Here is a 72,089-nt window from a genome sequence, read left to right as displayed (position 1 = left end):
ATATTGTCCCTGTCCATGGTTACTGGTCCACGCATCGGTGGTCAGGTGGACCTTGCTACTGACGGCGTTTAGTAATTAATTTTTCCCTCCACATGCTTTTGCAGGGCAGGGATGGCTTGCCTGCTGAAATAAAAGCGACTGGGTACGTTGTATTGTTGGACTTCCAATGCCATGAAGTTACGGAAGGTGTCAGTCTCCACCAGCCTGAATGAGAGCATTTCAAGGGACAGTAGTTTTGCAATGCCAGCATTCAGAGCCTGTGCTCGAGGGTGGTTTGCTGAGTATGGGCACCTTTTCTCCCATGCCTGTGCTATCGATGGCTGTAGACTGGCCTGGGACTGTGAGGATGACAGGGAACGTGGTGCTGTGGGTGGAATGACACTGTGTCTCTGTACAACAGTGCCAGAGGTTCTTCCATGGTGATCCTGTGAGGAAACCGAACCAGCTGTGTGTGAGCTGGAGGAAGAGGCTATAACACGAGCTGAAGAGGTGGTAGGTGGAGCTGTAGGTTGGCCTAGGTCTTCAGTGTGTCTTTGTAACTCCACCACGTGCTTGGTCTGCACGTTTCCAAATATTTGTGGTATTGAGGTTGCTGACACTTTTCCCTCTTTTCACTTTCTGATTACACAGCTTGCATTTGACAAAGCAAATGTCATCTGCAACTGTGTCAAAAAAGGACCAGGCACTGCAAGTCTTGAGAGTGGCCGTTTTGGGTTTTGGAAGAGGCATGCTCCTAATGGGTGCCGAAGTGGAGGCTACAGGCAACCGAGTCTGCCCCCTCCCTCTCCCTCCTTTTTTGGCCGTTCGGGGAATCTCTTCCTCAGAGCTGCTCCCACCACCTTCCTGTACCTCATGCCATGATGGGTCAAGGACCTCATCATCTACACTACCCTCTTCAAATGACTGCTTCTCCTGGGTAGTCTCGACAGCACAGTATGCACCATAAAGTGGCACCTGAGTCTCATCATCAGATGCATACTGAGGTGTGCTGACCATAGGCACTGGCCCACCTGCCTCTTCAGATTCAGAGAGACAAAGCTGTTGCGCATCACTGCATACTACCTCTTCTTCAAATTCTCGAATGCTGTTTGGCTGGCCCCCTCTTTCCAAGCCAACAGATTCAGAGAACAGAAGTAGAGATGGCTCCTGTCCAGGGCTCTCTGACTGCCTGGGCAATTTGGCAGGTGATGAAGAGACAGATGGGTGCTCTTCAGTGCTCTGGACCTGAGAGGATCTGGAACTAATTGAAGTCGATGCGTTAGCTGCCATCCATCTGACAACGGCTTCAATTTGTTCGTCCCGCAGCAGTGGGGTACGGCAAGCTCCTACAAAGCTGCGCATAAAGGACTGTTCCCTGGTAAAACTGGGGGATGCTGAGTCACTGGTGCCCGCAGCAGGCACAGAATCCCCACGTCCTCTCCTTGCAGAAACTCCACGCCCACGACCACGTGCCATACTCCCTGCCTTCTTCATCTTGGTAGACTGATAAAGATAGGCAGAAAAGTACTAAGGGCTTAGTGTGCTTATTCCTGAACAGCTGCTAACAGGTATAAGAAACACTAATTTTATAAAGTGTGGACTAGACTTTAATATGAGCTAATGTGGCCTACACAACTGTAAAGTGGAGTGTTTGGTGAACTTTATTAACTTTTTTTTTCACAAAAAGACACTGGATGTGCCCAAAGATGTAAAACCGATAGTATCACCAACTTTTTGTAGCTATTACAATGCAGGAAGGTAACCTACAATGCAATAGATGAGGCTCCAAAAAATAGGCTAATACTAATCTGGCTGGGGCTGGAGGGCACAAGCCATTTGAAAGGCTCCTCTATCTACTCCTATATAGTGTTTGCAAATATTCTAGCTGGATACGGATGGAGCCACACTAATAGGAAAAATCTGGAAAAATGAGCAGCACTAATGCAAAAAAGGACAATGTATGAGGCAGTGACGCATGCTGAGCGGACTACAACCGGAGGTGGCTGCAGAACACACTACAGCGTGAGCTGCACTCACACACAGAGACCTTGCAGACAGCCGTGAACAGCGCTGCAAGGCTGCAGAAAAGCTCCTCTATCTAATCCTATATAGTGTTTTCAAGCAATCTAGCTGGATACGGATGGAACCACACTAATAGGAGAAATCAGGAAAAATGAGCTGCACTAATGCAAAAAAGGACAATGTATGAGGCAGTGACGCACGCTGAGCGGACTACAACCGGAGGTGGCTGCAGAACACACTACAGCGTGAGCTGCACTCACACACAGAGACCTCGCAGACAGCCGTGAACAGCGCTGCAAGGCAAAAGAAAGCTTCTCACACAGCGGTTGCTAAAGTAGCCTGGGTAAAGCGCAATAAAGCAAATCGCTAGCTCAAACTGTCCCTCAGAGTCAGAACAGCAGCGTCCTGTCCCTAAGTAAATTCACAGCAGAGTGAACCCAAAATGGCGGCGGCTTTTATAGTGCATCATGACATCATTTCAGCAGCCAATCACAGCCATGCCATTAGTTAACATGCCTAACATGCATAACAGGATGTGCCCACACTTCTTAGGATTCCTCATTGGCTGAATAAAATCAAACTGGCTCATTGCATTATGGGAACTTCCGATTCTGGTATTCGATATTCTAAAAGTATCGGAACTCAGTATCGGAACTCCGATACCGCGAATATCGGCCGATACCCGATATTGCAGTATCGGAATGCTCAACACTAGCTGTAATACATGACCCTTTCCCTGATTTTCAACATTGGGAGTTATGACCCTGTCTACTCTGACGAACATTTTTTAAAAGGGCGTATGGAGGGGAGTCCAATTAGGACTTTTGCTATGTAACCCTATATTTTTTTATGTACACCATTGCCTAGAGAAGGTAATTATGGTCTTGAATTTTCATATTTTATTAACATTCTGACTAGACTGAAGGAGTCCACATTTTTTAGATATAGTTTTGTAACCTTTTCCAACCTGATGAGCATCAGCAGCTCTTTTGAGGTCTTCAGAAATCTCTAGTTCATGCCATGATTCACTTTCACAAACAAGTGTTGTGAAGATCAGACTTTGAGAGATACTTGTTCTTTCAATAACACTGGTCCCTATCTTGATTCACTGTGAGAACATCCTACTATGGTGGGGAGCATCAGACTGGTATTGGAGAGAAAGAATGAACCCTCATATTATATTGTGGTACAGTGTCAGTCTTACACTGTATTATAGGCATTAGAGTGGCATCATAATGTGTACGAGGTTCACTGTGGGGGGTATCATTATGTATGCGAGCAGCACTGTGTGTGATGATGTAAGGAGGACCAGGCTGCGGATACCTGCATTGTGCCGGGTCCAGAACTGTCGAGGCTGCATCCCATGTTGTCCCGGGGAAAGAATAGGGGCCCGGACAGATCTCATGACCTGGGAAGAGGGGATGTGTTTAAATGGGAAGCAGAGCTGAAAGCTGAGAGCTGCGACGCGGCAGAGAGTCTCCCGCCGTCAGGGAGAGTGCAGCAGGGTGAGCAGTGCACCCGCATTCTCCAGCGGGATTGCCACTGAGGAGAGCGCCATGCACCCAGATAAATGTCATGCAGTTCTCGTGTGGAGAAATGTGTGTAAGGGGGTGAAGTGCAAGAAGAGCCATGTGAGGGCTGCCCTCTCTGCTCCATGCCTCGAACAGTTAAATAGGGCAGCAGGTTCCCCGGGGGCCAGGAGAGGAGAGTGAGAGCAGCATGGGGAGCTGAAGGGAAAGGACGCTGATAGAGATTGCAGAAAAGACAGAGCTCCCAGTCACAGAGAGAGTCCGGGGTATCGTGCATAGGGACTGCAGAACATTAGCACGTGAGCCTGCGTACTGTGGAGACAGTGGAGCTGCACCCTGACCCCATGGACAGACTGAGACCAGCAGAGAAGCAGAGACAGTATCCTGTGACTACGAACAGTTGGGGTCTGCAGTGACAGATACGTTGTGTCCTGATCCCCATGTGAAGTCTGTGTGTGCAGAGCAAGGGCTGTATGCTGTGACTAGAGACTTCCCTGTGAATCTCCTTAGAGAGACTGTGAAAGTGGCAAGACGCTTCCTTGCAGACAGGCTGTATTCAGTAGCTGAGACGCTTCCCTGTGACCAAGGAACAGACTGTAATGTGACACTGACCTGCCAATAGAGACTGGCACAGGCAGAGCCCCTGACCCTGGTGAGGGAATGCCGCTGCCGCAGCAGAGGGAAAGAACCTGCATACAGGGGGATACTGCCATTATCATACCCCTTGAGCCTCCACGTTAACCCCCCATACGCCAGTGGGACTATACCTAGGATACCAGAGACTGACGACATCAAGCATCCCTGGTGCCTGGGTGCTTACATGGGAGAAGAGTGATTTCTACAATCAAGTTCTCCAGGAACTGATAAGTTGGCACCCCAAAAGAGAATAACTGTCTGTTGTTGTGCACTTCTGTTATTTCCTCAACCTCTGATGTTACCTTGTACAGCATTTTCTCTGTTATATTATGTTTATCTGTATTACTCCCTGTAAATAATAATAATAATAATAATAATATATAAAATAATATAATATAATATATAAAATAATATAATAAATAAACCTCCCCTTTTACTGTTGGTCTGCCTGTTCCGTGGTGACATATACTCCTCCTGCACTTTATTACACTTGGCGTAGTCGGCAGGATGTCACAAGCAGGCACGGATGAGGCGGACCAAGCAGTCAGGGAAGGCCCCAGGACTAGCATTCCACTGGGAGCCATGTTGAATAAGATGCCAAGGAGTAATGGGAGCAATGTGATATTGTGGGGTTGGACGGAGCGTATCCGGGGATGATGCAGATGCATCCCATGACACCAGCCCTGGAGGCAGAGATAGCATTGATGGCCCTGCAGGGGGAGGCACGGGATTCAGTCATGCATAAGTCCCCCTGGGAGAGAGATACCCTGGACAAAGTATTAAAGATACTTGAGGAGACGCATGGGGACCCCACTGATGTAGGGGAGCTGAGCATGCAACTGTTTTGCAGGGTACAAAGAGAGGGGGAGACCGTGACCCAGTTTATGAACGCCCTACAGGAGCTCCACACTGCTATTAAACGGAATTACGGTGTAGGTGTAGAGTCAATTGACGTTGTGCTGCGAGACCAGCAGGTGACGGGCTTGGGAGACGTGTTGATGAAGCAGGCCTTGCGAGAGCACGTGCAGGAGAAACCAGACATGACTTTCGGGTTGGGAGTGAGGCACACACGCGTGAGCAGGAGCAGGGAGTGTTAGCGCCAGTGGGGAAGGTATGGAGCAGGGAGGTAGCTGCTCCTCAATGGGTGGAAGCCCTGAAAGAAGAGATTAAGCGGATCCGTGAGGAAATGGCTGAGTATAAGAGGGCCCCTGCTGTAGAAACTGCCCTCCAACACGAGACTAGTGCTGCTCAGCGAAGAAGACCATCTACATGCTGCAACTGTGGAATACTCAACCCGAATGAAGAAGAGACGGCATGGACCTGGGATTCCCGGCTGAAGATAAGAAGGATCTGGAAGGAGATTGAGAGTCTGGGAGAAGCCCTTACTCCTGTCTTGGGGACCAGCGACATGTCCCGAGGGAATGTGTGGAAGCACACAGAGAAAGATAGAGGAGGAGAAGTGCAGAGCATGAAGAAGACTTCAGCAGCGGCTCCAGAGCGTAATCATGTGTCCAGGAGTGAAGGGCAATCACCGATGAGCGGCCCTTCCCACCGAGATTGGCGATACAGGCCAAAGCGCCCACCAGATAGATGCAGCCGTGAGTGTTGGGCGTGCCGAAGAGTGGGACACCTGTCCAGAAATTGCCCTACCCGAGAACAGCGGTGGCAGAGACCCGCTCACCCCTCTGAGGGTCCTGCTAATTGGAGAGAGCGTCGCCCCTGGAAGGAAAGATATGGCGGAAGGAGAGCCCCACGCAGAGCAAGACAGTATTCTGGTGTCAGACGCCATGAAGAGGCGGAGAGGATGTCGACTGTCCACGACCACATGTCTGTACTGTCCCGGCACATGGAGGCAGGATTGGAAGAACCCCAACCTGGGACTGGAGGCCCCGATGGTAAAGTTCGACCCATAGAGGAGGAGGAACCTATTGCCCGAATGGTCCATCGAGATGAGTTACTGTCAGACCCACCACAAACTACCGGCCAAGGAGAGAAGGAGACAAGAGTTTCTGAAATATCCGTTCCTGCGGTTCCAGTCCATGAGGAAAAAGAGCCACTAGTGTTGTCCCCTGAGGTGGGGCCTGTGCTGTTTGCCAGCTCACAAGATTCTAACTGGGCAAATAAGATAGATCAGCGGTGTGAAACCGGGAGTGTGGCTGAAAAATGCTGGAAAGTGACGCCCGATGTGGATGTTGAAGATTCCCGCCTGAATTACTCTGATCCCTCTGGTTCTAGTTTGGACGAAAGTACTCCTGTCAAAGAGGAGGGGAGCTGTGTAGAAGAGTCACTCGTACTAAGCTTCCAGACCAAGGAACCCGAGCAAAGAACCCCTGAGGCTGAATCATCTACTCAAGCGGCTGTCAGCAGCAAGGCAAAAAAGAAGAGGAAAAAAAAGAAGAAGACTAAATCAAATTCTTCTGAAGTGTTTTCCTCTGCGACTGAGGACGAAGACTAGGATATCTTCAACCGGCCTCACTTGAAGGATCTAACGCCAGAAGAAAGAGAGGAGGGACAAAGAATGTGGGCAGTTTTCCATTCCCGGCAGAACATGGTGGAGTACAAAGACCCCCTCGCCCATGGAATGACAAGCTAAAAATAGGGGGAATGTAAGGGGGTGAAGTGCAAGAAGAGCCATGAGAGGGCTGCCCTCTCTGCTCCATGCCTCGAACAGTTAAACAGGGCAGCAGGACCGCTGGGAGACAGAGGAGGGGATGAGCACAGGGGGCCAGGAGAGCAGAGAGTGGGAAATCTTCCCAGGCTTTCTCTCAGTGCAGCATGGGGAGCTGAAGGGAAAGGATGCTGATAGAGACTGCAGAAGAGACAGAGCTCCCAGTCACAGAGAGAGTCCGGGGTATCGTGCATAGGGACAGCAGAACGTTAGCACATGAGCCTGCATACTGTGGAGACAGTTAAGCTGCGCCCTGACCCCATGGACAGACTGAGACCTGCAGAGAAGCAGAGACCATATCCTGTGACTACGAACAGTTGGGAGTCTGCAGTGACAGATAAGTTGTGTCCTGATCCCTATGTGAAGTCTGTGTGTGCAGAGCAAGGGCTGTATGCTGTGACTAGAGACTTCCCTGTGAATCTCCTTAGAGAGACTGTGAAAGAGACAAGACACTTCCTTGCAGACAGGCTGTATTCAGTAGCTGAGACGCTTCCCTGTCACCAAGGAACAGACTGTAATGTGACACTGACCTGCCAAGAGAGACTGGCACAGGCAGAGCCCCTGACCCTGGTGAGGGAACGCCGCTGCCGCAGCAGAGGGAAGGAGCCTGCATACAGGGGGATACCACCATTATCATACCCCTTGAGCCTCCACGTTAACCCCCATACGCCAGTGGGACTATACCTAGGATACCAGAGACTGACGACTAGAGTTGAGCGATACCGTCCGATACTTCAAAGTATCGGATCGGAATGGATCGGCCGATCTTAAAAAAAAAGTATCGGTATCGCCGATTCCGATACCGGAAGTCCCATTCAAGTCTATGGGACTTCCGGTATCGGAATAAGAAAAATCCTGTTTTTCCCTTGTACAGCCTCTCTGGGGTCTGTACGGGCCTTTCGGGGGGCTGTGCCGGCCTGCCAGGGGGTCTGTGCAGGCTCCGGTGGTCTGTGCCGGCCTGCCGGGGGGCTGTGCCGGCCTGCCAGGGGGGCTGTGCAGGCTCCGGTGGGCTGTGCCGGCCTGCCGGGGGGCTGTGCCGGCCTGCCGGGGGGCTGTGCAGGCTCCGGGGGGCTGTGCCGGCCTGCCGGGGGGCTGTGCAGGCTCCGGGGGGCTGTGCCGGCCTGCCGGGGGGCTGTGCAGGCTTCGGGGGTCTGTGCAGGCATCGTCCGATGGGACTACAAGTCCCATCGGGCGATGCCTGCTACCATGACAGTGATTGACACATTAGCCAATGATGGGACAGTAGTAGTCCCATCATCCGGCTAATGTGTTGAATGTAAAAAAAAAAAAAAAAATTACATGCTACATACATACAACATGCATACTACATACATGCTACATTCATACTACATACTACATACGTGCTACATTCATACTACATATACACTACATGCAACATACATACTACATACATACTACATGCAACATACATACTACATATATACTACATGCATGCAACATGCATACTACATATATACTACATGCTACATACATACTACATATATGCTACATACATACTACATATATACTACATGCATGCTACATACATACTACATACATACTACATATATGCTACATACATACTACATGCTACATACATACTACATATATACTACATGCATGCTACATACATACTACATGCTACATACATACTACATATATACTACATACATACCACATACATACTACATACATACTACATACATACTACATGCTACATACATACTACATATATACTACATGCATGCTACATACATACTACATGCTACATACATACTACATATATACTACATACATACTACATGCATGCTACATACATACTACATGCTACATACATACTACATATATACTACATGCATGCTACATACATACTACATGCTACATACATACTACATATATACTACATACATACTACATACATACTACATGCATGCTACATACATACTACATGCTACATACATACTACATATATACTACATGCATGCTACATACATACTACATGCTACATACATACTACATATATACTACATGCATGCTACATACATACTACATGCTACATACATACTACATATATACTACATACATACTACATACATACTACATGCATGCTACATACATACTACATGCTACATACATACTACATATATACTACATGAATGCTACATACATACTACATGCTACATACATACTACATATATACTACATGCATGCTACATACATACTGCATGCTACATGCATGCTACATACATACTACATACATACCACATATATACTACATACATACTACATACAATACATTCATACAATACATACATAGACATACAGTACATATAACATAGAGTAACATACTTACCAATACTTGTCACATTGTTCCCCGAAGCCATTGTCTTTTACGGAATAAATATTAACATAACAAACCACAAAAATACTCACCCACGATCCGAAGCAGTCCACGAGTGTGTCCCACGACGATCTTAGGTAGAGAACTGCAGCATCAGCATGTGGGAAATTCCCACGCAGCAATGGCATAAAGTGAGACTAGGGACTTTTTTTTTTTTTAAGTGGCGGAGGAATACAGTGCGGAAGGATACCTACCTTCCGTCATTGGATTCCTGCAGCCCGTAGAGAACGGCAGCAACAGCTGATGCTGCAGTTCTCTACCCAAGATGGTCGTGGGACACACTCGTGGACTGCTTCGGATCGTGGGTGAGTATTTTTGTGGTTTGTTATGTTAATATTTATTCCGTAAAAGACAATGGCTTCGGGGAACAATGTGACAAGTATTGGTAAGTATGTTACTCTATGTTATATGTACTGTATGTCTATGTATGTATTGTATGAATGTATTGTATGTAGTATGTATGTAGTATATATGTAGTATGTATGTAGTATGTATGTAGCATGTAGTATGTATGTAGCATGCATGTAGTATATATGTAGTATGTATGTAGCATGTAGTATGTATGTAGCATGCATGTAGTATGTATGTAGTATGTATGTAGTATATATGTAGTATGTATGTAGCAGGGCTGTGGAGTCGGAGTCGGAGTCGTGGAGTCGGAGTCGGAGTCGGTGCTCATTTTGGTGGAGTCGGAGTTGTTGTCGGTATAAAATGGACCGACTCCGACTCCTAAAATATATAATAAATTGGGTACAGTAATTCAATGCAGGATGTGCTGAATATTTTTTCATAGGAGTTTGGGAAAGTTATGAAATGTCCTATAAATGGCTGTTCTATTCCTGATCTAAGGCTACATTCACACACAGCGTTTTTCCTGTGTTTTTTGAGGATACGTTTTTCAGCTGCAAAAGCTGATCATCTTTTTAAAAAACCGCATCACCTGAAAGGTTTTTGAGCTCATAGATAATGTTTTCAATAGCAAAAGCAGATTAGAAATCTGCTCTATCTATCCATTTATCTATATCTGTCTATCCATATCGTATCTGTACCAAAAAGAATGAAAACTGGGTAGTACACCAATATATATTCTGTTCTGTCTAAATATCTTGATTATTGGATCATAAAAATGATTAAATGTCTGAGGTTCACATTGTACTACAATAAATTTTTCACTTAAATATAAGCAATATGTGTGGGAGTCGGAGTCGGAGTCGTGGAGTCGGAGTCGGAGTTGGAGTCGGAGTCGGTGTAAGGGAAACTGAGGAGTCGGAGTCGGAGTCGGAGTCGCAGGTTTGGCCTACCGACTCCACAGCCCTGGTATGTAGCATGTAGTATGTATGTAGCATGCATGTAGTATATATGTAGTATGTATGTAGCATGTAGTATGCATGTAGCATGCATGTAGTATGTATGTAGTATGTATGTAGTATATATGTAGTATGTATGTAGCATGTAGTATGTATGTAGCATGCATGTAGTATATATGTAGTATGTATGTAGCATGTAGTATGTATGTAGCATGTATGTAGTATATATGTAGTATGTATGTAGCATGTAGTATGTATGTAGCATGCATGTAGTATATATGTAGTATGTATGTAGCATGTAGTATGTATGTAGCATGTAGTATGTATGTAGCATGCATGTAGTATGTATGTAGTATGTATGTAGCATGTAGTATGTATGTAGCATGCATGTAGTATGTATGTAGTATGTATGTAGTATGTATGTAGTATATATGTAGTATGTATGTAGCATGTAGTATATATGTAGCATGCATGTAGTATATATGTAGTATGTATGTAGCATGTAGTATGTATGTAGCATGCATGTAGTATGTATGTAGTATGTATGTAGTATATATGTAGTATGTATGTAGCATGTAGTATGTATGTAGCATGCATGTAGTATGTATGTAGCATGTAGTATGTATGTAGCATGCATGTAGTATGTATGTAGTATGTATGTAGTATATATGTAGTATGTATGTAGCATGTAGTATGTATGTAGCATGCATGTAGTATGTATGTAGTATGTATGTAGCATGTAGTATGTATGTAGCATGCATGTAGTATGTATGTAGTATGTATGTAGTATGTAGTATATATGTGTTATGTATGTGGTATGTATGTAGTATATATGTGGTATGTATGTAGTATGTATGTAGCAAGTATGTAGCATGTAGTATGTATGTAGCATGTATGTAGTATGTATGTAGCATGTAGTATGTATGTAGCATGCATGTAGTATGTATGTAGTATTTTTTTTTTTTTTTTTTTTTTTTAACATTTAACACATTAGCCGGATGATGGGACTACTACTGTCCCATCATTGGCTAATGTGTCAATCACTGTCATGGTAGCAGGCATCGCCAGATGGGACTTGTAGTCCCATCGGACGATGCTTGCACAGACCCCCGGACATCAGCACAGCCCCCCGGCAGGCCGGCACAGCCCCCCGGCAGGCCGGTACAGACCCCCACAGGGTGCACAGACCACCGGCAGGCAGGCACAGCCCCCCGGCAGGCCGGTACAGACCCCGGGCAGTCCACACAGCCCCCCGGCAGGCCGGCACAGCCCCCCGGCAGGCCGGCAGAGACCCCCGGAAGGCCCGAAATGACGGCGCATCATGATGCGCACACACCGCGCATCATGATGACGTCAGGCTGTCAATCAACTTTGAACTTCCGATTCCGATGCCGACTTCCGATATTGAAAAAATATCGGAAGTCGGTATCGGAATTCCGATACAGCAAGTATCGGCCGATACCCGATACTTGCGGTATCGGAATGCTCAACACTACTGACGACATCAAGCATCCCTGGTGCCTGGGTGCCTACGTGGGAGAAGAGTTATTTCTACAATCAAGTTCTCCACGAACTGATAAGTTGCCAAGCCAAAAGAGAATAACTGTCTGTTGTTGTGCACTTCTGTTATTTCCTCAGCCTCTGATGTTACCTTGTACAGCATTTTCTCTGTTATATTATATGTTTACCTGTATTACTCCCTGTAAATAAACCTCCCATTTTACTGTTGGTCTGCCTGTTCCGTGGTGACATATACTCCTCTTGCACTTTATTACATGTGAGCCGGCTACAGAACACCGAGGTGCAGTTCCCTCTGCCGACCAGCGGGCATCAGCCCACGCTTGTTACAGGGACTCCTGCAGCTTTCCTCACTTTATTTGCTCAGGATTATGGACTAAGGGCTCAGTGGGTAAAACCAGGGACCGCCCGCTGCCGCCAGAAGTTGGACCGCTGACTGAGGACCCTATCTGAGGATACCATGCCGGCCGTTGCTGGCAATACAAACCCCATCAGACTGTATACCAAGGAGGACCAGCGAGGGTCATAAGTGTTGTTTAAACCTCAGAATGTCTCATCAATTCTTACTATTCCTTTAATTCTTATTTAACATAGTAACATAGTTAGCTAGGCCGAAAAAATACATTTGTCCTTTCAGTTCAGACTATATTCCGTCAGATCTACATCCTTCTAAAGAACCTAATGACTGTAAGATAAAATACTGTTATTCTTCAGGAAGACATCCAGGACTCTTTTGAACCCCTTGACTGAGTTTGCCATCACCACCTCCTCAGGCAAGGAATTCCATATTCTCACTGCCCTAACAGTAAAGAATCCTCTTCTATGTTGGTGGAAAAACCTTCTCTCCTCCAGACGCAGAGAATACCCCCTTGTGGCTATCACATTCCTTGGTATAAACAGATCCTCTGAGAGATATTTGTATTGTCCCCTTATATACTTATACACGGTTATTAGATCGCCCCACAGTTGTCTTTTTCTAGACTAAATAATCCTAATTTTGCCAATCTCTATGGGTATTGCATTTCCCCCATCCCCTTTATTAAATTTGTTTCCCTCCTTTGTACTCACTCTAGTTCCATTATATCCTTCCTGAGCACCGGTACCCAAAACTGTAGACAGTACTCCATGTGCGGTCTAACCAGGGATTTGTACAGAGGCAGTATAATGCTCTCATCATGTGTATCCAGGCTTCTTATTATGCACCCCATGATCCTGTTTGCCTTGGCAGTGGCTGCATGGCACCGGTTGCTCCAGGTAAGTTTATAATTAACTAGGATCCCCAAGTCCTTCTCTATATCAGATTTACCCAGTGGTTTCCCGTTCAGTGTGTAATGGTGATATTGATTCCTTCTTCCCATGTGTATAACCTTACATTTATCATTGTTAAACCGCATATGCCTCCTTTCAGCCCAAGTTTCCAACTTTTCCAGATCCATCTGTAGCAGAATACTATCTTGTATTGACTGCTTTACATAGTTTTGCATCGTCTGCAAATATCGATATTTTACTGTGTAAACTTTCTACCAGATCGTTATTAAATATGTTGAAGAGAATAGGTCCCAACACTGACCCCTGTGGTACGCCACTGGGCACAGCAACCCAGTTAGAGAATATACCATTTAAAACCACCCTCTGCTTTCTATCAGTAAGCCAGTTACTTATCCATTTACATTTCTTACTTAGTTCTCTTAGTACTCGTGGGTGTATGCCATCCAGACCCGGAGATTTATCTATTTTAATCTTATTTAGCCGGTTTCGCACCTCTTCTTGGGTAAGACTGGTGACCCTTAATATAGGGTTTTCTTTGTCTCTTGGCATTTCACCTAGCATTTCATTTTCCACCGTGAATACCGAGGAGAAGAAGGTGTTTAATATATTACCTTTTTCCTCGTCATCTACAACCATTCTTTCTTCACAATTGTTTAAGCGGCCTACATTTTCACTTAAGATTCTTTTACTATTGAAGTACAGTTTGGGATTAGTTTTACTCTCCTTAGCAATGTGCTTCTCTGTTTCCTTTTTGGCAGCTTTAATTAGTTTTTTTGATAAAATATTTTTCTCCCTATAGTTTTTTTTTCCTGCTTTAGTACTTTAAATGCTTTCTTTTTGTTGATAATTGCCCTTCTTACTTCTTTGTTTAGCCACATTGGGTTTTTCCTATTTCTTGTCCTTTTATTCCCACAAGGTATAAACTCTTACAGTGCCTATTTAGGATGTTCTTAAACATTTCCCATTTATTATCTGTATTCTTATTTCTGAGGATATTTTCCCAGTCAACCAGATTAAGGGCATCTTTAAGCTGGTCAAACTTTGCCTTACTAAAGTTCAGTGTTTTTGTGACTCTCTGACAAGTCTCCCTAGCGAAAGACAAGCAAAACTGTACAATATTGTGGTCGCTATTTTCTACATGCCCGATGACCTGCAGATTTGTTATTCTTATTTGTCTATTAGATAGTATTAGGTCTAAAAGTGCTGCTCCTCTGGTTAGATTCTGCACCAAATGTGAAAGATAATTATTCTTGGCTATTAGCAGAAACCTGTTGCCTTTATGGGTTTTGCAGGTCTCTGTTTCCCAGTTAATATCGGGTAGTTAAGATTCCCCATAACAAGGACCTCATTATGGGTTGCAGCTTCATCTATCTGCCTTGGTAGTAGACTTTCCATGATTTCTGTTATATTTGGGGGTTTGTAACAGACCCCAATAAGAATTTTGTTATTATTTTTCCCTCCATGTATTTCAAACCATATGAACTTGACATCCTTATTCCCTTCACTAATATCCTCCCTTAAAATGGACTTTAGACAAGACATTACATAAAGACAAACCCCTCCTCCTCACTGATTTTTACGATCCTTTCTAAACAGTCTGTAACCCTGTAAGTTAACTGCCCAGTCATAGCTTTCATCTAACCATGTCTCGTTTATTCCCATTATGCCATAGTTAGCTGTAGATATTTCTGCGTCTAGTTCTTCCTTCTTGTTGTTTGTCAGGATTCTGGCGTTTGTGAGCATGCAGTTTAGAGGATTTTGTTTTGTTCCAATCTCCCCCTTGTGAATTATTTTAGAAATTTTCTTACCTCCCTTCTGACGATGTTGTCTTGGGTCTTCTTTGCCGCACCTCATCGATTGTAAGCATGGGGACCCTTGGCGAGGGTTACGAGCTCACATATTTTGGCCAGAATATCAACTAATACCTCACTATTTTTGTATTTTTTGCACTATATTTTTCAGGGTGAAGCCAAGCCCAAACATGTCTGGTCTTGCATGAGGGGTGTTCACACTGTGATGCATTGAGAGTGTGCTGGCCAGCCCGCCTAATCGAAAAGTATGGGCGTGACTAATAGGCTGACAACTGACAACATGTCTTCGAATTTCCAAGCACTAACTTTTGCATTTATTTTCAGAAAATGAGAAATGGTCAAACGAACAAAAACAATGCAGTGCTTGCAAACCTCAAATAATGCTAAGAAAACAAGGTCATAATCAATTAGAAACAACAATACTAATGTTTTAACTCAGGATGAGTTCAGAAATCAATTTTTTGTGGAATAACCATTATTTTTAATCACAGCTTTCATCAGGGGCGGACACAGACTGCAGTGGGCCCCTGTGCAAGAAATTTTTCGGCCCCCCCATCCTTCATAAGGCAACAAAGTTATGTAAACATATAGATAGGTAATATATATAGGCACCCCCGTTTCCCTTTGTTTCATAATGCTCTCCCCCATATGCGGTCTACTTTTGGCATAGTGCTTCTCGCCCCATGTGGCCCCCCAGTTTATGCTGCTTCTCCCCATGTGGCCCCCCCAGTTTATGCTGCTTCTCCTCCTATGTGGGCCACCCAATTCATGTTTCTTCTCACCCCCATGAGCTGTCCCATTCATGAGCAGCCAAGCATCTCCCCCAGGGGCCCCCCCTATTCATGAGCAGTCATGCTTCTCCCCAGGGGCCCCCCCATTCATGAGCAGCCATGCTTCTCCCCAGGGGCCCCCCATTCATGAGCAGCCAAGGCCATGCTTCCCTTCTCCCCAGGCCAGGGGCCCCCCATTCATGAGCAGCCAGGCCATCATGCTTCAGTTCTCCCCCAGGACGGAGCCCCCCAAAATCATGCCTGCCATGTTCAGTTCTCTTCCACCCCAGGAGTCCCCCAAAATCATGCCTGCACCTCGGTCCCAGTCCCTCAGTCCTGCTCAGCTCTGGTAGTACTCTTACCTGGAGCAGGCAGGGCAGGCCAGACCAAGAGGATCCATCCATTCCACACTGTCCAGTGTCCGCACTCCGCACATTCCTGAACTGCTGCAGCATATGGGTAGGGGCAGGGCTGCCACTAGGAATTTCGGGGCCCCATACTGGGAAAATTTTCGGGGCCCCCGTAAGACTCCGCCCAGGCTCCACCCCAGCCCCGCCTCCACCCTTCAGTGTCCACAGTCCCTCCGCCCTCTCTTGGAAAACTCCACTTCTCACCAATCACACATTAACAGTTCCCATCACCAGATTACACATATAGCCGACAGATTTTTTTTTTGCCAAAATATTTTTTAAGCCACCATCACAACACTGTAGACGCTTTTGGCCGAGCTCTACTCTACTGTAACCTATTAAATATTTGTTAAAATATGCAATACAATTTAGGTACATTTGTATTTATTTTTCAATTTTTTAAATGACCATTAATATCACATACAATGGAAAAATACCACCACACCATGACCAGACACAATATTACCAACACATAGTGACCTACAATTAATACCACATACAAGGAAAAAATACCGCCACGCCAGGACCAGACTATATATTACTACCACAGTGACCGAATAATATCACATACAAGGAACAAATACCACCGCACCATGACCAGACCACATATTACCACCACAAAGTGACCAAATAGTAGCACATACAAGGGACGAATACCGCAACACCATGTCCAAACCACATATTACCACCACATAGTGACTGAATACTACAATACTGATCAGTAATAAAAAAAACAATACTATCGCCATAATTGCCATTATATACAGGGGATCTGTACTTACTATCCAGTGTCTGTGTACTGGTAATACAGTGATTAATGATACTATACACAGGAGCTCTGTATATAACGTACAGGTAATACAGTGATCACTGGTGACATTATACACAGGACCTCTGTGTCAGTGTATAGGTAACACTAACTCACCAGTGACATCTCTAGGTAAAGTCCTTCATCCTTGCTTTTTATCTTTCATCCAGCACAGATCGCCATCACGTCTTCCAGCCAGGGCTCATCTCTGCAGGAAATAACTGTTATCTAGAGCTCCACTTGCCGAACACATTACTTATTTTTTTCCCAACTTCTACATTACATCACATGAAGAAAAAAAGGCAACATAGTTTCACTCTACACAGTAACAGGATGCCCCCCATTTAAAACAGTATACTCAAAAACTAAAATAAATACATCACTGCAGTAATAATATCCTTTAATTAGCCCATATGGTAATAAAATCCCCCATCCTGGCCCCCGTGTGTCTCATTCCTGGCTTCAGCCCACCCTCATGAGTATCCATTGTGCCCCATATGATCTCCCCATCTGTCTCCATCGTATCCATCCTGCCCCATCTGTCTCCAATCCTGCCCCATGTCTCCATTTTGCCGTTTCCAATCATGCCCCTTGTGTCTTTCATCCTGCCCCTTTGTCTCCAATCATGCCCCTTGTGTCTGCAATCATGCCCCCTGTAACTGCAATCCTGCCCCCATGTCTTTCATCCTGCCCCCTGTACCTGCAATCCTGCCCCCGTGTCTCCAGTCCTGCCCCCGTGTCTCCAATCATGCCCCTTGTGTCTGCCATCCTGCCCCCAGTGTCTCCAATCCTGCCCCCTGTATCTAATCCTTCCCCATCTCCACCCTGCCCCCAATCCTGCCCCAATGTTTCCATCCTGCCCCAATGTTTCCATTCTGCCCCCAATGTCTCCAATCCTGCCCTGTCTCCATCTTGCTCCAATCCTGCCCCATCTCCAACCTGCCCCCATCTCCATCCTGCCCACATCTCCATCCTCCCCCAATGTCTCCAATCATGCCCCGTCTACAATCCTGTCTCCGTCTCCATCCGGCCCCATCTCCATCCTGCCCTATCCCCATCCTGCCCCATCTCCATCCTGCCCCATCTCCATCCTGCCCTCATCTCCATCCTGCCCCCAATGTCTCCAATCATGCCCCGTCTCCAATCCTGCCCCCGTCTCCATCCTGCCTCATCTCCATCCTGCCCCATCTCCATCCTGCCCCCATCGCCATCCTTCCCCCAAAGTCTCCAATCGTGCCCCGTCTCCAATCCTGCCCCATCTCCATCCTGCCCCGTCTCCATCCTGACCCCAATGTCTCGAGTCCTGCCCCGTCTCAAATCCTGCCTGCCTCCATCTTGCCTCCCCCTGTCTCCAATCTGCCCTGGCAGGATGGAGACACATGGTCTCCATCAGCTCCGCCCCTGATCACATGACGATGACATCACCACAAGTCCTCCAATGCTTCGGCGCTGCTCTCCTCTCCTCCTGCGCTCCACATGGCTAAATTGAAAATTGAATAATTAGCCATGCGGTGCAGGAGGCTGGAGGGGCCCCCCTCTCCCCCATTCAATGATCTGTCTGCACAGGCGGTAGGTCCGCCCCTGGCTTTCATGCGTCTTGACATGCTTTCGACCAGTCTTTCACACTGCTTTTGTGTGACCTTATACCACTCCTGGTACAAAATTTTAAGCAGTTCTTCTTTGTTTGATGGCTTGTGACTATCCATCTTCCGCTTGATTACATTCCAGAGGTTTTCAATGGGGTTCGGGTTTGAAGACTGGGCTGACCATGACAGGGATTAGATGTGGTGGTCCTTCATCCACACATTGATTGACTTAGCTGTGTGGCATGGCGCATTGTCCTGTTGGAAAAAAACAGTCCTCAGAGTTGGGGAACATTGCCTGAGCAGAAGGAATCAACTGTTTTTCCAGGATAACCTTGTATGCGGCTTGATTCATACATCTTTTGTAAAGATTAACCTGCCCAATTCCAGCCTTGCTGAAGCATCCCCAGATCATCACTGATCCTCCACCAAATTTCACAATGGGTGCAAGACATTGTGCCTTTTACGCCTTTCCAGGTCTCCATCTAACCATTAGATGACCAGGTGTTGGGCAAAGCTGAAAATTACTCTCATCAGAGAAGATTACCTTACTCCAGTCCTCTAAGGTTCAATCCTTATGGTGTTTGCAAAACTTCAGCCAGGCTCTCCTTTGCTTCTCATTGATGAAAGGCTTTTTTCAACCTATACATGACTTGAGCACTTCCTCAGGATCCTGTTACAAACTGATCTTGCTGTGCACTTCACCCCAGCTGCCATTTGCCATTCCTTTTGTAGGTCACTTGATGTCATCCTGCAGTTGCTTAGTGACATTCGAATAAGATGACAGTCATCCCGGTCAGTGGGGATCTATGTTCGCCCTCTGCCGGTCTGTAGCTTTGTTGTCCCCAATGTCTGCCGCTTGACCTTGTTGTAATGGACTGCCGTCTTAAAAATTTTAAGGATGGAGGCAACATGATGCTCACTGTATCCTTCTGCTAGTAAAGCCAGAATTGAGCCCTTCTTTTCCTCACTCAAGACTTTTCTTTTCAACTCCTTTGGCATGGCTAAAAGTTATTTTTTCATTCCTATTGCTTTCAGCACTTGTTTTACCATCCAGCTGGTCCTATTGCAAGAGGATTGTGAACACCACAGCAGGGTTTTTTTTTATACTTTCCTTTGCTAAATAAGATTTGGTTCAGGTGATCACCTAATCAGAAGCACATTAAGTAGAATGAGGTGTACTCTGGTTGGAATTTAACTGACACTGGAATGGAATGGCTGTCACACATGCAGAGAAGCTGATTTTTATAAAACTGTGCAGTGGTCTCTTAATTTTTGCCAGAGCTGTATGGCTGTTCTGTGCGCACAGGACCTGGGATGAGGTCACAGTCATGTGATCAGTCACATGGAGGGGAGGAGTCATTCTAGAATTTGCAGGAAGTGATCGCATGCAAAAGAAGTCTGCACTGCTGACAGGTAATGAGGGAGCAGGGACTGTGTGATAGAGGGGTAAATGGCTAAATCTTAGTGGGCTACTGGCCGAGTCTCTGACCACTTGAACATACAGTGATGTGTAAAGTTTGTGAACCCTTCAGAATTGTCAATTTATTTTAATGAATTTCACTTGAAAATACGTCAGATTTTCCTACAAGTCTTAATAATAAACAGAACCAAATTGAAGAAATGAGTAAAACATATTAGACTTTGTAATTCCTTTTATTTCGGAAGATGATCTGATATCCCTCGTCTGTGAGTGGCAGAAGTATATGACCCCGTTGCTCTCAGTATCTGGAGTGACCCCATTCCTGGTAATTGCTGATTTATACTGCACATCATCTTAGTGGAATTTTAGCCAATTCCTCCCTACAAAACAGCTTCACCTCTGTTATACTGGTGGTTTTCTCCCATGAATTTCCTTCTACAACATTTCTATTGGATTAAGGTCAGAACTGTGATTTCAAAACTTTATCGTTACTCTTTAACCATTCCTTTGTAGATCGATTTGTGTGCCTGGGCAGATGTCCTGATGTTTTTCTACAGAATTTACTTACTATATTCAGAATTCATTGTTCCATCAGTGACAGCAAGCCATCTTGGCACAGATGCAGCAAAAAAGGCCCAAACCATGGTACTACCACCATCATATTTCTCAGATGGTATGAGGTTTTAATTCTGTAATGCAGTGTTTTTTCTTTCTCCAAACATAACTCTTCTCGTATGAACTTTAAAGTTCTGTTTTGGTTTTCTATGTCCACAAAACATTGTTAATATCCTTCTAGCTTGTACACTTTAGCAAACTGCAGATGGACATCAATGACCAATAGTTTTCTCCTTACAATCCTACCATGCACACCATTGGGGCATCATAGTGTGTGTATGTGTATACTGTGTTGGGGGCTTTCTGAGCCCACATACTTAATGTTGGGGATGTAGGAGGCTTAGTATTGTGTCTGAGAGCCTTCATACTTTGGGGGAGGCTGCTTGTGGGATCTGTGGGGAACAACATATTGTATGTGTGTGGCTGTGTGGGCTCTCATACTATATGAGGGGCTGTGGGTGACATTATACTGTGTGTGGCCTCTCACACTGCCTGTCAGATCTGTAGGGGACATGATATTGTTTGTGTGGAGGATTTGGTAGCATTTTGTGGTTGTAGGGGACATCATATTGTGTGTGGGTTCTGTAAGGGGCCTTCACACTGACTGTGGGATACATGATTATGTGTGTGGCACTGTGGGGGCCTTAACACTGCTTGTGGGGTATATGGAGCTTTGATCCATCGCGCTATATATAGGGGAGCTGTGTGTTAATTATACTGTGTGGTGGGCACTTTAGGGGCATCATGTTGTGGAAGGTATTTTATTATGTTGGGATTACTGTGACAGCATCATAAATTGTAGGGAGCACTGTGCTGCCATTATACTGTGCATATAGAATGAAATTGTTGTGGGAATTCACAGTGGGGGTAGCGTGCAATATGGCATTTATGCGGGCATTATTCTCTATAACGGCCATTTTAGGGGTATAGTAGTGGTTGAGAAGACCAAAGGGCTTCAGTATTGGCATACTGTACTGTACTTGGGGCAATACATGGGGCAATCCCTGGTTTTAAAAGTTGGAAGGTATGACCCTGCCTACTCCATCCACATTTTTTTTGGGGGGGTGGGGAGCTTGTGGAGAGGAGCTTAAGTAGGACTTTAGCAATGTGACCCCATGATTTTTATGTATGCCATGGTCTGGAGAGGGTAATAATGGTCTTGAATGATACATCTTTCGTACACAGTCTGTCTGACTGTTGATTGGTGGAGTCCAAACTCTTTAGAGATAGCTTAGTAACTATTTCCAATCCGATGAGCATCAGCAACTTTTCTTCTGTGTGTAACACCCCTTTATGGCTACCACTGTACCCTGGGTGTTATGGGGGGTCTCACCTCTTCTGTTCGCAGTGCCTCCACCCGAATCTTGATTGGAGCTCTGTCTCTGGGCTGCAGAAGGACAGTTATCTTCTGCCAGGGGCTGATTCGGGAAACCCCTGCCACAGCTCGGTACACACTCAGGAAGCAGGAGTAAAACAGTTTAACAGATTTATTGCTATGAAGCAGAATTAAAATGGATTTACAGGAATAAACATACAATGCGATTTACTGTGCTCTATAAAATCATATACCCATCACAGACTAATTAAACCCCAACCCTGCAAATATAACGTGGCCAATCCCCCTCTTTTGCATTTATTCAGTCTGACCGTTGGGGCCCATTTGCCGCAGATGTTGGCGCGCAAAGGAAGGTTGGCGCGCAAAGTAGAAAACGTAGGTGCACTTAAATGAATGTTGCTGTCAATAGTCTCGGTTGCAGTGTACTCACTGTAAGTCGCGCTGATAGAATCACGTGTCTCAGCAGAACACTCACTGTGTCTCCAACAATCGGAGGATTCTTTAGACTCCAGCTGAGGGCTGCAGGATTTAGACCTTTATCCGATGGGAGTACTGGCAGGACTCTCTGGATCTTTGCTCTCTCCAGCAACACTGGTATCTCCGCGGGGTCCCCCACACTCTGCAACTTAGGGGAGTCAAGATCCACACCGCTCTGTTTCTCACAACCAGCAGCAGTGGCCACGTTTTCTCTCCTCTCTCTCTTTACTTTCACTTTCTCCACAGCGTCCTCCCCCAAGTCCTTCCTCCTCCCTTCTTCTATCATCTCACTGGAACAAGGATCCCTGGGAGTTGTAGTCTTCTGCCACTCGGGAGAAAAACGATTAGTGTCTGTAGGTCCCTGTTTAACAGCCACTGCAAAACTCTTCTTAGAGTCTGTTACCTCCAGCATTCCTGTACATGCTCTAACAGTTCCCTGTGCATGTGTTACATTTGTTACTCTGCAATCTCCTTTTTTAAGTGCCACCATACGTTTCCACAAACGTGTTGTAAAGATCATACTTTGAGAGATACCTGTTCTAAAACTAAACAAGGTTCCTCACTCACACCTGATTGTTCTTTCATTGAGTGATTCTAATAAAACCTTCAAATTATATATCTACTAATTCTAAAGGATCACAGATGTCATATTGGATTATTTTCCTCAATAGAAATTCTAAAATTGTTGAGTCATTTATTTTTATTTTCTACTCTAAAGGTACTGTCACATTTAGCGATGCACCAGCGATCCCGACCAGCGATATGACGCGGTCAGGATCGCTGGTACATCGCTAAGTGGTCGCTAGTGAGCTGCCACACAGGCAGATCTCACCAGCGACATCGCTGGGGACGGGTGTCGCTACTTACCTGTCACACAAGGCGATCCTGCGTCCTCCCGCCCGGCTCCACGCGTCGCTCGTTGTCACAGCAGGAAGCGCCGCAGGAAGCTGACGACGAGAAGCGGTCCTGAACGTTCTCGCGCGATCAGCGATAAGCAGCGGGGAAGCGGGTTGAAGGTAAGTATCACACTAAGCGATATCGCTAGCAATATCGCTATAACGTCACAAGTTATAGCGATATTGCTAGCGATATCGCTTAGTGTGACAGGCCCTTTAGTGTAGACAAGCAGCTGGCAGAATCCTGGATAGGAGGTGCTGAGATGGTTAATATGACCAATATATGGGCCCAGGTTTTTTAGGAATGATTAGTTGAGATGGGTTGAACAAGTTATTCCCACCTTCCAGTCCAGAAGGTGCAGCTGGTTTAAATGGGCAGCTGAGTTATTCATTTCTTGTCTGGGAGTAGAGGAGCAAACACCTCTGGTATCTGGATTTGTGGTTGCAATTTGGAGGACCTGTGTATGTTGTTTAGTGTCTGCAAGAGGCTGAGTATGGGACTTTGAATATTGTGCAGCTGAACCGCTCTGTTTCCTATTACTGCTGTATGTACGCTTTGTTATTACTTTCTGTTGAAAGTTTATGGAGTTAATAAACCTTCCTGTTTAGACAAGAAACTCCGTGCATGTGTGAACGTTACTTTACCTGTGGACTGAAAGTAAGGCTAAGTGCACACGTTGCAGAAAATTTCTGCTCAAAAACCTGAATCCCTTCCCAGAAACCGCAGCTATTTTTCCGTGGCGGTTTTTACGCGTTTTTTGCGCGGTTTTGATGCGTCTTTGATGCGTTTTTTTACGCAGCGGTTTCAAACCGCATGGAAGAAGCCAAAACCGTAGAAAAATCCGCAAAATTAATGAGCATGCTGCGGTTTTTACCGCGATGCGTTTTTTTTGTGGTAAAAAACGCATCAATGTGCACAAAAAGTGCAAAATGCATAGAAATAACTGGGAAGCTTATTTTTAGCTGTTTTATAGTGAAAACCGTTGTAAAAGCCGCTAAAAAAACCGCTGTGTGTGAACACAGCCTAAATGTTAGGCGTCGGATTTCTGCGTTTACTCCGCAGGGATCCAGACCCTCACATTCTGCAGTCTCCTGCTGTTTACCTACTGCAGAGGAGATTGCCTTGCAGCAAATCTCTCCTGAGGCTAAGTCTTTCTGTCCTCCTACTGAGCATGCTCATGGGGCAATCTCCCATTGGAGGTCGGGAGTCATGTGCTCAGGTCCTGCTCTAGATCTCATTGGTCCATCTCAGAGATCTGGAGGCTTGCAGAAGGTCTTGTCAGCTATAAAAGGCGCGCATGCCCATTCCGCCATGCGCTAGTATAGACTTACTTGCTGCTATGTGTATGAGGACGGATGTATGATTCTGGAGAATGACTCATTATAAAACCCATTCCCTCTGATATTACGTATGTGGTTAGGGACTGAGTTAGAATCAGCGCCAGCGCTCCTCTGCTGCAACATCCACAGCTGCTAGCGTCCGACATTGTGCTTGTGTCATAGCTTTGTCGTTTAGCGGCAGTGTCCACGCCGTGCTGCAGTAGCAGCTCTCCTTAGCGTCCGCAGCTGTGACGCCGCACACATGGTAGGTCTAGATGGACGTAGTGCCGCCGTCTTGGGCTACTCCTGTGACCTGATACCGTGTGTGTATTTTTAATGAGTACTGTGACCTCAACAGGCTCAGTCTGTGTATTTGTGTTCATTTGGCAGCTCTGTCACTTAACAGAGATTGCTCTGCGCACCTGGGTGACGTTTAACCCTGTGCACATTACCGCCATATTGCTCCTGCCACCACTTAGCAGTGGTTATATCACCTACTGCACGGTGGACCCCGAGCGGCGAACGCACTTTATTATTATTTTTATTTAGTGCGTTCCATCGTTCCTAACATTATACTAGCGCCAGGGTCTGGCTAGTGATAGCATAACAGCAGCAACTGTTACAGTGTATTCGGCAGCTTGAGGACCGGTTGGCCACTCTTGAGAGGGCTCTCTCAGCTGCACAATCCACCGAAGCTGCTGTAAAGGCAATCACAGACGCATTTTCCCTTATGTCCATGTCCTCCCTCGCGCCGACAGTTACCCGCCTCCCGTTGCCCGATAAATTTTCTGGCGATGGCGCCTCCTGTAGGGGTTTCATCAGTCAGTACTCTATTCAGCTGGAGGTACTGGCTGCGCGATTCCCTACAGAACGGGCTAAGGTGGGGTTTATTGTTTCCCTTCTGTCGGGCAAGGCGTTGGAGTGGGCTATGCCATTATGGGAGTGTGGTGACCCAGAGGTTCGGACTGCTGCTCACTTTCTAACAGCTGTTAAGCAGGTCTTCCTTGGTCCACGGGTCACGCACGAAACCTCTCTCCAGCTTCTTGCATTGACTCAGGATTCTCTCTCGGTTAGTCAGTATGCCGTCCATTTTCAGACACTGGCTTCCGAGCTGGAGTGGTCCGATAATGCCCTCATCCCTGTGTTTTGGAGAGGTTTGGCAGAGGATGTTAAAGATGCTCTCTCTACCAGAGAGGTTCCTGTGAGTTTGGAAGAGCTGATTGCCATTTCCACCCGCATTGACCTCCGTTTTTTGGAGCGCGGTATGGAGCATGCTCAATCCAAATGGAAGGTTACCTCGGCTCCCAATTTTTTTGAGCCTCTGGAACTACCCGAGCCAGAGGTTCCACCCCCAGAACCTCCAGGCACGTCCGGCACAAGACTCCAGTTGCGGTTATCATCATCAACACGCTGTGTCTCAGAACAACAGTGCCCCGCAACAACCAAATTCTGTGCCGCCGGGCAAGACCCTTGTTCCTCCCCGCCTTCAGCCGAAGGTGCTCGCGTGGGCACACTCCTCCAGGAAAGGTGGTCACTGTGGCTATATGCAGACCACGAAACTCCTGGCAGGGTCTTACTGGTGGCCGCACAGGGCTCGGGATGTTAAAAAATATATTCGGGCCTGCGCCTTTTGTGCTCGGAATAGCCTCTCTAAACGAAGGGTGGAGACTCCTGCCGACACACGGTGGTGTTCCACTTTAACTTCTGCTCCCGTTGTCTCCCGCGGGTCCCTTCTCAGACCTGGTGATCTTGTCACACCTGACGCCTTCCACTTGTCTCGGCTCTCTCTGTCACCTACCGGGACATCAGACTTGCCTTCGGACGAGTCTGAGGCCTATATCTCTGATGGGCACAAGTTGGTGGATCAGAAGGCTCAGGGAGGAAGGGGCCCTAGGAGGGGGGGTAATGTTAGGCGTCGGATTTCTGCGTTTACTCCGCAGGGATCCAGACCCTCACATTCTGCAGTCTCCTGCTGTTTACCTACTGCAGAGGAGATTGCAGAGGAGATTGCCTTGCAGCAAATCTCTCCAGAGGCTAAGTCCTTCTGTCCTCCTACTCCTCCTCCTACTGTGACCTCAACAGGCTCAGTCTGTGTATTTGTGTTCATTTGGCATCAGAGATTGCTCTGCGCACCTGGGTGACGTTTAACCCTGTGCACATTACCGCCATATTGCTCCTGCCACCACTTAGCAGCGGTTATATCACCTACTGCACGGTGGACCCCGAGCTTCGAACGCACTTTATTATTATTTTTATTTAGTGCGTTCCGCCGTTCCTAACAGTAAATGAGACCCTACACTAGTTTTAGCACTTGTGTGAAAATCTGGTGTAGTTTTAGGTCAAATCTATACTTAAATATGGAAAATTCTGAAAGTTCCCAAATATTTATTCATCACTGTAACCTTCCCTACGTAAGAATGCTAAATCCTAGTGGACAAGGGGACCAAGTCCTCTAGCACACTAATATTATGCTAAAGTCAAATATCTAGTGGTGGATCTGCAGGGGGGGGAGGTATGTGCTGGAGATCCCCCATTACTGGGCACAGGTCACATTAACCTTTTCAATGCTGCTGTCACCTTCCAGGAGACAGAACGTGTTCCCATCTGTGTTGCTATATCTGGATACATTGTTCTACATATTTCAAAAGTTGTCTGTTTCAGTTATGAAATGAACCATATCTTAATGATTTTGGCCTCATGAATTCAAATTTGACAATGAAAATGTAGTTAGCTCTTGTTTCTTTAGTATCAAAGAGTTATCCTTTTACTGCTACATAAATGTTTCAGTACTTTGAAACATTATTATTTTTGCAAAAATAAAGATGCAGAATATTTTGTTAGGTCAGTTTTCCGAGATTTATTTAGTCTAAACTTAGCAACAATTCAAACAACTAAAATCTGTCTAAACACAATTGTAAATTACAAACAGTTACAGAAATTCCACTACAAAATTTGGTCCTATTTCAATGACAATTCTGTTTTTACTTGTCTCTTGTATTCCTGAATTGTATTCTCTCTTACAATTGTCCAACAGTACTCTGCAAGCATTGATGTATTCCAATTTCTTTGATATCTTTTTTTCAATAGCCGCAATATCTTGGTGAAATCTCTCACTGGGTGTTACAGCCAAGATACTTATATGTTTTCAAGAGAAATTCCACCAATTCTCTATAGTTATCTGCTCTTGAGTTTCCCAAAAAAATAGTCACAACTAATGCGAATGCTACCCATGCAGTCTTTTCTTTGTCCTGCAACAAACGGAGAAACTCATCATTTTGGAAAACCTTACGAAGCTGAAGTCCAATAAAGACTCCTTCCTTTATGTTTCCTTCCCTCAGCCTTCGAAATTTATCAATTAAATACTTGAATGCTTTTGCATTTTTATTCATTGCCTTTAGAAAGTTGTTTATTAGGCCCAAGTTCATATGCAATGGTGGTAATAAAATCTTATGTGGGTCAACGAGTACTGGATACAGGACATTTTTACTCCCAGGCTGAAGTAAATGTATGTAATGTAGTGATATTATCTTGAGGGACTCTCCCACTCACACAGAAAGCAGCAGTTCTTTGTGTGTCTACCCTGGAGACCAAGTGAGAGGGTGACTACCTTTAACTCACCACAGTGGGACCATAATTGGTCATAGTTCAGGCACCTCAACAGCTATTTCATGTTGTCATAGGTTTCTTTCATGTGGACTGGATAACCAACAGGAATTGAAGGTAGCGCGTTGCCATTAAACAGTAAGCTGAGTTTTAGGCTTGTTTTAGGTGAATCGATGAAAAGCCTATATTCCTCTGGATTATGATTTATTTTCAGAGATTCCATTAGACTGTTGATGTTGTTGCATGCCACAAGATTGCCCTTCATGAAAAAGTATTGCACAAGATCTTTATCTCAGTTACAGAATAATAATAATAATAATAATAAATTTAATTTCTATAGCGCCAACATATTCCGCAGCACTTTACATTTCGGAGGGGATTTGTACAGACGATAGACATTACAGCTTAACAATAATCACATAGATCATAACAAATACCAAGAGGAATGAGGGCCCTGCTCGCAAGCTTACAATCTATGAGGAAAAAGGTAGACACGAAAGGTGGATGGTAACAGTTGCCCTGATTGTATGGACCAGCCATAATGTTAAGTGTGTAACAGTACAGACACAGAGGGCTAATAGATGCATAAAACATGTGGGAACATGATGCGGGGAACCTGGTTATGGTAAAACAAAGAAATCCAAACATCGCCCTCTAGGAGATTTCACTGCTGTAGCATGGAATCTAAGAGCTCAGTCTTATTCTTGTGTAGATCCAAATCTCTAACAAGATTGTTAGATTCACTTTGTGTTTCAGTTGAGGTTGCTGACAGAAAGTCTGGGTCCTGAGAGGAAGATGCTTCATGATACCAAGCGCCATCTTCTTTATCACTTGACTCCAGCAGTTGTTTTGTATCTGGTACTGGACGTATTACAGATGGAATTTTTGGATACTGTAAAGTCTACCTCTTCTTCGTTGAAACTCCTTTCCTAATGGGGGGGTGTGAGACAGTGACCGGCGTTGTCGTGAATGGCCAGTATGTGTCGCAGAGGAGGAGGTCCTCTGCGCTGTAAACCTGAAATGTTGCTTTGGGACCTGCAGTTTCACAAGCTATGTTTAGCTTATAAGGGGATGGGCTTACAGGGTTGGCCGGAGAGCTGGGAGGGTCTGGCCAACCATCTACCTCCCATCATGGGGTGTGTCCCTTACGTTATAATGAGACTGTGGTTTGGTCACATGGTCTCTGTGTTGGAAAGTCCTGCAAGAGACAGACTTCCTGAATAGCACATGTTGAGGTCATGTCCATGAAAATGTTTTCAAGACAGCTTTCTGTGGATCGGCGGGTCCACGAACTCCAAGCATCTGGCGGTGGCTCGGCTGGGCCACAAAGATTACAAGCTTCTGGCGGTAACTCGGTGGGGTTGTGAAGTTGGCTGGAGCCGTCCGGAGGTCCACAGAGCCGTTTGGAGGTCCGCAGAGCCGTTTAAAGGTCTGCAAAGCCATCCGGAGGTCTGCAGAGCTGTCCGAAGGTCTGCAAAGCCGTCTGGAGCCGTGCAGAGAGGTGCAGAACCTATCAGAGCCATGCAGAACTTGGCAAAGGTGGTGCAGAGCCTTGCAGAGCCGTGCGGAACTGTGCAGAGCAGTGCAAAGCTTTGCGGAGTGGCTGCAGCAGCAGCTTGTGATCAGCAGCCAGAGGTGCCAGAAGAACCAGTGACTGTAGCAGAAGCTGTGGCAGCACCAGCAGGAGCTGGTGAGGTGTCAGAAAAGGGCATTGGTGGTCCAGGTCATACAAACTCTTAAAGGGCCAGTGCAAGCCCAGAGAGATAACAGGTTACTGTGTGAACTGGGGCCTGAGAGGGCCGTGGGGGAGTCCACGGGGTGTAGCCCAGAGAGGGGTGGTGTCCCTAAAAGGGGTGGAGTCCCAAAAGGGGGCAGTGACCCAAACAGGTATGGTTGCCCATAAGGGGGTGGAGTCCCAAAAGGGGGCGGTATCCCAAAAGGAGGTAGTTACCCAAAAGGGGCGGATACCCAAGAGGGGGTGGTGGCCCTAAAAGGTATAATAGCCCAAAAGGGGGCGGAGTGCCGGGAAGTGGTAGTTACCCAAAAGGGGCAGAGCATACCGAAGTTAAAGGGGTGGCACAGATGGACTGTTGACGGGTAATTGTACTATGTATGTCCAGTCTGCTATATGAATTACCCATCCAGCAAGAGGATATATGGGTGTGCCCTGTGTTGGCATATGCAACAGATCAGGACTTATAAGTGAAGGGAAGACTTTACACTAGCCTGACAGCAGATGGCGATAGTGTGAAGTTATATGTTTGCTGTATTGTGGGAGGTAAGCTCTCTATTGTTGTTGTTATTTTTACTTTTGCTTTCGAGTGTATTATGTCAGCAGCACAGGCTGTGTGCTACTGAATTCTTATCTCATGTTTACCCATAAGAAGTAAATACTGTTTACTCAAGATAACTTGCTCAGTGAAGTTCTCTGATGTATCGGTGGTCATTCTCAAAAGATACACTCTGCTACACCCTGGAGATGTAGGAAGAGGATATGGTCGGACTGGTCGATTCTGGGAGCTCGGTGACTCTAGTGATGGATGTGCCCAAGAGATTTGTAATACCTAAAGGAAGATCGGGGTCATCTGCATTCATTGGGGCACTAAGGACTATTCAGTGGCCAGGGTCATCCTCGAGACTCCCAGGGACATTACAGGACAGGATGTCGCTACAGACCCGAACTTATCTTGTCCGGTGGTTATAGGCCGGGACTCTAGGCTGTTTTCAAACTTGTGGGAGAAGGGAGCACCTCTACAGCAGGAGGATGGAGGTCTCGCTCCTGATGGGGTCGTGTACATGAAGGCAGCAACACCTCCCGAAATTGACGGGTCAGATGTAAGGGTGACCAGAGGGATGGGTGCATCTGGCCAACTTACGGACCTGTTATCACCTGAAGTGTACCACAAGATGACTGTTAGTGATGTGGTAGATAAAACGTGTGGAGCTGACACCCAGTTAGAGAGCAACTAGAGGGTTCACCATGTTGTGGGGTGTGAGACAGACTCCGGGGGTGACTATGACTCCAATATGAGTTGTCTCTATTGTAAGGTAGCGCTGTCATTCAAGGTTGGGGACACTCGCTTGGCAGCCAATAAATCACATCCAGCACAGGTTTCTTAACATAACTCCAACAGTCCATGCGGTTTATTCGGCATCATAAACCAGGAACAGAAACAGAAAGTTCATATAAACAGCATAGCGTCCATGACAGAGCTTCACTCTGCTTATCCTATGGTCACACAGGTTGTGCAATGTCCAGTACACAGGCTCTCTAGCCTCAGAGTTATATCCCCTGTCCGGGTTTACCTCATGGCTGCTTCTCAGTGAAGACATTCATTCCCTCCAGGGAACTCTCACACACATGTCTCACATGTACAGGAAGGCAGACCCATCTTCCTTCAGTCGGTCTCACGTCAGCCCAGACGAGACCTTTCATATGGACCAACCGGGTTCCAGCATTCACTCATGTGACCTACCCTGGCCACCTTATATGGTCCGTAGCCACACCCACCAGGTCACATGGCTATGACCTCATCACAGGTCCTTCACACTCACATAGTCTTTTACTACCAGCGTTTTCAGACACACGCCTGGGTGGATTTGAAGGTAGCTCTCCCTAACACATTGGCATGAAAGATCAGCTCTGCTGATCAGCACATAATCAAGCCTTCATCCCGAGGCCACCCACCTTGAGATACATTACGATCATTCAGCATCCTACTCCTATCAGGACACTGGAAATGCTTATATGTCTGTCCTGGGACACCCACACAGCGCCCCCTAGCGGACACAGTGGTCACTACACCACACTCTCTAAGAGTGGAGAGACAGTGATCTGACTAAGGAAGTCAAATCCTCCCGTCGCCGGAGATGTAAAGCGCATAAAGAGGCTGAACAAGTTGCATCCTTTGCGGATAGAAATAAAGAAAAAGCAGTGACTTGTGCTTGTATTCAAGGTGTGAGTACTCTTTCAGACACTGAAGAGGAAGGGAAGGAAGGTGACAGGTCATTGCCAGTGGCAACAGCTAGGGGTGAATATGTTGTTGTGTTGTCAGAAGCACTTACACAGTGGAACGACAGTGCTCCACAAGGTGAAGTCAGGACGACGGAGCCAGCCAATAAGATGGTGTTGCTGACCTCTTCGGTGTTGGAACAAGCAGCTGATGGTCGGTCAGTTGTTGGTGCTGAAGGAGAAGAAATCCTGAAAAGCGCTGGTGGAGCGAGAATCTACATAGATCATGGAGAACAGACCTGTAGTAGACCCATTTCTGCGGGGACAGAGAGGGGTGAGATGGCTGAGTATGGTGAAGGCTCCAGAGAACCTGATGCTGAACAGCTGGAGAGTGTGGAGTTCTCTGAAGTTCCAGAGATGAGAGGTGTACCTAAGGGTGACGGGGCAGAGCCTAAACTCTGCGCAGCTGGATCAGGGGCGTCACCTGGAGTCCGAGCTCTCAGCAGTACAGGCTCAGTTTGAAGAGAAGTAAGTTCAGGAGCAGAAGCTACTCCATACCATCCGCTCCACCGAGGAGAAGATGGGCTCTGCCCGGCAGGAGAATGCAGAACACGTGTCTCAGCTGGAAATAACCTGCTGCAACAAAGAACAGGAGTTCCAGGACCTCGCCAAAGAGTTGTCTCTTGAGGAGCAAAAAGTGACAGGCTTACAGGCCGAATTAAAGCGTCTGAAAGAACAGGAATCTGAGGGAATTGCAGCTTTGGAGTCTGGGAGCAAGAACGGTGATTCTTCAGAGAGCCCAGCGGAGATCCTAGAGGCAGTCGAAGGTAATGAATGGAAGACTCAAGAGAAAGCTGCCCTGTTGATGAAGGAACAGGTAGAACTCGGAAGTGGCAGAGTGTGGTAGAGCAAGCTGGCCCATCTGAAAATATAATTAAAGAAGTTATGGTGCGACACATGCTAGCCAAAAGAGAATAGGATCACGAAATTGAGATGCTTAAAGAGACAGTAATAGAGCATGTCAAACAAGAAAGGGTCCTGAGACAAGTGGCTGAGCACAGATTGGAGGAGCTGGAGAAGGAAGTGTCTGAGCTCAGAGGTCACCTATCAATGTGTCAAACTGTGAATAAGGTAATATTGGATGATATGGAGGTGCTCAGAGAAGCATTAGGAGGACTTCTACAAGAGAAGGAGTTGGTGGTCGCAGACTTACAGCGGCAGTGCCAGATTGGTAACGAAGGGAGCTGCAAATGCCCATCTTGGCGAGGGGACTTGAAAAGTGTAAAGCTCAGGGAGAGTTTGCACTAAGAGCTATACAAGGCAATCACCCGGTCATGGCAGATGTCTTTATGGAAGTGTCCAAGGCAAAACAGAAGCCGTCCGTCAATGAAGAGAATGGGACTTTGCTCTTCAAGTTTGTGGTAGAGGTACCTGAGGACCAGAGAGAAGCATGTGTCGGGCAATCTGTGCATGAAGAATTCAAGAAGGCTGTGGGGGCGTGTTAAGTGTACTGGACCCCGGAAACTAAACAATTAGTGGTACTGTCCACAAATGAGGTCACAGCGAGGAGAGTAGCTATCCTGAGTGACATGCACTGGAAAAGTGTGCTTACATATCACGGATGTGGTTTGTGGAACCACTGTACCACGGACTGTGGAGATCCAGGGGGGCGTAACTAAGTGAACTCCAGACTGTTCACTAGAGCATCTGATGATGAGGTTAGACTTGGCTCCAGATGAATGCCAGATGCCACTCCAGGACAGACCAACAGTTGCGCAGCAGCTGGACCCAAAAGGACAGACTGGATGGAGCAGCAGGCAGAGCTTGTATCAGAGTGCAGCTGACCAAGCTCATATCTGAGTGCAGCAATCAGGATTTGTACTAAGAGTGCAGCAGGCAGGATTGCATCTGAGTGCAGCAAGCAGGATTTGCACTGGTATGCGACCCTACACAACATAGACTGTAAACTTGAAGGTTGCTCAGGCACCTCCCCAGTGGGGAGGAAGCAATATATACATAATGTCCCACAGCCATTGGCTGGGGAGGAAATAGCAAGTACACACCCTGGCCCTTTAATAGGATGGGAGTGCACGAATGTGTGCCCTAAGGACATGGCTAGACGACCGGCTGGAAGCATGCAGAGCATGGGGAAGGGAAGAACTGTTTGCAGCATGGGTGAGTGAAGAGACACGCCGGAGACCCTGAGCGTAGTGAGTCTGAACAGGTAGGATGCTGCGGTACCGGATGAGACGGTACGACCCGGGCACTTACTGAAGGACGTAGGAAAGAGTACAGGGATAAGTGAAGAATCTGGACTGTATGGAACCCTATGCTGATGTTGTATCTAATACGGATGTGCTGCAAAAAGATAGAAGTAAAGTTCTGCGTTTTAAGTTGCAACTGGACTGTGTCTCTGTTTGTGCGCAAACAACAAGAGGGGGTCTGAAGCAATATAGAGAAGACCCTGAAGGTACGGAGAATAAAGAGGCAAGTACACTGACAATGGGACATTATTTGTATGTGACGGGAGACCAGGGCTCACAAGTGCAGATATTATCAGCCACGACTACAGCCCTGGCGCTCCCTCACACATTTACGCCGACGTCGGACTCCCTCCCTTCCATATGGGCTCTGGCAGTGAGCCCACATCTTTCCTGGGATATATCAGCTGTTTTGAACAGCTGACATGTGCCCGCAATAGCCACGGGTGAAATCATGATCCACCCGCGGCTATTAACTAGTTAAATGCCGTTGTCAAACGCTGACAGCGGCATTTAAATGGCGCTTCCGCCAATCGCGCCGGAAATACGCACATCAGTGACCCGCATCACGTGACGTTGGCATGAGAACCTGCGGTCTCCTGGAGACCTCTATCGTTGTCAATGCTGGATTGCTGTGAGCGCCACCCAGTGGTTAGGGCTCATGACAAGTCAGCAATTCTACTACATAGAGGCGATCTGACTGTCGCCTATATGTAGCAGAGCCGATCGGGTTGTGCCAGCTTCTAGCCTCCTATGGCAAAAGGCAAAAAACAGTGTTTAAGTATATATAAAAGGAAAATATATAAAAATTCAAATCACCCCCCTTTCACCCCATTCAAAATAAAACAATAAAAATAAAATCGAACATGCACATATTTGGTATCGCCGCGTTCAGAATCGCCTGATCTATCAATAAAAAAAAAGATTAACCTGATCGCTAAACGAGAAGAAAAGTAAAACGCCAGAATTGCGTTTTTTAGTTGCCACGAAATTGCATTAAAATGGAATAACAGTCGATCAAAAGATCATATCTGCACCAAAATGGTTTCATTAAAAACGTCAGCCCAGCACACAAAAAATAAGCCCGCACCCAACCCAAGATCACGAAAAATGGTGACGCAACGGGTATCAGAAAATGGCGCATTTTTTTTCTAGCAAAGTTTGGAATTTTTTTCACCAAATAGATAAATAAGAACCTAGACATTTTTGGTGTCTATGAACTCGTAATGACCTGGAGAATCATAATGGCAGGTCAGTTTTAGCATTTAGTGAACCTAGCAAAAAAGCCAAACAAAAAACAAGTGTGGGATTGCACTTTTATTGCAATTTCACCGCACTTGGAATTTTTTTCCCGTTTTCTAGTACACGACATGGTAAAACCAATGATGTTGTTCAAAAGTACAACTCGTCCCGCAAAAAAATAAGCCCTCACATGGCCATATTTATGGAAAAATAAAAAAGTTATGGCTCTGGGAAGGAGGGGAGTGAAAACGAAAATGCAAAACTGAAAAAAGCTCCTGGGGTTAAGGGGATAATAGACAAAATAAATAATGTAATAGACTAGCTACTAAGAATGCAGTGATGAAGATGAAACAGTAAATACACATTTTTTTCTATAAGTCTGCATAAAAGGTGTCATACAGTAAGCAATCAAAACTTCATCTGAATCTTGAAAACTAGAGCCAATCAGCAAATATAAGCACCATATTTGTTTTCAGCACCGCAAGAGTAGTTAAGTTCAACAGTTTTCATCTCAGAATCAATTTAGCTACGTAGAACAGAGTTATCTGTCTCAAGACTCAAGATAAAAAGCGGACGGCACCGCTGTTACCGTGTGACTTCAAATGATGTGCGGCATACAGAAGCCCAGTAGCTGGGAATCTCGGGTGCCAGACCTGGAAACAATCAATCCTGGGAATCCATGCAAAGAGAAGACCACCAGAGACCCCATCTGCCTGTATGTCCTTATTCATACTTTTTTCTGTCCGATTTTAAGAATTTATAATAAATGATGAATTTTTAACTGAAGTCCAGCGCTGGAGATTCCATCCTTTATTATGCAAAGAGAAAAGGTCGCACTCATCGAGATGAAAGTTGACCCGTTGAAGCGCTCGAGCAGCGCGAAACAGCCGTTGTCAGCCTTCCTTGCACTCCTTATGTCACTCCCCCGACTTGACATGTTCATGATATGTCAATAAATCAGTGAAACTTCCATCTCGATGAGTGCGACCTCTTCTCTTTGCATGGATTCCCAGAGTTTTCTGTCTGTTCTGAATTAGATTGGGTCACTTTCCTCCTGACGTCGCTCGCTGCTCTGTTACTGTACAATCTCCACTATGGTCGTCGCCCGCTCCATGTTGTCACTGTCAGGAGATATTAATGTTCTGTCATTAACAGTTGCTGCCGTCATGCATTCTGCTGTACCGATCTCTGTGGATGTTCCCAGCACTTGATAACTTTGTGTCTTGTTTTCACGAAATATTTCATAAAGATTCAGATGTTTTAAATTTTTGTTTTAGATTTGTTCTGTGTTTTTTTGTGCTGGATTGGAGATATTGTGTGATTAATCTCCGTATTTATTATTATTATTATTATTATTATTATTATTATTATTATTATTATTATCATTAATATTTATTTATATAGCGCCATTGGTTCCATGGTGCTGTACATGGGAAGGGGTTACATACAAACTACAGATATCACTTACAGCAAACAAACTACAATAACAGACTGATACAGAGGGGAGAGGACCCTGCCCTTGCGGGCTTACATTCTACAGGATGGTGGGGAAGGAGACAGTAGGTTGGGGGGTTGCGGCAGCTCCGGTGTTGGTGAGGCAGTAGCACAGGTAGTGGTGAGGAGGCAGCGGGGTCATTGCAGGCTGTAGGCTTTCTTGAAGAGGTGGGTTTTCAGGTTCCATCGGAAGGATCCGAATGTGGTTGATACTCGGATGTGTTGGGGCACAGAATTCCAGAGAATGCGGGATATTCAGGAGAAGTCTTGGAGGCGATTAGGTGCGGAGCGAATAAGTGTGGAGGAGAGAAGGAGGTCTTGGGAGGACCAGAGATTACATGAGGGAAGATATCGGGAGATTAGTTGAGAGATATATGGAGGAGACAGGTTATGGATGGCTTTTTAGGTCAGTATTAGTAATTTGAACTGGATACGCTGAGGGAATGGAAGCCAGTGAAGAGATTTGCAGAGGGGAGAAGCAGAGGAGTAGTGAGGAGAGAGATAAATTACTTGGGTGGATGGACTGGAGAGGTGCGAGAGTGTTAATAGGGAGGCTATAGAAAAGTATGTTGCAGTAGTCGAGGTGGGAGATGGTGAGGGCGTGCACAAGCATTTTAGTAGATTGTAGGTTGAGGAAAGGGCGGATTCTGGAGATATTTTTGAGCTGGAGGTGGAAAGAGCTTGGATGTGCGATTTGAAGGACAGGGCAGAGTCAAGGGTTACTCCAAGGCGGCGGACTTCCGGTATGGGGGGGAAGATTTGTCCACATTGAGTTTGCGGAAGTGAGAAGAGAAGAAGGAGGATATGACTGATAGACACTCTGGGATTCTGGATAGCAGAGAGGTGACGTCTCGACCAGAGAGGTAGATCTGTCATCAGCATACAGGTGGTACTGGAATCCATGGGACTTTATGAGCTGTGCCAAGCCAAATGTATAGATTGATAAGAGTAGGGGTCCTAGAACAGAGCCTTGGGGACTCCAACAGAGAGAGGGTGGGATGAGGAGGTAGTGTGGGAGTGGGAGACACTGAATGTGCGGTTGGAAAGGTATGAGGAGATCCAGGATAGGGCGAGGTCTTTGATGGCAAAGGAGACGAGGATCTGTAGTAGGAGGCAGTGGTCAACTGTGGAGGTGCTGCTCCAGAAGTTTGGAAGTGAAAGGGAGCAGCGATATTGGGTGATAGCTGGACATAGCATTTGAGTTGAGGGTTGGCTTTTTAAGGATAGGCGTGATTGTGGCATGTTTGGAAGCAGAAGGGAAGGTACCAGAAGTTAGTGATAAGTTGAAGAGATGGGTTAGGGATGGGATAAGTGTGGTGGTGAGGTTGGGGAGGAGGTGGGATGGGATGGGTTCTAGTGCACAAGTGGTGAGGTGTGATTTGGAGAGGAGACAATTAAGCTCCCTTTCAGTGATGTTGGAGAGTGAGTGTAACAACCCTGCTGGCATCACTGCATGGCCTCCCATCCCCCGCACACCAACTTACTTTCTGCTTCAAGCCATGCTGTGAATTCTGTCTGTTGCCAGCCCTGAGCTCCATGTGCTATGCCTCTTGTCTTCCTGCTTGCTCTCCATGTTTCCTGACTGTGTATAGGGGGGCGGCGCCTGAACTCTCTGGTTCTTATGCAGTCTGGATGCACCTGGCTAATGGGTCTCTGACCAATTACCTAGAGCCCTGGACTATTTAACCCTGCCACAGCCACTGAAACATTGCCTGTACAATGTCTAAACTCAGTTAGCTCCTTGCTGCTGAGCTAGCCAGGCCCTGTCCTATGTCTTGCCTTCTCTGAAGGCTCTTAGTCTGTATTCCTGTGTCTCGGTAACTTGCCTAGCATTTCTCTGTCCGCCTGCCAGGAGGCAGAATATCCTGGTCCTTGAGTCTTGTTCCCAGTGCCTTGTCTGTTCTCTGCCCGCCTGCCAGGAGGCTGAATATCCTGGTCCTTGTGTCTTTGTCCCTGTCTCTCTGTCTGAACTCAGTCTTACCTTTGTCTATCAGTCTCCCTTTCTCCTTGTCCGTGGCTCCCTTCCTTGCTGTGTCTTTCCTTGTGTCCTCCCTGTCTGTGTATCTGCACTCTCGCAGCTTTATCTGTGCATCTGCACTCTCGCAGCTTTATCTGTGCATCTGCACTCTCACAGCTTTATCTGTGCGTCTGCTCTCTCGCAGCTTTATCTGTGCGTCTGCACTCTTGCAGCTTTATCTGTGCGTCTGCACTCTCGCAGCTTTATCTGTGCGTCTGCACTCTCGCAGATTTATCTGTGCATCTGCACTCTCGCAGCTTTATCTGTGCATCTGCACTCTCGCAGCTTTATCTGTGCATCTGCACTCTCGCCGCTCTGTCTGCCCGGCTCTCTAGCCGCTCTGTCTGCCCGGCTCTCTAGCCGCTTTGTCTGCCCGGCTCTCTAGCCGCTCTGTCTGCCCGGCTCCTTAGTCGCTCTGCCTGCACGGCTCCTTCTGCCGCTACAGTACCTCTTGCTGCAGCTTCTCTCCAGAGACCTTGTGGTTCAGCTTTGCTCCACTCCTGCTGCCACTGCAGAACCTCTTTCTGCAGCTTCTCTGCACGTCTGCCTTCACCTGCACCCCCTGTGTGAACAGGTCCAAACCTGTTCCTTCTTATTTCACTCCTGCCTGCCTGCATCCATACCTGCACCTCCTGTGTGAACAGGTCCAAACCTGTTCCTTCATATTCCACTCCTGCCTGCATCCATACCTGCACCTCCTGTGTGAACAGGTCCAAACCTGTTCCTTCATATTCCACTCCTGCCTGCCTGCATCCATACCTGCACCTGCTGTGTGAACAGGTCCCTACCTGTCCTGTGTCTCAAGCCGTGCCCGCCTGTCCTGTGTCTCAAGCCGTGCCCGCCTGTCCTGTGTCTCAAGCCGTGCCCGCCTGTCCTGTGTCTCAAGCCGTGCCCGCCTGTCCTGTGTCTCAAGCCGTGCCCGCCCGTCCTGTGTCTCAAGCCGTGCCCGCCCGTCCTGTGTCTCAAGCCGTGCCCGCCCATCCTGTGTCTCAAGCCGTGCCCGCCTAAACCAGTGTCTCCAAGCCACGCCTGTTTGCCCAGTGTCTCCAAGCCACGCCTGCTTGCCCTGTATCTGTCGTACCTTCTTGCCCTGTGTCTCAGTCTGCCTGTCAGTCACATCTGTCCAAGTGACTTGTCTCCAAGTGGGATCAGCAGCCACAGCCAGACACCACCCTGGAGTGGCACCCGACAGCTATCTGCCGCACAAGCCTGACCTCACCATCAGAGGCTCCAGTGAAGACCAAGGTAGCTGTCGCAGTCACGCCCCTTCCAGGGTAGTCTGGTCTGTGGCACAGTGGGGCCACAACCCCCGGCTCGCGCCATTCAGCCAAGGCGCGGGCGTGACAGTGAGGTTATGTGGTTTGGGCATTGGTCTGGTATACAAAGAGGTTGTGGTGGTTGAAAAATAAAGACTTGCCTTGTTTGGTCTATCTTATTTTTGAAGCGTGTGGCAAAGTCCTCAGCAGAGATGAGGGAGGTTGGAGGGGGCAGTGGTGGGTGGAGGAGAGAGTTAAAAGTTTTGAATAACTGGGGTTGTAGGATAGGGAAGATACAAGGGTTGTGAAGTAGACCTGTTTAGCAGAGGTGAGGGCAGATTTCAAAGTGAGCCCTGCCTGTTTGAATGCAGTGAAATCATCTTGCAATTTTGTTTTCTTCCAACATCGCTCTGCAACCATGGACACTTGCCGGAGCTTTTTAGTGATTAGTGATGTTATTGTGCCTGAATTGTCTATTGATACGTCGTACTCTGTCATGAACAAAAGGGGTGACCGTGTCAATAGCTGATGCAAGAGTGGCATTGTAGAAAGCAGTGGCACTGTCTGTGTCATGGAGTGAGGATATGGATGCTAGTGGTAGAATAGAGTCAGAGAGCATGTGGGTGTCTAGGTGTGCAAGGTTTCTGTGGGGGTGTGCATGTTGCTGGACATGGGTCACAGATGAGGAGGACAGGGATGAGAAAGTGAGTAGATGGTGGTTGGAAAGAGAGAGAGGGGAGGTGGTAAAGTTAGATAGAGAGCAGATACGAGCGAAGACCAGGTCTAATGTACGTCAGTCTGTGTGGGTGGCTGCAGAGGACCACTGAGTAAGTCCAAAAGATGAATTAAGGGACAGAAGTTTGGAGTCTGCTGACTGAAGGGTACTATCAGTGGGGATGTTGAAATCACCCATGATGATAGTGGGTATGTTGGTGGAAAGAAAGTGAAGCCAGTAGAGAATTGGTCAATAAAAGCAGTGGCTGGGCCCGGAGATCGGTATATGACGGCCACTTGGAGGTTGAAGTGAGAGTAGATGCGGACCGAGTGGACTTCAAAACGGGAGGATAAGTGAGGGTAGAGGTGGGATTGGGTTGCAGGTGCAGTTAGAGGAAAGGAGAAGACCCACTCCTCCACCATGTCTGTTGCCGGTGCAAGGCGTGTGGGTGAAATGGAGGCCACCGTAAGACAGCGCAGCAAGGGAGGCGGTGTCGGAGGTTGTCAGCCATGTTTCTGTGAGGCCGAGGAAGACAAGATTGCAAGAGAGAAAGAGGTCATGAATCACATGAAGCTTATTGCAGATGGAGCGAGCATTCCAGAGTGCTCCAGAGAGAGGGAGGAGGGGAGTGGGCGTCAGGGGCACAGACTGTCATGATCCATGCTGGATCAGGACTGATCAAAAGCACAGGTAACCTTTTTTTTTCTTAAGCTGTGCTTAAGTTTGATTTTTGCCCCCGGCAGCCATTAGGATTATTGCACTGTGGTGTCGTTTGTTCTAAGTTTGCCCCCCGTGGTGGTGAGCGTCATTGCACTCTGGTTTCTTTAGTTAAGTGCACGTGATTATAATGCAGGTGTGATTGCTCTGGCTCTGCTATAAAAGAGTCACAGGTGGTGCAATCAGTGTTGGTGATAGTGTTCATTTCAACCATCCTTGGTGGAGGAAGGAGCTGGAGAGCGTTCCTTGCAGCACTGTCTTAGCCCTGGTGTGGAAGGAGTCCTAGTGGATTTCCTTGTAGCTCTGACAGAGATTGGTGGAAGCGATTCAGGAGGAGAGCTGCATTCTGGTGGTGGACTCTGTTGCCAGGAGCAAGTGCAACAGAGTAAAGCTAAGTGGTGTTTCCCTGTTTTTCCTTAGTGTGTATTAGTACAGCGGTGGGGCCAGTGCCTGCGCCACCCAGCTCCCTAGCAAGGGATAGGTGTAAGGTGTGCTAGGGCGACAGGTTCCTGATCGGCGCCCGGTGCGGAACCGGCATAGGGAACGTTAGGAGCGTTAGGGACACTGACTCAGGGGAGTTCAGGAGGTCTCCACGTCCCCTTTCCCTATCGCAGGGCCCACCATTGTAACTGTTTCACCTTTCCCCTTGTCTTGTTGTTTTAGTTACCGGCCTGCGGGCCGTGTCACACAGGACAGTATCACGTGCCGCGTCTTGTTGATTTAGTTACCGGCCTGCGGGTCACGTCACACAGGACGGGTCATCGTGACACAGGCTTTACGTTGGAAAAATTGAGGTAGTTCATATTAGATAGGGAACGGTAGGAGGGGATAGTAGTGGGAGGTATGAGCTGTGGGCGTCCAGAATTGAGAGATATGTCGCCAGCAGTGAGGAGATGCAGAGAGAGAGAGCAGGTGGGAGAAGGAGAATGGCCGGCTTGTTTTATGTTTTATTAGGAGAGATCTATGAGTGGAACAAGCTGCCATGAGAAGTGGTGAGTTCTCCTTCAATGGAAGTCTTCAAACAAAGGCTGGACAGATATCTGTCTGGGATGATTTAACGAATCCTGTTTCGAGCAGGGGGTTGGACCAGATGGCCCAGGAGGTCCCTTCCAACTCTACGATTCTATGATTCTACGATTCTATGATTCTATGATTCTATCTGAGGTTGAAGAGCTGGTCAGAGGAGGTCAGTTGGGTAGGTAAGAGGGAATGAGAGATGATTATTTGGTTAGAGGGTGCTGGAGTTTGGGGATAGCGAAGGAGAGTGAGGATTAATGGAGAAAACACTGTAAGGGCATATGTAAACATGGGGAAGGAGTAAGATGGGTTAATAGAAAAGCTAGGTCCAAGTAATAAGAAGTGCTTACTTGGCAGACATACCCAAAACAGACAGATACATAGTGTGGGGTCTTGACTCCTGCCGTGACTAACTGCCATTGAAATAACTGCAGCTTCTCCATGCTTAGCTGCAGTGATGCTTTGCTGCAGGGGGTACGCATGCCAGACCCCACTCGTGTGCACCCCTTAGGAAGCTACTAAATTTATAGGACTGAGTAGAGGATCAGGTGAGAGGGATTCTGGGAGCTGGTTTGGGATATATCAGATGTCTAACACACCAGGGGAGGATAGATGATCAAAGACGCTGGGCCTGGCTACATCTACAGTACATGCTGTAACACCTTCCACAAGATAACATCTCTAGTGAACCCAGCATGGATATACAGCAGTGAGTATTGCGTACAATGCAACAAATTAGTTTAGCAAAGATTCAGCATTATTATTATTATATACCATTAAAGGAAATGTCACAGGATGATAAACAGCAGATGACAGCAAGCAGATGACAGAAAGCAAGCATATGACTATAATTGTATTGTGTGTTATACCGGGGGCAGGACGGGGCCATGACTGGATGTAGTGATCATGTGAAGCTGGTAAAAGCTCTGGACATTTTTTCCATGGGATCTTTATGATGTTACATCATCTTCTCCCCACTTAGGACCCTACAATATCGGATCCTCTTAGTAGAGATCTTGAATATAAGAGAATTTTCCTGAGTGACCCTACAAGGATGGATAGGGACAGGGACAAGATGGCGGAGAAGATATTACACCTCACACTAGAGATCCTTTTCCGGCTTACTGGACAGGTGAGAGATTCTGATGACGTCACATTCCATCATTCTTATCTATGGGAATAACAGATGGACAGAGCTGGAGAGGTGAGGACTCTGGAAATGTCTGTAGTGAGATTTATTAATGTGTCTCTCCATATCCAGGATTACACAGTAGTGAAGAAGACCTCTAGGGAGCGCTGTCAGGCCCCTGTGTCTGAGGGATGGAAAAGAACCCTGAACCCAGTCACAGGTACTCCACTTTCTCCCCTGATACATGAGGATATCAATGACCAGAAGATCCTAGAACTCACCTACAAGATGATTGAGCTGCTGACTGGAGAGGTGACACTGTTGGGAATGCTGGGACATTATACAGTAACGCTATGGAGGGATCGGGGGGATGACGGTATCATTGTATGTGTCAGGTTCCTATAAGGTGTCAAGATGTCACCATCTATTTCTCCATGGAGGAGTGGGAGTATATAGAAGGACACAAAGATCTGTACAAGGACGTCATGATGGAGGTTCCCCAGCCCCTCACATCACCAGGTAAGAGACAGGAATAAATACACATGGCCTATAATTATCTGTATGTAAAGTATTGATTCAGTCCCTGTATGTGTTTCCTCCAGTTCTATCCAGTGAGAGGAAAACACCAGAGAGATGTCCCCGTCCTCTTCTTCCACAGGACTGTAAGCAAGAAGATCCCGATGTTCCTCAGGATCATCAGGTAGATGGAGAGAAGGTGTAATGAGATCTCCCCTATGATGTGTAGAAGGCTGTGAAGGTCTTTTGTTCAGTCTTGTTTAACTAATACCAGTATTATACACTAAATAGCCAATTAATTCGCTCAGTTTTGTTTTATGCACAAGTGTTTAGAGATGAATGAATCTGTTTGAGGTTATTTCAATTTGTTCAATAAAAGATTTGAAAAATGTGTGTCACCAAAAATCATTTAAAATTGTCGATCTGGTAGAGGTACCTAATAATACAACAAAAATCAGGCCCTAAATCGACCCATTTGAGGATAATTGTCACCTAAATACAATTAGACAACAAAACAAGTAATTGGATACAGCGACTTGGGTTCCTTATATATACACGCAATAACCCAAAATGCACATACATAGAAATTGAAAGCCCATAATGCTGGCTATACATATGTATACAAGAATGAGGTCATAAAAATGACAAGAAAAATTGGAACAATCTCACCAAAGAGTTGAAAGAAGGACGGGAGCCTTCAGGGATCATATAATAACGAAGTTCCCTGGAACAGGAGGTTGGGAAGACAATACCCTGTCAATCCCTATGGGGTTAGCAATCATCTATTCCGCAAAACTCCCGCCCTAACAAGGGCAGTCCACATCTAACCCTACATTACACATGCCCTGCGCTTTCCCTAAACGGGTGTGTTTTGGGACACCCATTTAGGGAAAGTGCAGGGCATGTGCAATATAGGGTTAGATGTGGACTGCCCTTGTTAGGGCAGGAGTTTTGGGGAATAGATGATTGCTAACCCCATAGGGATTGACAGGGTATTGTCTTCCCAACCTCCTGTTCCAGGGAACTTCGTTATTATATGATCCCTGAAGGCTCCCGTCCTTCTTTCAACTCTTTGGCGAGATTGTTCCAATTTTTCTTGTCATTTTTATGACCTCATTCTTCTATACATATGTATAGCCAGCATTATGGGCTTTCAATTTCTACTATGTATGTGCATTTTGGGTTATGGCGTGTATATATAAGGAACCCAAGTCTCCGTATCCAATTACTTGTTTTGTTGTCTAATTGTATTTAGGTGGCAATTATCCTCAAATGGGTCGATTTAGGGCCTGATTTTTGTTGTATTATTAGGTACCTCTACCAGATCGACAATTTTAAATGATTTTTGGTGACACACATTTTTCAAATCTTTTATTGAACAAAGTAAAAGTTATGTTTTAAATTTCACCGATTGCTGTAAATTCCATTTTTCTTTGGTGAATCTTGTATATGTCAATTTTGACAAATTGTTTTTTTGCTTTAGGCTGTGTGCCCACGATGCGATTTTTAAGCGTTTTTGCCGCGATTTTCGGCGCGAAAACCCTGCAAAAACATTTAAAAATCTTGTACATGACGCACCCCATGCATTCCTATGGCATTCCGCACATGCTGTGCTAATGCTGCGCTTTTTTCCGCGGCGGAATCGCATCTCTGAAAAAATCGCAGCATGATCATCCTTTTGTGTGGAATCGCAAAGAATTGCCGCGATTCCGCACCCATAGGAATGCATGAGAATCGCTTACTTCCCGCATGTGGCTATGCCCACCATGCGGGAAGTTAAGCGTCTCATGTGCGGTTGGTACCCACGGTGTGGAGGAGAGGAGACTGTCCTCCAGGCCCTGGGTACCATACCCCTGTAAAAAAAAGAATAAAAAATAAAAAATTGGGGTATATTTACCTTCCGACATCCCGCGCTGCATTCCCGGGCCTCAGCGTTCCCAGTAATGCCTTGCGGCAAGGTCCTGTGATGACGTAGTCTCGCGTGACTATAGCGGTCTCGCGAGATCGCTATAGCAACGCGAGACCAACGTCATCACAGGTCTCGCAAGGCATTACTGGGAACGCTGAGGCCCGGGATGGCAGCGCGGGACGTCGGAAGGTAAATATACCCCGATTTTTTATTTTTTAATCATTTTTAACATTTTATCTTTTACTATTGATGCCGCATAGGCAGCCTCAATAGTAAAATAGTAAAAAGCTGGTCACTCTTGTCAAACACTATGTTTGACGAGTGTGACCAACCTGTCAATCACTTTCCAAGCGATGCTTCCACTCGCTTGGAAAGTGCTTGAGAAAATCGCGGCAAAATCACGAACAGAATCGCGGTAAAATCGAGGTGAAATCGAGCGGAAAAAAACAGCGCAATTTCTGGGAAGGAGTCCGGTTTTCATTGTGCGTTTTAAAACGCTACGTGGGCACATAGCCTTATAGTGGTTATTTGAATTTACCTTAGATTGTACAAAAAATGTGGAATCTTCTGAATCTGAATTATTTTGGTTATTTTTTTAATGTAAGTTCAGTAGAATGTCATCAGGCTTTTATGTAGAGGGCAAGCAAAGTACTAAAAAAAAAAATGCCTTATTGTTCACCTATGCCGCCACCACAGGCCCTCGTCCATTTCTCTGCACAGCTTCCTCTCCCTTCTATATTTCCACACTTCACACATCCTCTCCCTTCTATATTTCCACACTTCACACAATATCTTCATGTTTATTCAGCTGTGGAGTTGTCAAATTCAAATCATTTGATATGAGTTGAATTGTTACTTATTAAGCTCCAGACCTCAAGTTATAATAAACTTAGGGTGAAAAACTAATAAGATAACTTCGCTACTATCCTGTCTGAGGTTCTGAATGCCAACAAAGATCCTACACACTGCTAGATGAGTGTCTCTAAAAAAGTGGCCATTTTATCTACATATATAATTGCCAGTTGTCACCAGTGGCGTAACTACAAAGTTATGGGCCCCGGTGCAAACTTTCAAATGTGCCCCCATGCCAAAATACACTCACTTCTCCGCTCCACACACCTCATACACATGCGGCTCCGCTCCGTACACCTCGTACACGTGAGGCTATGCTCCGTCCACCTCGAGCACACGCGGCTCCGCTCCGTACACCTCGTACACACGCGGCTCCGCTCCGTACACCTGGTACACACGCGACTCTGCTCCGTACACCTCGTACACACGCGGCTCCGCTCCGCACACACACGTCTCTGCTCCGCACACCTCGTACACACGCAGCTCCGCTCCGTACACCACGTACATACGCGGCACTGCTCCGTACACCTCGTACACACGCGGCTCCACACACCTCGTACACACACGGCTCCACTCTGTACACCTCGTACACACACAGCTCCGCTCTGCACACCCCATACACAAACGGCTCTGCTCCGTACACCTCGTACACACACAGCTCTGCTACATCCACACTGTAAACCCCACCTGACCGCACACCGAAACTTTACCTCATCCAGCATCATGACAACCAGCACAGCAGAGTCCTGCAGACACGGGAGGCCCATGATCATGTGACCTCTGACTCCTCCCCTCCTGTGACCTCATCACAGGTCCTGTGGGCACAGAAAAGGACTTCATTGTAGGCTGCGGTGGGTCTATCTGCGAGGGCGAGGATGGGGTGAATGGGGGGCGTGGCGGCTCAGTGCGGGACGCGGGGGGGTAAAAAACGGGACTATCCCGCGAGAATCGGCACAGTTGGAAGATATCATGGTCTGACCTGCCGGGCCCCTGACTCCCACTGGGCCCAGTCGCAGTGGCGACCACTGCGGCCCTGGTAGTTACGCCCCTGGCTGTCACTGAATCCCATAAGGCAACGCGGCAGTGTCACTTGCGCAGGCGCAGTTTGTGGGCGCAAGGCCACAAACTGCGCTTGCTCAAGTGACATACGGTATGTACTCGAGTATAAGCCAGTGGGGGAGGGGGAGTGGCAGGGGAGAGCAGCTATGACAGCATACTCACACACTCCTGGCGCGATGGCTGCAATGTCCCTGCATCTGTCTCTCTTTTCCCGGCTTCCAGCAGCACTTCCTGTATTCAGCGGTCACGTGGTACCGTTCATTAAAGTAATGAATATGGATGCTTCTCCATGCCCATAGGCGTGGAGCGCATATGAATCATAGAATCATAGAATCGTAGAGTTGGAAGGGACCTCCTGGGCCATCTGGTCCAACCCCCTGCTCAAAACAGGATTCGCTAAATCATCCCAGTCAGATGTCTGTCCAGCCTCTGTTTGAAGACTTCCATTGAAGGAGAACTCGCCACTTCTTGTGGCAGCCTGTTCAACTCATTGATCACTCTAACTGTCAAAAAGTTTTTTCTAATATCTAATCTGTGTCTCCTCCCATTCAGTTTCATCCCATTGCTTCTAGTCTTTCCTTGTGCAAATGAGAATAAAGATGATCCTTCTACAATGTGACAGCCCTTTAGATATTTGTTGACAGCTATTAAGTCTCCTCTCAGTCTTCTCTTTTGCAATCTAAACATTCCCAAATCCTGCAACCTTTCCTCATAAGACAGGGTTTGCAGACCGGTCACCATTCTGGTCGCTCTTTTCTGATCTTGCTCCAGTTTGTTGATGTCTTTTTTAAAATGTGGTGCCCAAAACTGGACACAATATTCCAGATGAGGTCTGACCAAAGAGGAGTAGAGGGAAATAATGACTTCACGTGATCTAGACTGTATGCTTCTGTTAATACATCCTAGAATTGCATTTGCCTTTTTTTGCTGCTGCATCACACTGTTGACTCATATTCAGTCTGTGATCTATTAGTATGCCCAAGTCTTTTTCACATGTGCTGTTGTTTAGCCCTATTCCTCCCATTCTGTATATGCTTTTTTCATTTTTATTGCCCAGATGTAGTACTTTGCATTTTTCCCTGCTAAAAACCATTCTGTTAGTTGCTGCCCACTGCTCCAGTTTATTTATATCTTTTTGGATCCTCTCTCTTCTCTAGTATTGGCTATCCCTCCTAGCTTTGTGTCATCAGCAAATTTAATCAGTTTACCCTCAATTCCTTCGTCTAAATCGTTGATACAGATGTTGAACAATACAGGGCCCAGGACAGAGCCCTGTGGTACCCCACTTGAGACATTCTTCCAACTGGATGTGCAGCCATTTACGACCACTCTTTGGGTCCGATCACTAAGCCAGTTATGAATCCACCTTACAGATGCCTTGTCCATTCCATACTTAGTCATTTTTTCAATAAGGATTGTATGAGATACTTTGTCAAATGCTTTGCTGAAGTCAAGATATACTATATCTACAGCATTTCCTTGACCCACCCAATCAGTGATTCCGTCATAGAAGGAAATTAAGTTAGTCTGACATGACTTATTAGTTACAAACCCATGCTGACTCTGTTTAATCACTTCATTCTTATCCAGGTACAGACATACTTGTTGTTTAATAATTTGTTCAAAGATCTTTCCTGGTATAGAAGTCAGACTCACCGGCCTATAGTTGCCTTGGTCCACCTTCTTCCCCTTTTTGAAGATAGGAATAACATTTGTTCTTCTCCAGTCTTCTGGGACTTCTCCTGCTCTCCAAGAATTTTCAAAGATTATGAAGAGGGGTTCAAAAATTTCTTCTGCTATCTCCTTCAGTACTCTGGGGTGTCATTTATCTGGACCTGGAGACTTGAATTCATTTAAGTTAGCTAAGTGTTTCCTCACTATCTTTCTGTTTATAGATATCCTGGATTCTTCTATTCCCTTAATAGGACAGTGAAGAACAGTTGACTCGCCCCGGAGGCCGTGGGGGCCTGTTGACTTCACAATGGCAGTGACCCGGTCCGTGGCCTCAGGCGGTCATGTACAATTGGGTAGAATTGGATGGGGATAAAGTTTATGTAGATGATTCGTGACGCCATCTGTGGTTTCTGGTCAGTTTGACCAGCGCTGCGGGGTTGCTTCTCTGCGACAGATGTTGTGGTGCAGCAATGATGTTGAAGCTCTCCACAGGTAGAGCTGTGGTCCCAGGGCAGATGAAGGGAGTTGTAGATGATGAGGGGAATGTAGAATGGAGTGCTGGATGAGTGGCGCAGGAATAAGTGGAAGACACAAGGGCTTTACTCACATTCTGTCTGCAGTACAGGTGCCTGCTTCGGTGCTGAGTCCTCCAGGGAAGGGATCCAGATAGCTTCCAGGTAAGATGAAATGCACCTTTCCAGCCTTCCCAGTCAGTGTGTTCCTTTCCTGGCCGTCTCCAAACTATACGCTGCCTAAACTCCTTCTTCCACTCCAGAGCTTCACAATTAGCGTTCCGGGCCAGCAGCTGTGAATCCTGTTCGGGCAACGACACACCGTTCCCGTGACTCTATATAGCCGCCTTTCCAGTCGGACTAACTGTGGAAGGGGCGATGGTCCATAAAGCAACCAAAGCTATCGGCTTGCTAGTGGCACCCAGAGGAATGCGAACTAGGCTAGGGGCCGTTCCCTTTGCGACCAGACTGGTTCCTTCCTCCACCTGACAGCCGTCAGCGTGGAACGAGACCCACGGGATAGCTTTCCAACCGTGTCCCTGGAAGAACCACTCTTCCTACGGAGAATCTGCTGTTTCTTTAGTCCAGTCCGTCTGGCACTCCCCATGCAGTTGGGAGCTGTGCAGATTACATCCTTCTCCTTTCCTCTCTCTCAGGGGAACTCACAATCTAACCTCAGCCTGGACTCTCCCGCCTTGCTATGCTCCGCCCACCTCCCAGCACACTAGCACACTTCGTGTTCCAAGCAGGGAGCCATGAAAGGTGCTCTGCTACACTACTGTGTGTGTGTGGGTGTGGGTGTTGGTCAGCTGGTCGGGTGCATCCACCCTACCTGTTAGTGGGATACCACACCTCTGGTTGAGGTGCAGTACCTCTGTGGCATCTGAACCCGCAGGGGCACCACATTCCCCCCTGTTAAACTCAGCACTTCCACGGGCTGAAATAATGCACAGATATTACATGAACATACAAAAATTGTTTTGTTTTTTTTTCAAAACAGTACTGCCAGCAGTTAACATCATACATTCCTAATAAACTTCTCCTAAGAGAGAGGCATTTTTTTTTTACTTTCAACGTTGCATAAGATAACTTTATTCATGCTATCTATACTACTAAGTGCTCTCTAGTGACAACCGCAGACCCTGGTTCGTCACCTGGATTCAAATTTTTATTTAAAACTTCACATCAAATGCTACCACTAGCTAGATTCTGCAAGACATTTACTCCTAAGTAGTGTTGAGTATTCCGATACCGCAAGTATCGGGTATCGGCCGATACTTGCTGTATCGGAATTCCGATACCGACATCCGATATTTTTTCAATATCGGGCATGGGCATCGGAATCGGAAGTTCAAAGTTGATTGACAGCCGAAATGACGTCATCATGATGCGCGGTGTGTGCGCATCATGATGCGCCGTCATTTCGGGCCTCCCGGGGGTCTCTGCCGGCCTGCCGGGGGGCTGTGTGGACTGCCCGGGGTCTGTACCGGCCTGCCGGGGGGCTGTGCCGGCCTGCCGGGGGGCTGTGCACCCTGTGGGGGTCTGTACCGGCCTGCCGGGGGGCTGTGCCAGCCTGCCGGGGGCTGTGCTGATGTCCGGGGGTCTGTGCAGGCATCGTCCGATGGGACTACAAGTCCCATCGGGCGATGCCTGCTACCATGACAGTGATTGACACATTAGCCAATGATGGGACAGTAGTAGTCCCATCATCTGGCTAATGTGTTAAATGTTTAAGAAAAATATATATATATATACTACATACATACTACATACATACTACATGCATGCTACATACATACTACATGCTACATACATACCACATATATACTACATGCATGCTACATACATACTACATGCTACATACATACTACATATATACTACATGCATGCTACATACATACTACATGCTACATACATACTACATACATACTACATACATACTACATGCATGCTACATACATACTACATGCATGCTACATACATACTACATACATACTACATGCATGCTACATACATACTACATGCTACATACATACCACATATATACTACATGCATGCTACATACATGCTACATGCTACATACATACTACATGCATACTACATACATACTACATGCATGCTACATACATACTACATGCTACATACATACCACATATATACTACATACATACTACATACATGCTACATACATACTACATGCATGCTACATACAATACATACATAGACATACAGTACATATAACATAGAGTAACATACTTACCAATACTTGTCACATTGTTCCCCGAAGCCATTGTCGTCTACGGAATAAATATTAACATAACAGACCACAAAAATACTCACCCATGATCCGAAGCAGTCCACGAGTGTGTCCCACGACGATCTTGGGTAGAGAACTGCAGCATCAGCTGATGCTGCCGCTCTCTACGGGCTGCAGGAATCCAATGACGGAAGGTAGGTATCCTTCCGCACTGTATTCCTCCGCCACTTAAAAAAAAAAAATCCCTAGTCTCACTTTATGGTAAAAGCTGTGTGGGAAAGTGAGACTAGGGATTTTTTTTTTTTAAGTGGCGGAGGAATACAGTGCGGAAGGATACCTACCTTCCGTCATTGGATTCCTGCAGCCCGTAGAGAGCGGCAGCATCAGCTGATGCTGCAGTTCTCTACCCAAGATCGTCGTGGGACACACTCGTGGACTGCTTCGGATCATGGGTGAGTATTTTTGTGGTTTGTTATGTTAATATTTATTCCGTAGACGACAATGGCTTCGGGGAACAATGTGACAAGTATTGGTAAGTATGTTACTCTATGTTATATGTACTGTATGTCTATGTATGTATTGTATGTAGCATGCATGTAGTATGTATGTAGCATGTATGTAGTATGTATGTAGTATATATGTGGTATGTATGTAGCATGTAGTATGTATGTAGCATGCATGTAGCATGTAGTATGTATGTAGCATGCATGTAGTATATATGTAGTATGTATGTAGCATGCATGTAGTATGTATGTAGTATATATGTGGTATGTATGTAGCATGTAGTATGTATGTAGCATGCATGTAGTATGTATGTAGTATATATGTGGTATGTATGTAGCATGTAGTATGTATGTAGCATGCATGTAGTATGTATGTAGTATATATGTGGTATGTATGTAGCATGCATGTAGTATGTATGTAGCATGTATGTAGTATGTATGTAGTATGTATGTAGTATGTATGTAGCATGTAGTATGTATGTTGCATGCATGTAGTATGTATGTAGTATGTATGTAGCATGTAGTATGTATGTAGCATGCATGTAGCATGTAGTATGTATGTAGCATGCATGTAGTATATATGTAGTATGTATGTAGCATGTAGTATGTATGTAGCATGCATGTAGTATGTATGTAGTATATATGTGGTATGTATGTAGCATGTAGTATGTATGTAGCATGCATGTAGTATGTATGTAGTATATATGTGGTATGTATGTAGCATGCATGTAGTATGTATGTAGCATGTATGTAGTATGTATGTAGTATATATGTGGTATGTATGTAGTATGTAGTATGTATGTAGCATGTAGTATGTATGTAGCATGCATGTAGTATGTATGTAGCATGCATGCAGTATGTATGTAGCATGCATGTAGTATATATGTAGTATGTATGTAGTATGTATGTAGCATGTAGTATGTATGATGCATATATGTAGCATGTAGTATGTAGCATGTAGTATGTATGATGCATATATGTAGTATGTATGTAGTATGTATGTAGCATGTATGTAGCATGCATGTAGTATGTATGTAGTATGTATGTAGCATGTATGTAGCATGCATGTAGTATATATGTAGTATATATGTACTATGTATGTAGCATGTAGTATGTATGTAGCATGTATGTATGTATGTAGTATTTTTTTTTTTTTTTTTTTTTTTTTTACATTTAACACATTAGCCGGATGATGGGACTACTACTGTCCCATCATTGGCTAATGTGTCAATCACTGTCATGGTAGCAGGCATCGCCCGATGGGACTTGTAGTCCCATCGGACGATGCCTGCACAGACCCCCGGACATCAGCACAGCCCCCCGGCAGGCCGGCACAGCCCCCCGGCAGGCCGGTACAGACCCCCACAGGGTGCACAGACCCCGGGCAGTCCGCACAGCCCACCGGCAGGCCAGCACAGACCCCCGGCAGGCCGGCAGAGACCCCCGGAAGGCCCGTACAGACCCCCGAGAGGCTGTACAAGGGCAGGAAAGGGTTTTTCCAATTCCGATACCGGAAGTCTCATAGACTTGAATGGGACTTCCGGTATCGGCATCGGTGATACCGATACTTTTTTTAAAGATTGGCCGATCCATTCCGATCCGATATTTTGAAGTATCGGACGGTATCGCTCAACTCTACTCCTAACCAGATAGCTAAACATTGCTGCCAACATTTTTATTAAGCATAATATAAAGTGCTTCATTTTTAAAACAGTAAGGATTCTTGAGTAGCGGACACAGTCAGTCCCAGCCGGGATGTTTTGCAGTGTCTCTTTGCTTGTGGAGGACTCGCCCTAAACCTCCAAAGGTGGTCCTGGGTGGGCTACAGGACTTATTGGTCTTCACTTCCAGACCCAAGGTTCGGCCACAACCGCAAGTTTTTCTTCTGGTCTGAGGTAGTTCTTTGTTGAGGTTTAAGTAAAACCAAGAGGGAGCACCTTAAGAGGTGCAAAACTATTTACAGGACAAGTTTTTGGATCACTCCAAGTTCATGATCACAGAGTTCTGAATTTTCAATAAAACTGCTGCCAAACGGGACAAAAACTAAGAACCAATAAACAATGAGGGCGTAACGGTGCCCAAACCCTTCTAGGTAACAGGTCAGTTATTTAGTAGACTTTCTTTTACTGATGGTCCCCTCCTGGGGATGAGGAAGCAGGTTTCTCCTTTTGCTTCCAGGGCAGGACTTCTGGGCATCCACTTCTGGGTGGCACCACCCATCTACGGTAGTCCTCCTTTTGTAGTTGAGCTCCTCCTGGTGGAGCTTGGGGTACAGCTGCCTGGGGTTCTTGTCTGGCAACTTGGGGCACTGCTGCCTGCTGGAATGTTGCAGCTGCCAGGGTTTTTGGCCTGACAGCTGGTGGCACTTCTGCCTGGGGAACAGCAGAAGTAGTGACATGGACCAGGGGATGGCTTACAGCTGTAGATTTAGCCACCGAGGATTTGGCAGGGACGTACACAGTCATAGGGACTACACCTGCCAGAGGGACATAGGCCTTTTTAGCTTCATAGGCTGATATAAATTCTCCTGGGATGGTGTGTACATTCAGAGAAAACCATCCCCGTAGTCCTTCATGGCGGGTGAAGGTGACATAGTCCCCCCTGTGCAAATCACGTGCTGGGTGTCCCTTCCTGGGATGGGATTCTACGTCCCTCCTGCTGACAAAGAGGTCACACATGCCCTGGGGATCCTGAATGAAGCCGAATTCCCTCTCCAAATTAAAGTAGAGGATCCGACCCCAGCCTGCTGAGTCTTTGGGCCCATACCACCCTGCGCGGGTTTGCTGTTTCTTATCGAGGTCAGGGCCTAGCACTGCCAGCCTTCTCTGCTCCCGCTCCCTCTGTTCAGTTGCCAGCTTCCTGACCTGCTGCTGGCAGTAATCCTCCTCTTCAGGATTGCATAGGGGGCCCACCGCAAGCGGTTCCTGCTCTCCCCCCCTGTGAACGGTGTCACGGTCCCAGGCCAGGTCAAGCAAGGTTTGGTTTGGTGCCAAGGGAAAATCTGAATCCCCCTAGGACGCAGGGGCGGCGGCCATACCTTGCTCCTTCCGTTGTTCGGGGTCCGGTACAGGTGCAGGGCGGCAGTCGGTGACAGCAGCGGTCTTTGGGGCTGCCTGATTAGCAGTCGCAGCAGGTGGCAGCAGGGGTGAAGCCGGTGCAGGGATTACATCTGGCCGAGCTGTTGGTGGGACCTGCGCAACCGCATCAGGTCCGGGCAGGAGCGCGGCCTCTTCTTCCATGTCGGCTCCCGGGGCCGCGGATAACAGGCGGCGTCCGGCGACGGTGTCTGGGTCACGGCGGCCACAGACGCTGGCGGCGATGTTGGTGAGCCGCTTCCTGAAGCGTATGTTTCTGCTTCCTGGTCGCCAGTGATTACAGGTACCACAGTGGTAGTGGAGTCTGCCAGCAATGAAGCCGCTGCAGCGGTGGCAGGGACCGATGGCGTGGGTACTGCCGGTATGTATTGGTCTTCCACAGGCCTCTCCCGGATGAGCTACTTCTTCAGCTATAACTGAGCCTGCCGGTCCCGCAGATCTCGATTCAGACGGCGGATCTCCTCCTCCAATTGAGCCACATCAGGCTCCATAGGGCTGGGCAAAGGACGACTCACTTTCCCACGCTCCTCTGGTCTCCTGCTCTCCATCATGACTTCTCGGCGTTCTCCATCCATGGTCGTTTTTCCCGCCGCTGAGCTTTTCTCCTCCCCAAGGGGAGGCGGCGCCTCCTTCCTTTTCCACCATACCAAGCTAACACCCGGATCCCTCTAGGCGTCGGCCATGTTGCGGTAGCATAGTAGTATAGGCAAGGGGGTTCCTGGATTTTCGCGCTCTTTTCCTGGGGCCACCCATGGTGTCACGCCCCTCTTCACCGCTCCGGCGGCCATTTTGAGAGTCCATTTTACAGTCTATCATTTTGGTTCTTTTGCACATATTTAGCAATTTTGGATGTAATAAATCTTCAGCACACAGGACCCGGTGATACTAGGCTTCGGCATCCTGTTCGTGACGCCAAAAATGACTCGCCCCGGAGGCCATGGGGTACTCGGCGCCGGGCCCATTGACTTCAATGGGAAATGTCACAGTGGCAGTGACCCGGTCCGTGGCCTCAGGCAGTCATGTAAAAGGGGGTAGAATTGGATGGGGATAAAGTTTATGTAGATGATTCGTGACGCCACCTGTGGTTTTTGGTCAGTTGCATCTCTGGGTCAGATGTTGTGGTGCAGCAATGATGTTGAAGCTCTCCACAGGTAGAGCTGTGGTCCCAGGGCAGATGAAGGGAGTTGTAGATGATGAGGGGAATGTAAAATGGAGGATGTAGCAGTGCTGGATGAGTGGTGCAGGAATAAGTAGAGGACACAAGGCTTGTAGTTCCAAAGGCTTTACTCACAGTCTGTCTGCAGTACAGGTGCCCGCTTCGTGTTCCAAGCAGGGAGCCATGAAAGGTGCTCTGCTACACTAGTGTGTGTGTGTGGGTGTTGGTCAGCTGGTCGGGTGCATCCACCCTACCTGTTAGTGGGATACCACACCTCTGGTTGAGGTGCAGTGCCTCTGTGGCATCTGGACCCACAGGGGCGCCACACATACTCATTACTTTAATGAGCAGTATCACCTGACTGCTGAATACAGGAAGTGCTGCTGGAAGCCGGGAAAACAGAGAGAGATGCAGGAATGTTGCAGCCACCGCGCAAGGAGTATCGGGGAGGACCAGGGAGGATGAGTGAGGACTGGGGAGGACGAGTGAGGACCGGGGAGGTCGAGTGAGGACTGGGGGAGCTGAGCCAAGGCAAGCCATGCATACAGGATGGGACCAGGAAGCCATGCATACAGGATGGGACCAGGGAGCCATACATACAGGATTGGAGCAGGGAGCCATACATACAGGATGGGACCAGGGAGCCATGCATACAGGATGGGACCAGGGAGCCATGCATACAGGATGGGACCAGGGAGCCATACATACAGGATGGGACCAGGGAGCCATACATACAGGATGGGACCAGGGAGCCATGCATACAGGATGGGACCAGGGAGCCACACATACAGGATGGGACCAGGGAGCCACACATACAGGATTGGAGCAGGGAGGCATACATACAGGATTGGACCAGGGAGCCATACATACAGGATGGGACCAGGGAGCCATACATACAGGATGGGACCAGGGAGACATACTTACAGGATGGGACCAGGGAGCCATGCATACAGGATGGGACCAGGGAGCCATACATACAGGATGGGACCAGGGAGCCATATATACAGAATGGGACCTGGGAGTCATACATACAGGATGGGATCAGGGAGCCATACATACAGGAGGGGGAGCCACACATACCAAGACAGGGACGTGGAAAGCCACACATACCAGGATAGGATGGGGAAGCCACACATACCAGGACAGGGGGAGCCACAAATACCAGCACAGGGACGGGGAGAGCCACACATACCAGGACAGGGACAGGGGGAGCCACACATACCAGGACGGGGGAGCCACACATACCCTTCTTATACTCGAGTCAATAAGCTTACCCAGTTTTCCATGGCAAAATTAGGTGCCTTGGCTTATACTCGGGTCGGCTTATACTCGAGTATATATGGTACACGTCTCCGCTCTTCCCACGCAGGCGCAGTACCAGCCACGTTATTACTACGCGGGAATAGCGGTGACGTGTATGTCACTTGTGCAGGTGCAGTTCGTGGCTGCAATTCCCGCGCATGCGCAGTAACAGCCACAACTGCGCCCTCTACACGCGCTGCTCCTGTCAGCACCACTAAGCATACACAGATGTTAATTTCACCTCAATCCCGATGAGATAGCATCGGGCCTATTTCTAGTGTTTTATACTTGGTGGAGATGACAGCATAAAGCTGATCATAGACATTAAATGTTGTCTGGATCTTCTCACAATTTTCTGGTTATGGAGACTGCTGATTAGAATCAGGAGCCGACAGGTTGGATTTATACAGTAGGCCTGCAGTTATGTGTTAATTACCATTGTCATGTTTAGTCATCATGTTCATTTATGATCTTTACTCTTCTTCTCTATCTATCGTGACTTCTCTATCGTGACTTCTCTATCCGTTTGTTACTTTTAAAATCTTTGCTACAGGGTGAAGATCTGCCCCATATTAATACTACAGGGACATACGTGAGGGGTGATGAGCGGTGTAAAGAGGAGATTCCTACAGATAACAGCCCAGGTGAGCAGTGACCACTAAATGCAAAGAAGTTACAGATCCAACTTAGTCACTTGCTGGCATAATTATGTGGTGTATATTTTAGGGTATGTTACAGTGTTTTTGTGGCAGAAATTCCCTGGCTCCCATATATTCTGGCTTTAAACTATTATAATATGTTGTAGTAGTAATCACAGTAATGTAGAGATCCTTCAAATTGATCAGTCCACATCCATTATACAATGTCATTCTGCTAATAATTTACATAAAGCCCCCGTCACACACAGCGATCTCGCTAGCGAGATCGCTGCTGAGTCACAAGTTTTGTGACATTTTGCGAGATCGCTGTGTGTGACATTTACCAGCGACCGGGCCCCCTGCCGGGTATCACTGATTGTCCTGGAATGGCCATGACATTTTTTTGATCGCTGGTCTCCCACTGGCCAGCATGCATCGCTGCGTGTGGCAGGCGGGAGACCAGCGATCAGCGAGCTGGCGCTGGTAACTAAGGTACACATCGGGTTTCTAAGTGGCGTGCAGCGCTTAGAAACCCGATGTGTACCTTAGTTACCAGCGCGCTGGTGCAGGGAGCTGGTAACTAAGGTACACATCGGGTTTCTAAGTGCCACACGCCGCTTAGAAACCCGATGTGTACCTTGGTTACCAGCTCCCTGCACCAGCGCGCTGCTAACCAGGGTACACAGTGGGTAACTAAGCGACGTGCGTCGCTTGTTACCCGCGTGTCGCTGGTCCTGATCGCTGGTGAAGCTGCCTGTTTGGCAGCTCACCAGCGATCATGTAGCAGCACACCAGCGATCCTGACAAGTTGTCGGGATCGCTCGTCCGTCGCTTTGTGTGACGGGGCCCTAAGTCTGGCAGAAAATACCAAAAATTCCATGATGGTATCAAGCTCAGTGAAGGTGTCTGTGTGTGTATTTTTTGTATTTCCTGCATGAATAAAGTGAATTTTTGGAAGGCTAACATCCTACTACATTTTATGTTGATATGACATTATTGCTGAGGACCTGGATAGCAGAGGAAAGTTGCACTAAAGGCACACAGTAGGTGAGCATAGTATTTTGTTTTTGTTTTTTTTTTACTTTTTGCATTGATTTTTACAGAGAAATATGCAAAAAAATATAAACCACTCAAAAGTCTACATGATTTGTTTTTGAATTCCCTGTGAAAACAAATCCAGTACAAATGACTATTCAACCCCTCATTTCTTTTAACTTGTAGATTGGGGAAGGGAGATAAAGGGACAGGCAAGGGGGTCAGAAGTAATCTGTAAATCTTTTTGTGATGGTGAAAATCCACAGAGAAAGGAGCATGTGTGAGGGGTTAATCATTACTCATCTTTTGCTAAGAAAGCCCCAAAACTTCTACTTTGGTCAACATGCCATGTAGAGTACACAACAAGCATGTGGAAGAAGGTGCTGTGGTGAGATGAGACCAAAGTAGAACCTTTTGGGCTAAATGCAAAATATTTGATGGAAAATTAACATTGCATATCACCCTGAAAACACCATGCCAACTGTCAAACATGATGGTGGCAGCATTATGCTGTGGGGATGCTTTTCTTAAGCAGGGACAAGGAAGCTGGTTAGAGCTGATGGGAAGATGGATGAGCGCTTTTATTTTTATTTTACAAGGGAGAAATACACTAATTGAGGAGTTGTCTGAGTAGTGGACAATCCTTTTAAAAAGAATATGTTGCAAACTAAAAAAGCATTTTATTGCCCGTGGGACCTCCTGTATGCTGTAAAAAACAAATCCCAAAAACAATGACGGAATTGCTTTTTTTCACCACTTCAACCTGTTTACATCACTCCTCATTTTTCAATACACTATGTGATAAAATGAATGGTCTCCTTCACCCTCATATGTCTATTTTGATGGAAAAATGTAAGATATTGAAAAATTGAAAGATAAAATATGTAAAGTCGCCAATTAAGAAGGGGTGAAACAGTTGATAATTGAATCTTACTACAATTTGAATAGAAAAATATTCAGAATTAAGAGTCCTCAGTGGTTGATACCTTTTAATGGCTAACTGAAAAGATGGTAACAAATTGCAAGCTTTCGAGACTACTCAGGTCTCTTCATCAGGCATAGACTAATACAAAATCTGAAGAGTCACATATTTATGCACAATACAGCACAGAAAAAATGAAATAGATGAGACAAGGTTCCTCCAGCTGTTGCAACCATTCCTTGCAATCAGAAAAAATGTAAAACCTGTCCATCTATAATGTCCACGGACAAGATAAAGATCCCCAATTCAGATCAGGACTACAAGATCCCAGGTACTTTCAGCTGCATTACATCTAATGTGGTGCACTTAATTATTTGTACTAAACATCCAACTGGGGTTCTGTATGTGGGGGAGACAGGGCAAAAGCTTAGAACAAGGATGAATGCTCATCGTCACACAATACGAGAAAAAAGAATGGATCTACATGTGGCAAAACATTTTTGTATGATGGACCACAACACCAGGGATATGAAATTACTGGTATTGAAAGGTAACTTCACATCTCAGAGAGAGAGAAGAGTCTGTGAGTATAAATTTATGACGACCTTTGACACTCTCAATGCTGGAATGAATGTGTCGCATGGATTTATGTCTTTTTACATCAATTAAGGAATTTGCTCCTAAGACCTTGTGGGGGCATCACAACACATTAGGAGACCCCAATCAGAGGACAATAAAACATCCGGACTCCTTATCTATGTACTGGTCCAATATTTATGTTTCTCCCTCTCCCATAATCAAAATTCTGCTTCACGTCACTTGTCTCATCTATTGCATTTTTTCTGTGCTGTATTGTGCATAAATATGTGACTCTTCAGATTTTGTATTAGTCTGTGCCTGATGAAGAGACCTGAGTAGTCTCGAAAGCTTGCAATGTGTTACCATCTTTTCAGTTAGCCATTAAAAGGTATCAACCACTGAGGACTCTTAATTCTGAATATTTTTCTATCTACTGGCTAACACGGTACAAAGGTATACATCTTTCCTGTACAATTTGAATATAAATATTTACCGTATTTTTTGGACTATAAGACGCACTTTTTTCCTCCAAAAATGTGGAGGAAAATGGGGTGCGTCTTATAGTCCAGATGTATCAGCTCTGACTATGGTGGGGAGGTGGGGGAGCGGTTTTGGCGGAGCAGCAGGTCACAGAGGCAGGACCAGCTGCTGTGGATAACTCCTGTGCCCGCTGCTAAAGAGAAGTGAATATTCACTGCATTCCACGCCCATGGGCTTTGAGGGCAATGAATATTCATTTCTCATCCTGGTATGATTGGCCCCATCCCGGTCCTGATATGATTGGTCCCATCCTTTCCTTATCCTTGTATGATTGGCCCCATCAGAAAACATTAAAAAAATAACTCATTACACTTACCTTCCCGGCACTGCCTCACAGTGTCCTGCTGCGATACCAGCAGCTGCTTAATGCTGGTAAGCAGCGCATGGCAGGGACGTCATGCCCTGCTCACAAGCAGAGCACAGCTGCCGGAATACTCAGTGCTCTGCACGCCGGGACTTTATAAAGCAGTTTCTGGCATCAGAGCAGGATGCTGCGAGGGAGCACTGGGAAGGTAAGTGTAATGATTTGCTTTTTTAATGTTTTCTGATGCATACCAGAATAGGGGTGAGGGACAGGCATACCAGGATAAGGATGAGACGATGCATACCAGGACCGGGATGGGGGCCAATCATACCAGGTTAAGGATGGGGCCCTGCATACCAGGATAGGGATGAGGACGATCATTCCTGCCAGGATAGGGATGAGGTGGACCATTCCTACAAGGATAGGGATGAGGGGGAACATTCCTGCCAGGATAGGGTTGAGATGGACCATTCCTGCCAGGATAGAGATGAGGGGGACCATTCCTGCCAGAATAAGGATGAAGGGGACCATTCCTACCAGGATAGGGATGAGGGGGACCATTCCTACCAGGATATGGATGAGGGGGATCATTCCTGCCAGGAAAGGGATGAGGGGGACCATTCCTACCAGGATAGGGATGAGAGGGACCATCCCTACCAGGATAGCGATGAGGGGGGACTGCTGTGAATTCTCTTGATCTGACTTCTGAGTCCGGGCTCCCTCTGGTGGTTACTGTGGGTTGTGGAGCTGGCCGGCTTGACAGAAGTCTGCCACCTGACGATGATGATTGGAAATCAGGGGTTACTGACTGGGAGGATATAATTGAGCAGGCTTCCCTCAGTTGCTGCTGGTGATTGTTTCTTCCTGTGCATTTTGAGGTCTGCTGTCTCCTGCCTGGTCCTGCATTTTTCAGTTAAGTTGTTCATTTGCTAATTCTTTGCATCTGATCTGGTTTTTCCTCTTTCTGCTTTGCTGTGAGGGTTCAGTATGCTCCCTCCTGGGGCTGTGCTGGACCCGCTCTATATGTTACAGCTTGTGTCAGTTTATTCAGTCCCCTGTTGTATTAGTCTCTTTTGCTTTGCTGCCAGTTCACACCAGAATGCTGATATAGTGGGGGAGAGGTCGTGAGACCTCAGTGTTTTTTGTACATCAGACGTGTTGGATTTTTTAGGGTTTTTGCCTGATTGCAGACAGTGTCTTTCCTTTCCTATCCTATCTAGACAGTTTGGGCCCCATAATTTGCTCAGTCTATTTTCTGCCTGTGTTTGTGCCTCATCTTGTCTCACCGACAATATATGTTTGGGGGCTATCTATTTCTTTGGGGTTCTACTCCGGGGCAGTTTAGATTTCACCTTTCTTGCTTTAAGCTTAGTTAGTTCTCAGGCTGTGCCGAGGCATCTAGGTCATCATAGGTACGCCCCACGGCTACTGCTAGTTGTGTTGCTAGGATTAGGGGGTCTGCAATCTGCTAAGTTACCAACCTTACTGGTTTCCTGGTGGCCTAGCCTATTCTTGCCATCCTCCTCGGGACCTATTCATATCAGGGGACCATTCCCACCAGGATAGTGATAAGGGGGCATGCATAGCAGTCTAGGGATGAGGAGGCATTAATACTAGGATGGGGATGAGGGCCATGCACACCAAGATAGGGATGAGGGAGCCATACATACCAGGGTAGGAATGAGGGAGGCCATGCATACCAGGGTAGGGATGAGGGGGGCCATGCATACTAGAGTAGGGATGATGGGGCAATGCATACCAGGGTAGGGATGAAGGGGGCAATGTATACCAGGATAGGGATGAGGGGGGTCATGTATATCAGGATGGGGATGAGGGGACAATATATACCAAGATAGGGGATATTAAAGCGAACTTGTCACCAGGTTTGGCCAATATACTCTACAGCCATCGCCTTTCAGGGCTTATCTACAGCATTCTATAAAAGAAGAAAAATAACTTTTATTATACTCACCAGGGGGGTGGGGCAGTCAGGTCTGATGGGTGTGGCAGGTCCTGGTCTGGTGCCTCCCATCTTTTTGTGATGCTCCCCTCATGCTTGTTTCATGGTTCCACATCATCACACTTCTGCATAGGCTTACTTATCTTCCCTGTTGAGGGCAGCGCAAAGTACTGCAGTGTGCAGGCACCGGGAAAGGTCAGAGAGGCCCAGCGCCTGTGCAATGCAATACTTTGCTCTGCCCTCAACAGGGCAGATAAGTACGCCTGTGCAGGAGCGCTATGCCCAGGAGCCATGAAGCAAGCAGGAGGGCGGCATCACAAGAAGATGTGAGGCGACGGACCAAGACCTGCGACACCCATCAGACCGGACCGCCCTGCAAGTGAGTATAATAAAACTTTTCTTCTCTTGCAGGTTGGATCGGGGGCTTATCTACAGCATTATAGAATGCTGTAGATAAGCCCTGAAAGCTGGTGGCCATAACTCGTATCGACCAAACCTAGTGACAGGTTCCCTTTAAGTAAAGAATTGACCAAATTTTTTGCTTCAATTTTTTATTCCTAATTTCCTCCTCTAAAACCTAGGTGAATCTTATGGTCTGGTGCATATTATAGTCCAAAAAATATGGTATATAGAAATGTTATAAAATATATAACATATATTATTAATAATTATAGGCACTGTTATTGAAAACTAACAAAATCAATTTTATTCTTTGCAGATAACTGTACCATGACCTTAGAAGGACAGATGATATTTTCAGATTATGAAGCAGATGATCATGGTGTCACAACAAATACATATGAAGATTATGCCATTATTCCAGATATATCACAAGTCCTTCAGAGCAACAATTCATCATATTATCATATTCTACAGGTTTTATCTTCTGATTCATCAAGTATTGTTGAGCAAAACATAAATAACAGACTAGGTGTTGAACATAAAAGTAATCACACAGCGGAGAAGCCGTATTCATGTTCAGTATGTGGAAAATGTTTTAATAAGAAATGTAATCTTGCTACACATGAAAAAATTCACACAGGGGAGCAGCCATATTCATGTTCAGAATGTGGAAAATGTTTTAATAAGAAATCAAATCTTGTTGCACATCAGAGAAGTCACACGGCGGACAAAGGATTTCTATGTTCAGAATGTTGGAAATGCTTTAAATGGAAATCAGATCTGGCTAGACATCAGAGAATTCACACAGGGGAGAAGCCATATTCATGCTTAGAATGTGGCAAATGTTTTAACCAAAAAACACATCTTGTTAGACATCACAGAAGTCACACAGGGGAGAGGCCATATTCATGTTCAGAATGTGGGAAATGTTTTATAGAAAAAGCACATCTTATTGCTCATCAGAAAAATCACACAGGGATATAGCCATTACATTTTTATTTTAATCCCTTCTTGTAAGGTCTTAATAGTACATCCTGTGTGTCATACAGCCAGCATCTGATTGGAAGAAGAGCAACCAGTGCTAGATCTAATCTCTACTATTTAACCAATTACATGTTGCATTCAATCAATGGAATTTGCTAGTGATGAAATCAAAGGGTGCCATTAGTCCCTATCGCTGCCATCATAAAGCGCATTGCTGAGCTTCATAGGAGAGCATCAGTTATAGTGCAAGTATATAGAGTAAGTGATCAAATGAGCACAGGTTCAAAATAAATTTAAAAAAATTACAGAACAAAATAAAATTCAGTCTCCTCCCCTTTTTTCTGGGTTTAAAATAAAAAAGCATATTTGATATCACTGCATCCATAAAAGTCTGAGCTATAAAATTCTTGAATTATGTAACCCATATAGATAATGCCATAGAAAACTTAATTGCTATAATTACTGTATATATTTCATCTGCACTTCCCCAAAACAATGCAACAAAGTGACAAAAACATTGTACATATCTCAAATTTGTATCAATAAAGCGTTATGGTTCTCAGCAAATGTCCACTTAAGTAAAAAAAAAAAGAACTATACAAGTGATATGCTAGTGTAGCTACTCGCTTGTAATAGGTAAAGCTACAAACTGCAACTGACCTTGCAGATACCTGTACAGACTAGTGTTCCTGACCCCGCAGTCCTCAGTGGTTCCTGCGTGAGTAGCTATAGCCTTAACCACAGTCTAGAAGATGTCAACTTTGACTTACGCTGCCTGAAAGTCCGTTGAGGGCTTTACATTCCTCCTAAGGAACCTGAGGGCAGAGCAGAGTGTGAATTATCTACAAAAGGGAAAGTGTGCTGAAAAAAAGGAAATATTCCAGAATGAGTAAAATAAACCACAAAATAAAATATGTACTATTAGATAATATGCCGCCTACTTTCTAAAAAAAGAGAAGATACAGTAAGTGCAGAGCAAAGAACGGAAAGAGCAAATAGATAAACTCTAGCTGGAATTTCAATGACTGGTTATTAGCTATATACAGAATGGCTTAACATCCAAATGAAACTATCACTAGCAGGAATTGCTAGCAGGGGGGAAAGAATATAAAGCTGCACCCGAAAGGTGATAGGGAATTCCAATGAAAACACCTGTGTTATTCTAAAGAAGTTGCAGCCAGAAAAACAGAACCTAAACACCTAGTGAAAAGGTGTGTCTGCTGTGGCTCGGCGTACAGAGAACCCAAACACAAGCTCAAGGGTTCAAACCCAAAAACATGACAACAAACTTAACATCGACCCACAAAAAAAATACCCCTCATATTGCTATGTTGATGAAAAAATTATGACTTTTAAAGGAAGGGTAGTAAAAATTGAAAGTCCAAAAGCTGAAAACTACTCAGTCATGAAAATAATAAATCATCTTATAAATACATGAAAAAATACAGCAGTTTCAATCATCGTAAAGTCACATGTCATACAAGACCAACAAATTGCCAATAAACTTCTGTTATCAAAAAGCTTTTGAATGACCAGACTTCATTTCGTATTCTTCCAACTGTCACGGCACTGACATGATGCAGTTTAGCAATTTTCTTGGCCGAGACAGCTATCGATCAGTTGGATGATGCTGTTATGTTTTCTTGGGAAACCTTCATGATTGCTCCTTAATTCGAACCAGTGACCTTTTGTTTGGGAATCAACCTAATAACACATTGAACTATTAAGGAATGTAAGAACAGGTTGTATTTTCTGGTACACAGAAAGAAAAAGATTTTTCCATCACCAGGAGCAAAACAGTAACAATGCAGTGACATTACAAGAATCTGCATAATTAATCATTTGATAAATACTTGCATGTCAAATTTATGTATGTGATAGCCAACATGATTGCCTATAAAATGACGGTAGTCTCATGTTCGAACTTGTAGTGGATGGTCAGATATGGAGCTTGAAAGTCAAAAATTCAAAACATTGATAAACTTTTGCTCGTCACTATACTATTTTTTTTGTTAATTTCACCTCACAAAAAGTGTAATATAAAATTATATAAAATAATATGCACCCAATTATGGCAATAATGAAAATTACATCTCCGGTCCAACTTTAACACTGCTGCCCGATTAATCCACATATCTACTCTTCAGCTTTTCTGCTCTGTACATCTCTTCAATGGCTCCCACTTTCCCACTGGATACAGTTTAAACTATGAGCAGAAAAAGATATCATACCTTTAAGGATCACTTCATAATAAACACTTTTTTTAGGGCAACTCAAATATGAATATAGCCTATAACAGAACATGGCGTTGAAAGCCCGAATCAATAATATAAACCGTAAATCACTCAACACAGTTTGTGTGAGAAAAATAGTATACTTTATTAATAGAGTGTGGCGCCCCTGAGGCTCAGTCGCCACAGAGGTACTGCACCTTCTCCTAAGGTGTAGTGCCCCACCAACTAGGTAAGTTGGGAACTCCTTTCCACACTCCAACACCCGCACCCACACACAGGATAGTTCAGCAATGGACCGGATTGCGGCTCCATGCTTAGAGGATAACAGAGCACCTTTCGTGGGTCCTTGCTTCGTAACACGAGATGTGATGGGAGGTGGGTGGAGTTAGATATAAAAGAGTGGGAAAGTTTAGAATTACAGGTCAGGAGAGACTGAGGATGGAGCCCTAGAAGGAAGGATGGAGGAAGGAGTGCTGCAGCTGCCTCAGTGACCTGAGCCAGCTGGCACGGGAAAGGAACAGAAGGAGAAAGACGTAGAACTGCAACCTAAGCTTCCATAAGAGAGAGAAGGAACAGCGCGGAACGATGGAGTAGGAGAACAGAGAGGAGTTGTGGGTTGGAAGAGGAACCCTGCCTATAGGTTCTCAGTGCAAGGCCGGGGCCCGGTCCCCGAGGTTGTATGGACACTTATGGTTCTGCAGCAGACACCGGTGGAGTAGTTGGCTGTAAATGCACTACTCCCATCCAAGACTTGGGACACAACAGCAACACACATAGAGAGCCGGGATTCAGGAGGTCCCTGATCAGGCTACAGCTGTCTGTCATACAAGTAGAGTTGTTAGGAACATCTGACAGGAGGAACTTCAGAGTAAGCACGGTACTGGAGCTCTTCACACTAAAAGGCGCAAAAAAGGAGTCGTTCAGGAAAGGTACATGTTGGCGGAGTGTTGGAGAGGAGAAGCCTAACTTGCCCGGGAGGTTGATTGAGTCTCCTCCCTGGAGGACACGGCATGGAAGCGGGCACCAGTGGTTACCAAGAACTGTGAGTAAAGCACTGAAACTGCAAGCCCTGGTGTCCTCCATTCTTTCTTGCGTCCGCCAGCACTGCTACATTCCCTGCGCCGGACACTACACCATCAAGGTGTCCCCACATCTACACTGCCCTGGGAAAACAGCCCTGCCTGTGGAGGGCTATACCACCATTGCTGCATCCCACCATCTGTCCCAGAGGATCTGTCTGCAGCGTCGGCTTAACATCTTCCTTGCCGAACACCACAGGTGGCGTCATGAACTATTCAATTCCATTAACCACACACCACCATTGACATTGGGCGCCCAGGGCCACGGACCGCGTCACAGCTGCCGTGATACTTCCCCCCTGACACCGGCCCTGTACCGAGTACCCCACAGCCCTGGGTGTGAGGGCGACCCAAGAGCAAGTACATAAGAGGTAGGTACATAAAAAATGAGTATATATGGTAGAGACTACAATCAGGTCTCACCAAAAACAGTTACAGAAAAGGTGTAAAAGGCAGCATAACCTATTCAGATACAGCTAAGCAGGCCCATAAATAATGAACAAATATCATAATAATGATCATTTGCATTTAGCCACTGTGACCCATTGAAGTTTTAAGAAAATAATGACTGAGAAAAGTGCATATAATAGTGCCATATGTTAGTGCAACAAAACAGGTTCACAGGAGCATATGCCAAATGCAGCAATTCATCTGTACTATAATCACTGTTCCATAGCACTGAGCAGTAATGCTGCCATAATGTTAAGCATATGTATAGCTACACCTAAACTGTAATGAATCTCCTTACCCATGTGGGGACCAGGTGAGGCCAGGGGGACGCCCAATGCGTTTTGCCACTGCAGCTTCTTCCCAGGGCTGTATGGCTAGTACTGTTATGAACGGGTAGCTGAGGAGGAAAAAAAAAACAAACAAGCTAAGTCTCAGAAAACCAAAGAGGTTGGTAACTATGCAGACTGCAGACTCCTGATCCTAACACGCAACTAGCAGCAGTTGTGGAGCGTTCCTACAGTGGTCCTAGACGCCTCGTCACAACCGGAGAACTAAATAAGCCTAAAGCAGGAAAAGAGGAAAACTAACTGCCCCAGAACAGACCCCAAAGGAGAGACAGCCCCCCACATGTATTGACGGTTAAACCAGATGAAAACACAAACAAAGGCAGAAAAATAGGCTGAGCAAACGATGGGGCCCAACTAACGAGAAAGGACAGGAAAGTAAAGAAACTGTCTGCAACCTGCCGAAAAACCCTACAAAAATGTCCAACACAACTGATAGCAAAATTAACCCTGAAGTCACTAGACTTCTCCCACTATATCAGCAGTCTGAAATATTCTGAGACAGAGCAAAAAGAGACCAATCTAATAAGGGACAAAAAAAAAGACAATTTGGCAAATAAGTGTGGAAGTTCAGCACAGTCCAGCCGGGCTGGCTGACCACACAAAAAACTGAAATGACCAACAAGAGCAAGTGTGAACATTAGCAAAAAACAAACTTATCTTGAGAAGACTGGAACAGAGCTGAGTCCTAGACCTGAGAAGCAGACTGAATCACCAGCACTAGGATAGGGCGTCGGCTGTCTTATATCCATTCTGATCCTCCAGAGATCCAATCGTTATCTTCCTCACCAGGTGGCAGATCACTACTACTTAAGCCAACCTCTCTACCTCCTGTCACCACCAGAGGGAGAACGGAAGGGGAACTCTCAACTGGTAGAGCAGAATATGAGCTCATAACATAGTACCATGGCAGGAGTGTTTTTATAAGGAAATCGCAGGTGAGGGGACACACAAATCTCAAATCAGCACCTGCGCAATGGCATCAGGCTCATGGCGCGGTGTCACTTCCGTTTCTGTGGGAGGAAGGGACTGAATATGCGCAGGCGCCCGTTGTTAAGGCGGCGCATGTGCAGTAGGTACAATGAATCATAGCAACGTCACGGTGTCCAGGGTATAAAGAAAAGCGCGCACATTGTAAGCGGCACATGTGCAGTACATGGTCACCAGAATATGTTTAAAACCCCGGACTGAGAGGAGAATGCGCAGGCGCCCACATGGGTGCGGCGCATGCACAGCGAGTGTGATGGCTCCCCGCAGTATCCTGCCCGGTAATCCGGAAAGTGGCACACACAGAAGTGTGGAGGTGTGTGTCCGTGCTGCTGGGATGCCTTCCACGGTACCACAGGAGCACAGACGTCATGCATGCGCACCATGAGGGAACCTTTCCATGCACCAAACCATGAACACAATATAAACATCAGTATATAAAAATAATACCCTCAAAATAAGAACATATGTATAACAAGAACAGTGCTTAAAAGATTCTAAAACAGATATACTACAAAGAGGCACAAGTTCACGCATACATAATGTTCATAGTCCCATCAGCTTCGGAATGATAAGGAAGATAATGTGTCTTTCCTCAGGCTCTTTTTAACGCAA

The 72,089-nt window shown here is 46.2% G+C and overlaps 1 protein-coding gene across 1 annotated transcript; it reads left to right on the top strand.

The window, feature by feature from the left end:
• The first annotated feature begins 20,072 nt into the window (after nt 1-20,072).
• On the top strand, nt 20,073-66,947 carry LOC141050958 (gastrula zinc finger protein XlCGF66.1-like). The gene is made up of 7 exons (XM_073547685.1): nt 20,073-20,127; nt 44,035-44,184; nt 44,314-44,493; nt 44,577-44,700; nt 44,784-44,881; nt 59,570-59,660; nt 65,713-66,947. The coding sequence occupies exons 2-7, from the start codon at nt 44,107-44,109 to the stop codon at nt 66,378-66,380; spliced, it is 1,239 nt and encodes a 412-aa protein (XP_073403786.1). The 5' UTR covers nt 20,073-20,127; nt 44,035-44,106; the 3' UTR covers nt 66,381-66,947.
• Nucleotides 66,948-72,089: the final 5,142 nt, after the last annotated feature.

The sequence above is a fragment of the Dendrobates tinctorius genome, unplaced genomic scaffold (assembly GCF_039654945.1).
Source record: "Dendrobates tinctorius isolate UK_male_01 unplaced genomic scaffold, ASM3965494v1 ptg000155l, whole genome shotgun sequence".
In the NCBI taxonomy this organism is placed as follows: Eukaryota; Metazoa; Chordata; class Amphibia; order Anura; family Dendrobatidae; genus Dendrobates; species Dendrobates tinctorius.
The sequence above is the reverse complement of the archived record's forward strand: the minus strand, read 5'-3'. Positions and strand labels throughout refer to the sequence as shown.

Coding starts and splice junctions, on each gene's coding strand:
- LOC141050958 (XM_073547685.1), top strand. CDS start 44,107: ATGGATAGGGACAGGGACAAGATGGCGGAGAAGATATTACACCTCACA. Junction 44,701..44,783: donor CCAGCCCCTCACATCACCAG/GTAAGAGACAGG, acceptor TGTTTCCTCCAG/TTCTATCCAGTGAGAGGAAA. Junction 44,882..59,569: donor ATGTTCCTCAGGATCATCAG/GTAGATGGAGAG, acceptor TCTTTGCTACAG/GGTGAAGATCTGCCCCATAT.